Source organism: Electrophorus electricus, chromosome 5 (genome assembly GCF_041902795.1).
Source record: "Electrophorus electricus isolate QZ-2024a chromosome 5, ASM4190279v1, whole genome shotgun sequence".
In the NCBI taxonomy this organism is placed as follows: domain Eukaryota; kingdom Metazoa; phylum Chordata; class Actinopteri; order Gymnotiformes; family Gymnotidae; genus Electrophorus; species Electrophorus electricus.
The window spans coordinates 28,290,130-28,362,218 of NC_137501.1; the positions used below are offsets into that span (position 1 = coordinate 28,290,130).

Sequence of the window (72,089 nt, forward strand, 5' to 3'; positions counted from 1 at the left end):
CACTCACTCCACTGGGTCCCCGTTGATCCTGAGGGGATGGGAGTGCCTCTGCCGTTTCTTGCCGAAGTCCACTATCAACTCCTTTGTCTTGTTGACATTCAGGAGGAGGTGATTCTCCTCACACCAGTTCTCTGCTTATCCTCTTCAAGGTAGGCCTTGTTGTCATTGGAGATCAGGCCCAGCGCAACATTGTCATCAGCAAACCTGACAATGGTGGCAGAGTCAGAAGTGGCCACGCAGTCATATGTGTGCAATGAGTGCAGCAGAGGGCTCTGGACACACCCCTGTGGAGCTCCAGGGCTGAAGGTAAGGGATCAGGATACACCCCTGTGGAGCTCCAGGGCTGAAGGTAAGGGATCAGGTACACCCCTGTGGAGCTCTAGTGCTGAGGGTGAGAGATCAGGATACACCCCTGTGGAGCTCTAGTGCTGAGGGTGAGAGATCAGGATACACCCCTGTGGAGCTCCAGTGCTGAGGGTGAGAGATCAGGATACAAGCCTGTGGAGCTCCAGTGCTGAGGGTGAGAGATCAGGATACAAGCCTGTGGAACTCCAGTGCTGAAGGTGAGAGATCAAAATACAAGCCTGTGGAACTCCAGTGCTGAAGGTGAGAGATCAAAATACAAACCTGTGGAACTCCAGTGCTGAAGGTGAGAGATGAGGACACACCCCTGTGGAGCTCCAGTGCTGAGAGTGAGGGATCAGGACACGCCCCTGTGGAGCTCCAGTGCTGAGACTGAGGGATCAGGACACGCCCCTGTGGAGCTGCAGTGCTGAGGGTGAGAGAGCATGCGAAATGCCTGCCCAATCATACTGCTTGTGATCTGGCTGTCAGGAAATTGGAGAGCCACTGACACAAGGTTGGGTTTAATCCAAAGTCCTGAGCTGTAGACAATAAACAGCATTTTATTAATTTCCCCTCCTTGTGTGTGATGGCGTCAGCTGTAGAGCAGTTGAGATGGTACGAAAACTGTAGTGGATCCAGAGTGTAAGGTAGTGAATAGATGATGAAGTCTCTCACCAGCCTTTCAAAGCCCTTAATCAAAACTCTTGTCAGGGCTACTGGGCCGTAGTCATTGCAGGAGGGCTGCAGTTTCTTCAGGACAAGATCAATGATGGACTGTTTTAAGCACGTGGAAATGACAAAATATGAGAGGGGATGGTTGAAAATGTCCATGAACACCAGTGCTAGATGGTCAGCACAGGCTCTGAGGACCCTATCTGAGATGCCTCGTCTTACATATCTGGATTGTATTTAGATTTAGATTTAGATTTACTTTGGCTGGATTTCGTTTACACTTTTCAATAAAAGGTGTCAATCAGTGTAACCAGATGAGAGCCGATCTTACTTCTCTGCATAAAAACAATACCAACCCACACATCGTACATGTTGTTAAATGTGGTCAGAAACTGTCTACAACATGCACTGAAGCATCTGCTTGGGCACAGGAGAAGGCTTTGTTTGGCAGATGATATAATTTATGCAGTCAGTCAGCAGACACAATTCCAACTGTTTAATTGTAATGCGGATAAGAAAGACCACCCTGAATGTGGTTCAAGTGACCTAATCGCAATGTGTCTTGCTTTTCTTGCAGTCAGGTGAAAGCTGAACGTGATCACCAAAAACGCATGTTAATGGAAGGTAAAAATAGGCTGTGTCTTCCTGATTAACTCAGCAAGAGCACCCATACCACATTTTAAGTTAGAATGGTAATGCTAGGGAAGAACATGCCATGGCCAAATTTAGCCAATGCCTTCTATAAAGCGATTTGGAGTATACAAGTGCTATAAATTTAGCCAAATAAAGGTAGATGTGTCACATTTGATGGTTTTCTAATGGAATCTAATGTGCTCTACAGGTCTCTAAAGGTAAATGTTAAACATATTACCATAAAGTCCTATTACTTGATGGAAACAATCAGTTTTTCCTAGTGGTTAGTAATGTTTTTCAGCAGGGTGAAATGTCACAGGAATAGAATATGTAACTATCTTAGAGGAATACCCGTTTTGGATTATACCAAACGTTTAATATGGCATGAGCAGTGTAGTAGCATGTGCCAATGGCTGTGGAATAAGCCAGATCTGCATACTTGTTTCGAGTGGAATATGCAAGCGCAAGCTAAATAAAATTGAGTGACTGAGGTTAAATATCTGCAGCTAAATTAGTTGACATAAGATACAGTAGTGCACAGCGAATGCGTTAAAAGTTCTTTTTTTTATGGCAGATTCTTGTAGCTCTTTTTCGTTCTGTCATGGATTTCTATATAGATTTTTTAGGTTATGTTAGCATACTGTAGCCACAACACTTATTACATCTTAACTACAACTAGCCAATCGCTGGTTAAAATTAACAAAAAATGTGCTAAACTGCAAAGGTGTTCACACAAAAACTGCTTTCCAAATTCCATAATCTACTTATTCCATCGACATTGTTCAATCTGTGTGAAAAGTGAAAAGCCTGAAAATGTCATGACCATGGTATACCTATCACGGTCTTTTGCTGGAATTAAATGACTGATCTGCATTTTGTTGTAAAACGTCAATGTCAGCGACTCGCTAGTAGCCTAGCAGTTATTGTTTATTCCATTTAAATATGTATTAGCAGGCAGAACGATTTTATTAAACGTTATACGTCTTTTCCTTTCATGTCAGTGGAAGAAAAACGTAACGTTTTCCTGCCCTTGAATATGCCATTGATAGCTATGTGGAAAATGCAGATTATTTTTTGACAGTAGTCTACAGTAAATATAAATAAATCCACTTCCTCTCAATTCAGCTCATTTTTATTACTAAGGTCATAGATCAAGAGACTTTTCATCTCCTGTCAAATATAAAGCAAAGCAAGCTAACGGTTCTCCTCAGCTGAAGTTGGTTCATGTCAGTTGTAATATCTGGTAATTATTGATTGTTTGTTCTCCTTTTATTTGTAGATGTACGTTTGGAATAATACGGCTGTTTAACTTCGTTAATGTCACTGCGTTTGGATTTCATGGCTAGCTAACTGGAGGTGGCATGGACCACAGCATTGGGCTAGCAAGCTAGGGGTCGCTCCTCTCTAAATGTTTTGGGGGTTTTTTACTAGTAGCTGTAATGTTTAAATTTATGGTATTTAGACACTAACTGCAGTTCAGGAGGTTTATTATTAACAAATTAATAGTTATATTTAACCATCAATGTGCTTCTCTGCTACTATTATTTCAAGATAGATTACTTCTGACATAAAGCAGAATGAAAAAGGATACATTTTCAGCAGCTTTTAAATTAGCCATTCACACCTTCTCCATGCAGCACTCCCAATTTTCACTTCATCGCGTGACCACATATAAAGGACAAGGCAGATACTGTAACGTTTCGGGTAAAGCCAGGTTTTAATTAGTAAAGGATAATCCAACAGGGTAGTCAAAATGCAGGCAGGGCTCAAACCAGAACCACGAACTGGGTATAAATAGCTATAGGTCGAAACCCAGAAAGACAATATAATAAAGCAGACAAATCCCAAAGGAGCAGGCAAAACAGAGGTGAGTAATCGGATAAAGAGCAGAAATACCATAAGATAATACTAATTAATCCTCGGTATGCGCTGGCTGTTCAAGCAGCAATACTTCTCAGTGTGTCAGGTAATGGCAGGTGTACGTAGGTAGTGTGAATGAGTAGCAGGTGATATTAATAGTATGGTGATGATGAACCATTTGCTACATATTTTTCAAAAATTTGAAAGTGTATTGTTCTTGTAGTTCTGAACTCTACTCCCACTTTTATGAAAAGGGGTTCTTTCTATTTACATAATATATTAATTATGAGTATGGGTTCTGAGCATTGATTCAGCAGTTACGATGTTAAAAGCCCAAAGGAACGAAAAGAAAAGAAAAAGTCAAGCGGAAGACCCCCTCCTGTTGTTAGCATTCATTAGCCATCAGGGCTAAATTAGCTTAATTCTATGTACCATTTTACATTTTGCAATATTTGAGCAATATTTGTCCATTTGCGGACACTCGTTGCTGTCTTATGGAGCACACTCTCCCGTGGGAAGAATACATCATACATGGCATAGTTGGGATTCCATCCACAGCCCACCAAGGAAGGCAGCGAATGGCTTCTCCTACACTCCGAGAATTTAGCTTAGCTTATGATTATTTTTAATGTTTGTTCCAGTTTCATTGGCGCAGGTTTATCATGGGGCTGCTTGCCTGTGGTCAAGGATCAGTTTTAGAGGTTAGCACCGCAGCTACCGGCCAGTGAGCATGGCCCAGCAGACATAGTAGTCCAAACTCACTATGATACTGCCCCGTGTTACTTTGTGGGTCAAAAAATAAAGACAGCAACAAGTAAAGGCAAGTTTTGAGTGTGTGTCGAGGGGGCTGGTTGGAGCGGGGGAGTGTTCTGACCTTTCGAAACTATAATTATACAGTCAGAGACCGATTTGGACTTTAAGGACTAGCAGAGGTTGTTTTCAAGCTGACTGGCAGTAAAATAACTTATGGAAATTTGTGTCTTCCGTTCTAGGCCTAATCATTAAAATTATGTGATCTTAAAATGACACAATGACAGTGTACTGATATTATCAGGTCCCTTTCAAATGAATTATGACAGGGGTGATTTCCAGGGCCTCCAGTCTATGTGTTTGTAAATTTGCATGCATTTGTTTGTAGCTATGACACTTTAGTAAGTTAAACATGAACTGTACTTGGTGTTCCTGTGGCATTCTGAGCCAAGTAGGGCAGCATTTAATTACAGCTAAAGTTATGGGTCTCACCTTTGTTCTCTTTGGTGGAAAACATGTCAAACTCTTTTAATGCAAATACTGCAGAAGTGGGAATAAAACAGAGTACACTGTCCATACCACTGTACCAGGTGATATTCCATAAACTGCAGTACAACGAACCAGGTGATATTCCTCAGAGTGGGTCAGTGCACAGGGCACAGATTAATCACGTTCCTGCATGCGTATACACAACATCCGTGAACAGGTAAGGAGCTAATGGGGGCGTCACAGTCCTTTGTTATGCTGTCTGCAAAAATGGAAAGAAATTGTAAGCGCTCATTAAAACTTTCAATTTCAATGTACTAAATGTTCAATAAAGAAATAGAGCTCACGCTTTACTTTTATTGGCAAAAGTTCTTATTTTGCACAGTGTCCTTTTTTCCCTGGCCTGGTTACGTAAAAGCCTTTATTGGGATCTCTCGTTAAGCATCCTACTTTAACCCCCTGCATCACCACAAATGCCATTTCTCTCTGTGTTTGGTTGTGTAAGAAACACAGAGCTGGACTGTTGGGGCAGAGCCGGGCCTGCCTGAATGTGCCAATATGACAGATGGACAGATATGATGTGTGTGTGTGTGTGTGTGTGTGTGTGTGTGTGTGCCCCATGTCACACCACCAGCCTCTGTCTCCACCACTCTGCCTTCTCTCCTTCTTCTCCCAACACTTCTATCCTCCTTTTTTGTCCTCCTTTTCTTAGTCACTGAGCCATAAAGAGACGATAATACAGAGACCATATTAATGTCACAAACACTTAATCAGAAATAACGGATAGGAAATGTTTCACTCTTCTCTTCACACACAGGTACACTTCATTTCTCTCTCCCTCCCTCCCTCTCTCTCAGCGCACACTCCCTCTATTTTGTATTTTTTCAGTGAAAAAAAAACAAAACAGAAATGTCAAGTTAGTCCAGGGTGGAGAATCTCCGACATCCCTATCAGAAGAGATTGTTCCAGCGTGACAGTACAGCCAAACGCCCAAAAGCCTCCAAGCCGCAGTCAGGCCGATAAGATAATAATAACAGTGGAGAGGAGAGTTTAGAACATGCTCATTAAATTAGAGTGACACAGCTTATGGAATAGCTGGGGTTTAACCTGGAGTGAGAGAAGGCTTTGATCACTCCCTCTTCGGCACGGCTCATTGTCACAAGCAAAGCACCAAAGCCGCACATGTTCATGGTCAGGTTTAACATGTGTATTAATGTTCCATGAAACACACCCCTAAGATCAGCTTTGAAAATCCTGAGAAAACATTCAGCTCCTCTCGTAATGCTTCAGCAAATGCAGTGTGTAAGAAATGCCACTACAAGGTTATTATGGTAATACCATTGGCAGCTCAGTGGTTAAGCTATTTGACCAAGGTATTTGATCAGAAGGTTATCAGATAAAGTACCACCAAGTTGCCAATTTTGGGCCCCTGAGCAAGGCCCTTAACCATCAAGTTGTACACAGTCATAATTGTATGTTTCTTTGCATAAAGGTGTCCACTAAATGCCATAAAATGTAAATATTTATCCATGTGCTGAGTACCATTTGAGAGTTTGTTTGTTAGTTTTGGGGTGTTTATTGCTTTGGGTGTTCATTGATATCATTTATTTGAATTACATAAATAAGAAAAGAGCCTTTATAATGACAACAAGCTGTGCAGCTGTGACTCGAATTCCAATCCATGTGACAGGGCTATGCTAAGCGATGTTTTTATGACCTTTACTCTAAGAAGAGGGCTATGGCTTCTGCATAGTTATACACCGTCTAAACATCGGCTTCTTCTCACAAACCATCAAAACAACACACTATCAATCTAGTATAATACATGGGTGTTGACATACATACTCCCCAAATCCTACTTTTCAGCTGATCCCATAATGACTGTCTGAGTACTTCTGACAGAGATTACCATGAAGTGCGGACAATCGTAAGGAGAACATGCGTTAGTTTAAGTTCATTTGTTTGTGTCTATGAAGAGCTATCTGTTATTTGTAGAGGTCCCTGATCTGCTGAGGCCAAGGTCCTCAACAAGAAGCTTCTTGATAAACCAGCAAAACAGAATGCTTTAAAGCTCTTGAAAGGTCAGCTGATTACTGATGAGCCATTCAGTATGTGCAGACAAACGGAGGTTCAGCTAAATGACTGGATGTTCTGAACCCCTGTGCTCTTTTAGCATTTCTATGACATCCTGTGTAATAACTGCAACTTGGCCTTTTTTTGTATACATGGCCCATCATATAAAGGCATGACATTATTAGACAGTGCTGAATAGAACTTAAAGTGTCATGACATTTCCTGTCTGGTCTGTTTTTCATGGATCTACTAAAAAAATCAATCCAAAGCCTCAATTTGGTCCATTTCATGAATGGCAATCATTAACTCTCCATTGGTCCTGTGCTCAGTTGGACATGAAATGATGTCTGAATAGTAGAAGTGATACATTTTACCATCAGTAATTATTTATTATTATTATTACGTCAACATCTGTGATATTAATATTAAAACTGGTAGCACAAGGTTCGTGTTGTCTCTTTTCAGTCAGATGATAACAGAAAGCCATTGTGTTAATGGAGCAAAATATTCACAGATTATGTGTGTGCCTATGCACATATATGTGTGTGTGTGTGTGTGTGTGTGTGTGTGTGTGTGTGTGTGTGTGTGTGTGTGTGTGTGTGTGTGTGTGTGTGTGTGTGCGCGCATTTTTGTGTGACTTCAGAAGTATGAGACAAACACAAAGAAATGTAAAGCCAAGTTCACACATACCCACAATGAAGGTGTACATAAAACACGTACTGCTCCCTAAACACCAACCAAATGATGGACAGACTCACAGTCAGACAAACACAACGGGAGCGGCCCAGAGAATAGAATAAACTATGTCACAAACCAATAACACACACAAGAAAAATACACAAGAAAAAAAAGTGACATCATTCCATATGGAACCATATAGCAGTCTACGTTTTATTACGTTTTATAATTCTGTTAATGTGACTGCATCAGATGAAATCTTCAGTGTATAAAGCACAAGAGTATTCTACATGTGCGTGAAATGAATAACAGTACATTTTCACAGGTAATAAATGAGTGCTGCAGGTGATCATTTAAGCAGACTAGTTACCCTGCAGGTGTTAACTGAACACTAACGAGGGTGCAGAAGATAATCACCTGCATTCATTACAACTGGATCAAATTGCCAGTAAAAAAAGATCCAAGGAAGTCTGTGCCTAATTACTTTAAGTACTTAAACATACTTAAACATAATTTCCCACTCATCTTCTCAGTCATGGGATTGCGATCATTCAGATCTGAACCAAACGTTTACATGCATGCGGACGCAGTCAGGAAGACAAACACCACATTGTCTATACACATGTGCATCTAAATCTTAAAAGGAGAAAGTATATTACAGACCTTGCACAGCAAAAGGTTATAAGTGTTATAAGAGGGATGAATGCTATTTATATCCAGTCAAACAGACTCCATTCATATTATGCATACACACACATACAGTATTATGTACACAAATAGTTAGTTATGCTAGATGTGTTATTTATCAACAGATATGAATATGATGTGGTGAGTGTGTGTGTGTGTGTGTGTGTGTGTGTGTGTGTGTGTGTGTGTGTGTGTGTGTGTGTGTGTGTGTGGGCGTGTATGCTTCCCTTAGATGGTGCACATGGTATTTTGTCTAGCTCCCAGTTACCAGTGTTTGTTGTCATCATAACCAAATTCCTCTAACGCAGATGTGTCATGGGTCGTTTTGGCTAGCTGGGAATGAAATATTTTAAGAATACAAAAGGATCAGACCTCCCTGAGACAAACCTATGGCCTTCTGTAGTGAATTCCATTTAAAATAATCTACAATAAATTAACTAAACAAAAATAATATATAAGGAATAACATATTATAAATCATAGTCTTAATGTAGACTGTAGTTGTTGAGGTGTAAATGTGCAATAGATAATAATATTCCAGTGAACTTCCTTACCGGGTTGGTCTCTCAAGAAACGTCTTAAGATGGTTTGATACAAATCTTAAAGGAATAAAACTCTTTGTTAACCCATGTGACATTTCTTAGACTCTGGAGAACAGAATAATCTTTATGGTATACTACAGGACTGTGTACTTGGCCCACTTTTGTATTCATTGTACATGCTGCCATTGGGTCACATTATTAGAGAATGGAGTCAGTTTTCATAGCTATGTGGATGTTCCACAATTATAAATGTTTTAGAGCCAGATCATACAACATCCCTAAATAAACTGGCTACCTGTCTGTTCAGTATCTTAACTGGATGCATAATACCTTAAATGGTTGTATTATTATTGACAATGAAGAAAAAGAGTTCAAAAGTTTTAAGGATAGCTGGATTCATTAATAAAAGATGAAATTATGGATATTGGTGTAATTTTTAATTTGACCTTAAGTCATATTAATATCAATAAAACAGCTTTTTTATTTAAGAAATATAGCATTTAGATTTACAGCATTTGGCACACAGCCATGTCCAGAGATACTTACAGAAGTGCACTGTAGTTTCTATCAAATACACATCCTCATATGTGCATAGGTGATAGTTAAGATTACTACCAAGTTAGCGCCCTGGTTAAAGGGGATATCTAAGGATATCTAGAGTGCATATCTAAGTATTTGGTGACAAAGTGACTCAGCTGTTCCCACAGCCCGTGGATGTTAATTTGAGCGTCAGGACAGAGAAGAGTCCTGAGTCAACTTTGTGTCTTGAGTGTCTTAACAGTGGTTTGGGTCGAGCGGTACTAGACGCCCGAGGGCCGAGTGGTACAGAATAGAGTTTGATTAGTGCCTTTAAGTATGTGGGAGATGGTCCAGGTATGGCTGTTAGTGAGTATCAGTGTTTTAAATCTGATGTGAGTCTGTACTTGGAGCCAATGGAGGGAACACAGCAGAGAACATGGGAGAACATCAGGAGGTTGAAAACAAGCTGCGTTCTGGATAAGAAGGTTACTTAGCCCCTTCTTCACAGGCCAAGCTGCTAAGAAACTGACACGTCATTTTTTTTCACAGCCAGATGATTTTAATGATATGTTTTCTGAATTGCCAGAAACCACCACGGCCTATCCAGAATGCTGCAGTCAAGGTATAAACAAATGTGAAAGAGAACGCATCACACCTGCAGTCTCCCATTTTAACATCATCACGCCGGCTGCCTGCTGCTTTTAGACTTGATTTTGAAATTTTTTGAATGCTTTTTTGAGCTCTTAACAACATAGCACCTTCATACTTTTCAGAATGGCTGACAGTTCCAAATCGGGTTTCAAAATCATTGGATTCTGGATTGTTAAACATACCTGGATAGAAGAAGGGTCCCTTGGTATAACAGCTGGCTGTGCTCATTAAAATAAATATTTAAAGGGCTATTCTTAGAGGAAGGGTCTCTGTTGAAGAGCAGTGTAAGTGGCCATGGTCATTACGGTATTTTGCATTTCTTTTAGTGTTTTTTGAAGCTTACACTATCCTTGACTTAGTTGCTCCAAATATATTTTTACATAGTCTACTATTTATTCTGAGAAATATTAGATTTTTAAAATGACATATGCAATACAATTAATTATTTTGCATATAAAAGCTGATTTCACATTTTGAAACAACTTGTAATTAGCAGCGAGCAGAAACTTTGATTCATTAGTCCACTAAAGTCCGGGCTGGCGGAGAAAAAGGGGATCATTTGTGTTTTTGAATCTGCACAGCTGAACTGCACGCAAGTTCAAGGAGAGCTTGTGAACAAGATCTACCCTTTACTAATGAATCAGCTAAAGCAAATCGCTGGATTGTTGCGACATCTAACCAGACAAAGCAGGCAGACCTTCCCTTCTCCCACCCAGAAAAATGACGGATGTAAATTAGTATGAACTCTTTGTGACACGCACACAAATGTACAGTTATGTGACATAGATTAAATAACCTCCATCCCCCCCATTTAACACAACACACAACACAAGTCGGTTCAGTTCATGTTTAACATACTATCGCATCATAAATATATGGACAAACTCATACACAGACATAAATGATACACATGCAAATAAGGGAAACTGATTTACATTTCCCTCATTTGCATGTCCCTGATGTATGACTGTATGATGCAGTTGTCATGTTTGAACTCCCGAACATTAGAATGAAGGAAAAAGGTAGAAACCTGATCAGCTGGTTGGGACATTTTTTTTTTTCTCCCCAGACATCTCGGCTGCAATACTGACTGAGGTTTGTTTTTCGGTGAGTCAAAATTTGATCCCCTATCAGATAAGTGATGGGTCCCTACACAAGAATAAGTGTTTGCGAGAATGTGTGCGTGTGTTCCATGCATCAGAACTCAGAGTTTTAAACACAGGTAGCTACACTCTGCAGTCACTTCACTGGAATCTCCTGTCATGGACCTACACACATTTAGCGTTTATTAGATACACCTGTCAGAAAGATACATTCAGATAAACAGTCACTGTTGCCATGCAGTTTGACAGCCATCTGCTACCATGTTCATCACTCATCGGTTTCTGACCACAGGATCGCAGCTGACAAGATATTACTTTGGTGGCAAGCCATTTTCTACACAGCTGTGACACATTATAGTGGCATGGTAGTGGATGTTGCCACAGTAGTGTTGCAATGTATTGGCATGATAGCGAGTGCTGCCAACCTAGTGATATGTTGTAGTGGCTACGTAGTGTGTGTTGCTACACTAGTGGTGCATTTTAGTAGCTTGGTTGTGGGTGTCGCAATAGTTTATCGGTCAAAGCAGCGTTACCAGAATATTTGCACAATCGCAGCATCACTAATGGATTGAAAAAATAATAATACTGCTTGACAGGTCAGAGTTGCTGGATGGCTGACACCAGGGCTGTGTTACTTCTGCAATGGCTATACACCACACAGGGGAAAGTGTGAACCCACGTCACTCACCTGAGACAAGACAGAGATGAGACATGGAAACCGGGCCTTAGACAATACTGCTATTCACAGTAAACGTGCTGTTACCGCCTAAACTAATCCATTTCTTGAGGCTCCAACAAATTAAAGTGAGTATTGTCAGAACACTTCTCCATTTCACATGACAAGATCATTTACAGCTCTGACTGTTTCCATCTTTTGAATGCATTTATCACATGACCTTCTGGAGTTGCACGGTGCTGGAATTAGTCCAGAGCAGGTCATGCGCTACCACCTTTACGCTGGTCTCTGCAAAACTCCAATTCGGAACATCCAAAACACAGCTGGCCGGTCTGAATGAGGGAGGACAAGACACACTGCAGATCGGTGGTGAGCCATTTTGATTCAGCCACACAGAACACAGGTTTTTATGCAAGTTCTGCAGTGTAACGTGACTTGCGTCTCAGTGTCTAACCAGACTGAGTGGCTCACAGGTGGCAGAGAGCAGCTCGCTTATAGTCTGTGTGTCTCTTTTGCATCTTCCTTGCACTCTTTGATGGCGTTGGTCACGTTTTCTGTGAGTGACACCTTTTTTTTTCTTCTACTAACTTAAGTCAAGACGACAATTAAAATATTTTCTGGGTCCTTGCCTTCTTGTGGGAAATCTCGGAGACCCACGTCTCTGAGCTCGGTTAACCTTCTCAGCCTCTAAGTTGATTTTATTATGCTGTACATCTGAAGAAGTCATTCAGAGAGGCAATGAAGCAAAACACTCATAACTCACCCACTGTAGCACTGACAGGGTAATTGTGCCTTTAGGATAGTCTGTGCTTGGCTGATTCAAACAGTTCCAGTTGACGCTGCAAAAAAAAAACACAAAAAAAAAAACAGAGAAAAGCAGACAGTTTTGACAGCGCACCACCACCGCTTAGAACCACGTGTGCCGCAAGGATTCAGAACCGGGAATGGCACTTTCTTTGCAATCTTAGATGGAAGCGGATTGTGGATGACCAGCTGTCCAGGTCATGTTCTCATGTCACAGGCTCTCAGATTTCACCTTTTCAACATTCAGAGAATTCACTCTTTCCTCTCTAGGGAAGTCATTCCAGTGCTTGGTCAGTCTCTCGTCATGTCCAGGCTTGACTGCGAGAACTCACTCCTGCGAGCCCTTGCCGCTAACCCAGAACGCTGCAGCACGGCTGATCTTCAAAAGTTCCCAAATTCTTTCATTCCACTCACTGTGTTCTCTTCGACGGCTTACTGTAGCTGCTTTTATCGTAAGGTCACATCGCCAGAGAGATGGCCAATGATTACTAGTTTTATCGTGAACAGGAAGAGGAAGCATCACATACAGTAGCAGCTTCGCAAAGAAAACAAGGCCAATTGCAGAAAATCACCTGGCGAAGACTGTGAGAAATGGATGCCGAGCGGCATTAAATCTAACGACCTCCTTCCAACTCCACAAAACCTTGGACAGTGGGTAGGTGAAGGTCCCAGCTGTAATTGATATGCAGGCTTTGGGATGCCGAAGCATATTTGATCGGCATGTGAGGTTAGTTTGTCACAGGCATGATACATAATGGAGAAATAAACAGGTGCTTAGCTCATTAGCAAGCTTAGTCCATAATAAGAAGCACATAAAGGTGAACTGTTTCTCTAGCAGTGATACGAATAGCGTGATAAGGTTTGTGCAAGGGGCAGTGTATTGGAGAGCGAGTGCAAGCTATAAATATCGGTAGATGGTTGAAACACAAAATTGGAAATTGATAATGGATATAGCTTTAAAAAAACAACACCAAAAAAACGATTAACCATAGGTCCCAGAGTAAACGGATAGTTTAATATATGGAATTAACACTACCATTTGAGTAATTACATAAGGGTGGCTGCCAAATGCCACAAATGTAAATTGTGTTTCGTGATTAGATTTGACTAAGAAACCAGAAGGCATTTGTGCATAGTATATGACTGACTTTAATAGTCTCAGACAGATAGTCAGCCATTTACACAAAGATCCCTCAGGTGAATGAATAAACCTGTTTATGATTGCCTGATGTAATGCAATACAGCAGACTACTATCACAATCCTCTCATCTCGAGTCATGCTATAACATCATTAAGAAATGACGACGGTTGTTGAGCTTCTCGGTCTTGTCTGGGGCTGCAGGATTATGCAGGGAAACATGATAAACCAAACACAGACACATCACTGAGGGTTCTTTTCAGACATTATTGAAAGAACGCAGTGTCCTTCAGAGAACGAAATGTAAGTTTGCTGTGAGGGAGAATGTGGAGCGTACTCAGTTGAGCAGGGTCACCGTTCGCAATGCGGGCTGAAAGTATCTGTTGTTGCAGTACCAGTACTAGCCTGCAGAGGTCTCTTACTTGGCATTTATGGTTTGATGGGTGGAGCTTGATAATAGGTCTTCATTACCAGTCAACATAGACAGCATGGTTATTCAACTTTTCCAACTTCTTAATGATTATATGTCAAGGCTCTAGACAACTTATAAGAACGTAGGCATCCCTGCCAAGCAGTCAATTGTATTGCATTACATCATGCGACCATAAACAGGTTTATACCTTCACCTGCTGGATGTGTGTGTGAATGACTGTCTATCTACCTGGAGCTATAAAGTCAGTCATATACTTGTGTCTTCAAAGGTCACGCCATTAGATCCAGGAATTAGTAAGTAGATTAGATCAGTAAAGAAGGAATCTGCATTAAAAGTATGTTTTTGTCTTTAGCCAGTGGTGTTTCCAGGCCATTTGGAGTCACTGATGTACACACTGTGTGTGTGTGTATGTGTGTGTGTGTGTGTGTGTGTGTGTGTCACAGACCTTTGGCTTTTCTAATGACAGAATGACTGGGGAATGACAGAATCCAGAACTGTGAGCAGGTTTTCCTGTCCTGCACTGCGTGAATAACCTCCCCTCTCCATTCAGTCGGAATAGCTTTACGCAGTCTGGGAAGACAGAGGCTGCACACTATTTCAGCTAATGAGTAATAATAAGGGTTTCAGTGTTCTGAGCTTGGCCATTACCTCATTACACTAATTTAACACCAAGAAAAAGGACAAAGGAAAGTATGTGTGTATGAGTGTGCTTTAGCACACATGAGTGTGTATGTGGGTGTGTGTGAGCATGTGTAAGCGACAGGGTGATCTCGCGTGTCTATATGATTGCATGTGTCCTTTCTCAGTCTAAAAGGATTACAGACAATATCAGGTAGGTGATATACCTCAAGACAGAAGTACTTGTGTATGTGTATTCCAGCATGTTTCTGGAGTGTCTAGGATACAAAAGGAGTACGGGGGTGTGTGTCTGTGTGACTTACTGTGTAAGAGTCAGTACCAGGTCATTGTGTATGTGAGAGAGAGAGAGAGAGAGAGAGAGAGAGAGAGAGAGAGAGAGAGAGAGAGAGAGAGAGAGAGAGAGAGAGAGAGAGAGAGAGAGAGAGAGAGAGAGAGAGAGAGAGAGAGAGAGAGAGAGAAAAAAAACTGACTGTGTACATCAATACTAGGTCATGGGGGTGTGTGTGAGAGCCTGACAGTGTACAAGTCAATACCAGGTCATGGGGTGTGTGTTACTGTTTTTGCATTACTCATTAGCAGGAGAGCGTGTGTGTGTGTGTGTGTGTGTGTGTCCACAGAAAGACAGGTGCATACCATCAGGATGCTGGTGTTATTCCTGCCTTCTTAAAACTAGTCTGGAGATTAGTTGACCTTCGCCCCCCTACGAAGTTGTCAAGGCAACAGGTGGTCGAGTTGTGTCGACTGTCTTGTAAAGGGCATTTTTAATGATGGAATAGCCCCAGCAGCTGGTGAGGACCAATCACATTTCTGAGGTCTGATCTCTGTCCCTCCCTCTTTCACTCAGACACACAGACTCTTTATGATGCTTTATGTCCCGCAAATGTTCTTGTCCCAGGTCCTGGATTAACCCCAGATGGAGAATATACTCAACATATCAGCTAATCACCAAGGGCCTTGGTGAGTTTTACAAAGGGTGACACTGAACACAACAGCAAAATTAAAAAAAAAAACAAAATGCTGATCTACATTATATGAGGAACATGCTCAAGAATCTTCTTTCAACATAGGTAGGCCTGACCAACAGAGTCTGCATCTGAGGCACTGATGCTGACATTACAGCCCACAAAAAATGAGCTGGGGTTGAAGTCTTGAAAGCCATTGAAGGCTGGAGTGATCCTAAATGCTTTTTGTTGTTCACTGGGAGCCCAACTTGGGAGTATTGGAGGTCTGACAGTATCAACAAGATCTCTGCACCCCAACACTGAGCCCTTGACCCTGGACTCAGCTGTCACGGTGACAATCTTGGCATCGTTTTTCTGATGTGAAGGTCTCAAAGGCTATAAACCGTTTAGCTCATTGTGCAAGCTGTTCCAGGCAGCTCATTAATTTCCACTATTGGATGATCTGATCCAGTGCAAGAGCGAAATAAACATTTGCAATATCTTAAGCACGTTGGACGGAAACGAGGTAGTCGTCTGCTGAGCAGCTGTTGTCATTCCTGTTCCCCTTAAAACTTTGTCTGTGCGTCAGAGCTTTCGCTGCGAAACCAGAACACCGGTCAGCTCCTCCGGTCAGCTCCTCCGGTCGTAAGTGCTTGGTTCTCGAGCTGAACACAAGAGCACTGTCATCTTCCTCCGGGCCCGAAAATTATGGAGGTCATGCGATGACTGTTTACGCTGCTGCACACTGCGTGTCCTGCCCTTTAATTAACCCCGCCGTGCCGCAGATGCTTAAACACCGCTCCAATTTAAGGCCTGCTCATAAACCGTCAAGCCTGCTAACAAGGTTTGTAATTTTACGATTCGTGACTCATGTAAGCATGATAAAAGGAAATCTTTGAATGAGGTTGGAGCAAACCGCAGGCGTTTCTGGATTCAGCTGGTCTTGCGCAGAAGCAGGCTGTGGCGTCGGCCGCCTGTACGCGTAAAGACGCGGCCTTTTGCGCAATTGATCCTCATTGTGTAGGAGGCAGATATGTATTTTTATTCGTGTGTATTTATTTTCCAACGCTCGATGCTCGGTCGTCTTTTGCAAATTCTGCATTATTTTCATTTTAGCCTTGTAGTTTCGCTTGAAGAGGCAGTAGGAATGGCGTTTTCCTGCTTATGTGAACACAACGCCATCTAGTGGATAGATTTTACCTCTGCACCCAGTTAACAAAAGTGGCCTTTAAGTGAGCCGTGGTAGGAGCACAAGTGCCTACACCATGTCTATACTGACTTCGGGAAGTGTGAGCCACCCCGTCTCTAAGACTTTAGAGAAGTGGCACATGAACAACGTCCAATAAACAGACGAACACGCAGGATCCCTTTTAATTTTATTCTGGTTTATTTACTGAAAACCCCAGATGAAGTTATTGGTTTATTTAACTATTCCTGTTCATCACAAACAGGCTGGAAGAATGAAACAGTAAACTTAAGAAAAGTTAAATCAATCAATGTACATCATTCTGTCAGCCTCAAAAGAAAACCCATAATGGTACACTGATATGCAGACGAATAGATTGGTGTGTGCGTGTGTATGCATATGTGTAGATGACAGCATTTATACATTTTTTTTTCCTCAAAACACTTAATTGACAAATGTAGTTACACAGATGAAGGGGATTCAAAGATGGAGGAAAAACACAGGAATACAGAAATAATAGCTCAGGAAATCGGAGGCAGGGGATGTAAAGTGTTTGAAAATCAGAAAATTTGCTTCTCACATCATTTTAACTACATTGTTTTCCCGTCATGGTATAAATTGCCAAGGGAGTTTCACACTTGTTCACTCCTCATACTTCATTCTCCGATTTGCTGTCACGCTCTCTCCCTCCTCTGAGGTCATCACCTGTTCCGACGCTCATCGTTTTTTGGGCGGGGCAGCTGTGCGGGGAGGAGTCACAGGGCGACCAGAGTTCATCCCCCCGTACTGGTACTTGGCCTTTTTCTCTGAAGGCTTCAGAATCTAATAAGAATATATTACACAATTTTTACAAACAATAAATTAAAAAAATAATAATAAATGATTACATTATGCACAAAAATTTTGGAAACAATAAAAATCTAAAATAACTATTATGCATAAACAATTTTATAAATGTTTTACTCATGTAGCCACTACTGTAAATCCAACACTACTTCACAAGATGAAACAGAAAATGCCACGAAACTGACTGGCATTTGAATACAAAGGAGAAATAGTGTGAGATTTAAACAAAAAAATAATAATAATAATTTAAACAATGCAGACTGGATTTAGCACTTGTAAAAGTTAAGCACTGTGCCGTCATGCGAGATCTAATCTCTTTTAACGTGCGTGTATTTGTGTGTTGGTGATACCTGGAAGGAACACATGAGTGTTTCGTCCACACTCATCATGCCCCCAGCATTGTCGAACTCTCCGCAGTAGTTTGGAGCAGAGAAGAGCGTGACCAGCTGTCTCTTGGCAAAGAACTCGTAGCCATCCTCTACCACCTGCCGTGGCAGACATAATTGTGCGTGCACCATCAGTGCAATGTGACATTATGCTGAGAAACTCCAATTGCAAGAGATTGTAACCTCGTCACCAAACCCATCTAGTTAACATTAGAACCACCACGTTACTCATAACCGCACTGTGACGTTACGCTGCGATTATTAAATGCACTGCAAGAGATCATAAACCCCAGTGCGAATCTGAAACACACATTTAACTTTTCTAGAGTAACACAGACAGGTAGTACAAGTAGAAAAGGAAAAACAGTGAGTGCGTGCTGTCTGGTTCAACGCACGCACCCACACGCATTCCTGCCGATTTGCTGCCTTCAACATTCTCATAAAACTGAGTTTAAAAGGTCCATTGTAATATGAAGGCTACTTAAGCTGGCCCATGTTGCCTTATATCCACTCAGGCTTCAGTGTCAGTACACTCGCACATGCCCACATCACTCAAACAAACACCACGCTGTTCTCGAGCCTGGAGTCACAGCTCATCTGCCATCAGAAAACAGGAAACAGGCAAAAGACTGAGTCTGCAGGGCGTCTACAGCACAGTGCTGCAGTGGCCTCTTATCTCCTAAAACAGAAAAGCCAACTGCCATGTGGTTTCGCGATGTACCTGATGTTTACAGAAACCATAAAAAAATTGTAAAAAATTTTTTAAAAAGCACCATTCAAGTGAATGAGCTTTGAACTGCAGTGGGAGTATCTGGCAATTCTAAACGACGGCCTGTTTCCAGCGTTGCTCCGTCACATCTCGGAGCACTGTGGGATACAAGAGTCGAAGCAGAGCGTCACGAGAAAGCCTCAAGGTTCTGGAAGGTTCTATGAGCCAGTCTGCCTGGGCGGTTGTTCCAGGACCTGCTCCAACCCAGCGCAGGCAAGGCAGGGGACAGGGCCACAGAACCAGGAGACCCACCTGGTGAGCCCTGCAGATCAGGTCCAGGTCGTGGCGGTTGAGGAACTTGCTGACGACGTCGGCGCCGAACGTGAAGGACACCCCGCGGTCGTTCTCGCCCCAGCCCTGCACGTCTTTATCTGGGTCGGACCACAGAAGGTCACACAGCAGCCCTGTGGGCACACAACACCTTTCAGGCACTGTCGGGAATGAAACTCGACACATTCCAACCTCAGAGTCTGCTAACAGTGTTTAGTTTTTTTTGTTGGTGGTGGGGTTTTTTTTGGTGGTATTGTACACCACAAAATCATTTGTTTTATTCATTCTTGTTTACCTTAGTATTATTTCTTCGTTATATTTTTTGCTATTACAGTCTATTTTTGTTATTTTATTGTCATTATTTTTGCATTTATCTGCTGTTGAAATGCAGGAGGGCTTCTCTACTTAAGAAAATATTTTAATTTTTAAAAAAGTAAAACACACACTGCATTTAGCACTATCACAAAGTAAAAACAAAAAAGGCCCCATCTAAGATTAGACTCAGCAGTGGAAGGAGAGAGATCTCGCCTCCAAGTTTTCTCACCGGTGTCAGGGACGTCCGTAGGCCTCATGATCCGTCTGATCTGCTCCATCGACTGCAGGTCCGGAGACAGGCCTGGAGCAGGTGACGTCAAATAACCATGGCCATTAATTGATCACAGGAGGGCAATTAACCACAGCCATTAATTAATCACAGCAGGTCAATTAACCACAGCCATTAATGAATCACAGCAGGTCAATTAACCACATCCATTAATTAATCATAGCAGGTCAATTAACCACGGCCATTAATTAATCATAGCAGGTCAATTAACCAGAGAGGGTTGCATCAATTATGTAACTTCCTGGGAACTTAGAAACTGCAGCCGTTATTTTTAAATGTGTGTCAGAGCTTGTTGACTATATGTTACACATGTAGTACGTTCCTCGATTCGAGGAAATTATACTGGAAGGAATGAGTTTCCATGGCGACGCACCTCCATGGCAGCAGAATATTTTCTCGTCAACAATGGCAGCAATAGGGAGACAGTTGAAACAGTCGGTAAACGTCTTCCACAATTTGATATTGAATCTGCGCTTACCTGAGGACCACAGATAAATTATATTTGTTAATACTTCCTCTATATATACAGTCAAAATTGTCGTGTAGTACCCAAGTTTTCCAGAGAAACAAGACATTTCAGACAGAGGTCCTTCATCAGCTGCACAAACAAAGTGCTTCTTTAAAGTTCTAGGATGTGAAACCTATTTGTACACGTGTGCGCGCATGTTTTGTATATATATATATATATATATATATATATATATGTGTGTGTGTGTGTGTGTGTGTGTGTGTGTGTGTGTGTGTGTGTGTGTGTGTGTGTGTAAAAATCTCAAACCGAATTTAAGGACAGTGGAATTAACATGGTAACACCAAATATATAACAGAATGCATGTATGTTTGTGTATGTAGTTTCATTTTTTCCCCACTAGGTGGAAGCAGTGTACTTCACATAAACGCTATTCATAGCGCCTCCTAGAGATTGTCTTTATTCTTATTCCGAAATACAAAAAAAAAATTAAAAATCTGGTCTCAGATCAGAATAAAGAGTAAGCACCTAGAAGAAGTGAAAATAACAGGCTCCACACAGATACGATCTTAAGCGTGCCTTTGTAGATAAATGTGTGTGTGGTGGAGGGATGTGTGTGTTAGCTTTCCCACATGCACATACACTCGTCGTAGAAGCCGTAGATTCGGTTGATGGAGGCGCATTCGTGGTTGCCACGAAGGAGGAAGAAGTTCTCGGGGTATTTGATCTTATAGGCCAGTAGGAGGCAAATGGTCTCCAGGGACTGTTTTCCTCTGTCCACGTAATCCCCCAGGAAGAGGTAGTTTGCCTCTGGAGGGAAACCTCCATACTCAAACAGCCTCAGCAGGTCTGTGTACTGACCGTGGATATCACCTACAGACGGAGAGACAGAGACGCAAGGAGGGACGTTGGAGATTTGAACAAAATAGGGCGCACAAAGGTTGAGAGAGAGAGAGAGAGAGAGAGAGAGAGAGAGAGAGAAAGCGAGAGAGAGGGAGGGAGGGACTAGTCGGGGGGTGCAGAGACAGCAAGAGAGTGAAAGAATTAGAAATAGAGAAAGAGAAACCACTAAAAAGAGGAAGGGCAGAAAAGGTGGAAAGACATCTAAAAAAGGTGGAAGAGAGAGAGAGAGAGAGAGAGAGAGAGAGAGCTGTATGCCTTCTCTGATCAAGCGAATAAAGGTATCAGCCGCTCAAAGACATCAGTCAGGGTGCATCTCAGTGCACCACTGTCCTACATAACACATATCCTACAAGCTTGATTTCGCCCACACGTCCTCTCATCTGAAACACATAAAAACCAGCATGGACGATGTGCCCTTTTATCCTTTTGGTTCCAGAAACGTGTGTTGTTTCTCTTTTTGATCAGACTACAAGAGGAAAGAACATCCAGACGCGAAGCTCCCTGAACCTTCAGACTCAGAAACACAGCTTGCTTTAAGTGTGTCTGTATGTCTGGATTTAATATTCACTGCTGTTTATAAAAAGGTTGATAGCTGTGCACGGAAAACAGGCGAGTTAAACGCGCAGTGGGTCTCATGCGAGGACCCAGACCAACACCGAACCTGGCCGTGTTTCCTACATTTCAAAATACAAGTTGTCCAGACCTGTGAGACAAGCTGTCCTCTCCAACACAAGTATGGACTAATGGACCTCTTATTTCATTAGCATGGAGAGTTGAAATATTTATCAGTTACACTGTATGGTCCCACTGCAATTCTTTCGACTGTAATATTTGACTTGTTTGCTGTTTTACCACGGTGATCTACGTCACTACCACAGCCGTTCCCCTGATCGGCGAAGACCCGCTTCACGCTACACACGGCCACTCTGTCCACTGACTGACGAATTATTCTCTAAAATTAATTTAAATGTCAACCGTTTGTGAATTTGGTGTCGTCCTTTGCTGGCCAGGAAAACGTCCTCGTGTCTGCCTGTCTGCAAGCCCCTTGTGTCTGCCTGTCTCCCCTTGACCCGCTCCAGTGTTAGTCGCGTACCACCTTTCTCTGGTGAGACACTTTTTTAAAAATAGAAGTTCCCATCTGAGCACCCCTTCCGCTTCTCTGTAAACACGCAGCCCTGGAGCGGTGGCGTGATAAGTGTGTGTGCGTACTGCCTGGCTTCAGCGGGGTCACCGCTGACGTGGTTACGGCAATGGGCTTTCATTACGAGTCAATAAACTTGTAGACGGTATTTTTACAACACTTCCAGAATGACGCTTCCGGAGAAATGTGTGCGGTAATGCCAGTGGAACGAAAGAAAGGATGTGCGCAGGGTGTGAAGCCTTAACACAATCCGTAAATTGTGCTGCCGCTTTTCACGCCAACATCCTGCCCAGTCGTTCACCCGTGTCATATACTACTGAAACAACTGCAGACAAACACCAAGGGTTTGTGACTGCCTGGGGTGAGCAGACTCAGGGGAAACGGTACGCTCCGCATCAGAGGAGCTTTGGTGTGCGACTCGACTGCAGTGGCTCTGCTGGTTCAGACACACTCGCCGCGCTTTCTCTCTCGAGGCCGCGCGGGTCTGAAATAGACGCAGAGGGTGAGACTGACCGCAGATCTTGAGCGGGGCCTCCAGCTCCAGAAGAATGGGCTGACTCAGGAAGATCTCTCTGGATTTAATACACAGCCCTCGCACCTCCGCTTCTGTCATCTGCACAATCTTTCCTGGGCGACATCCTCGCACTGGGAGAGAGAAAGAGGGAGAGAGAGAGATTATTTTCACAATAGCCAATAAAACAAAAGATAAAAAAGTTTAGCAAAACGCTTTAGCAAGAAGATAAAAAAGGAGGGATTTTTTAAGACTTTGAGCCAAACCTCTTCAAAACTTTGCCATTTAGACAAATATCTTGTGGACGTGAGCTCCAAAACTAAGAGCAAGTGAACCTGCTTCCTCCCTCACAGTTATGATGCAGGTGGGTCTGACCTGTGTGGCCCCTTTATTAGGCTTTCACACACCTGCCCTACAGCTCAACCTCAGGCTACTCTATAGTTTACACTCATGTCCAAGCTTTAATCTGCTATTGCTGTTCTGAGGTCAGTTCACTCACCCCCATTGTCCTGTACCCTCTGTGTGTGTATATATTTGTGTGTGTGTGTGTGTTGGCAACCTTCACTGGACTCTTTCACAAGTGACCTGGTCCTGACCATTGGGCAAATATTAATATACATTTATACCAGTAAGCGCACTTTTCTACGAACATCTATGGATACAGCTTAATTAGATATTTATATATTTTTAGAGATATATACAGTCCTAATAGAGATAAGTGATAACCCGGCACAACGTGCATCCGCCTGTTAACCTCTGAGATCACAGCGCTGGCTGTTTCCTCCTACAGGGCAGGTGGCCGGTGTGACGGCGCCAGAGCTGGAACCGCATGCTCGGTTTTTGCTCGCTCAACATATTCCAAAGCCACTCAGTATTGCTTCGTAAATGCGACCGAGGCAGCGCTGACCATCGGCGACCTGCGCCTGAGGCTGCTGCGTCTGAACAGCTTGTTACAGCGGGCTAACCCAGTTAACGAGCGAAGCAGCGAATCAAGGGAAGCACAAAATCTTGCAGTGCTCCGCGTCTTGACGGATGATGTATGGATCCAAATCCTGCAAACCTCCTGAAAAGAAGGCCAGCGCTCTCAGAGGACGACGGGGTTGGTTGAGATGAAGAAAGCGGTCACAAAGATGACTGCAGACAAGCGTAGCTCTGGGTGAACAGATAAAGAACTTTCCTTTCACAGAAAAACAAACAAACAGATATTTAACTTAAAAGTCAGCGCGTGTTTGGTTTGCAGTGATGGAGATCTGTAGGGATCAGCTACAAATGACAGGATCATTCAGAATTGCCTAGAAGGAAAGAGGACGTATGGCATAAAAACACAAGAATCACAGAGCACAAACCGATAAACACTCTCTCTCTCTCTCTCCCTCCCACAGGGGAGTGAAGCTGGTTTAACTGAATAGCACAAACAGCAGGCCTGGTTTTGTAAACACCGCTGTGAGTAAAACTGCCCAACAGCAAGTTCCGTTTTCATGGCCCAGGGGACAAGCTAGTCAGACATTCAACTGCGCGTCTAACTGGAACATGCAGCTAATAAACTGTACCCAAACCCACCTGCCGCTCAGAACCAACAAGCACAACATTAAAGAGTTTGAATCTTGCTTCGGGCCGCAGTTCTGCCCACATGCAGGTTTAGTTCTACCCATGAATATGAGCTCAGAAAATTCACCAGCCACATTTTAGACTGCGTTCAACAGACTATTGGGTCCTAAAGCAGTTTCAGTTCAACTGCACGGTTTGTAGAAGACTTCAGAGTTCACAAGAGATACGTAAGAGTACAGTCGTTCCCCAACTGAGCTGAGAGTAGTCTTAGTTATTATGTTAGCGTTACTTTCATGCTATATCTGTTTTCTGGTTATGGGCTTGTCCTTGATTACACTCTCTCTCTCTCACACTGTGTGTGTGTATTTGTTTTTTGATCCTTCTTGCTGGGAGTTCTAATGCCAGTTCTTGGATCCACCCCAATGAAAGCACCTCCATACTGAGCATTGCCGGTGCAGGGTCTGTAAACATGCTATGTGTAAACAACTAGGTACAGATTTACTATGGTCTGTGATGTGTGTGTCTGAGATTCTAACACTGTCAGCACTAATCTACATAGTCACTCACACACACACAGACCGAGACAGACACACAAACATGGCAATCTGTTTACTGGATGTCTGAGGATCGGGTAACAGCTAATGTGATCTGATACAGCCAGGAGAGAGTACAGTAGAGCACCTCAGCACCCTGGGTCAGGTTTCACTGAGAGAGTGTGACCCCCAACACCCCTTGGAAAAACCTGGTGGCAAACCCCCACCCATCACTCTTCACACACACACCACTGAGACAAACCAGTTTATTTAAAGTCTGACCCATGGATATATTTTAGAACAAATACGAAGAGTGTTTGCACACACACACACACACACACACACACACACACACACACACACACAGACTGTATTTCCTAGTGACCTTGACTTAGGGCTGTACCACTTTACTACTGAAGCAGGTGTGGCGTTAGGGCTCAGAGAGTCACCCCATTTTCTGCTGCAGTAGAAGGCTCCACTAAGACGAAAGGAAATCTCCATGGCAACAGTATCAAGTGACACAAGGGTGATATGGCGGGATGTTGACAGGTGTAATGATAGATTTGTCACAACCGCTCAGTAAAATGCCACATTCCACAAACTTTTACATATGCTGGTCTCCAAAGGAGAGACATTAACACTCATCAAGCACCATTTGATTATAACGTCATAATAATGCACAACACAACAATGAATTCTACCAACTAAAACTGTATAAAACCTGTATTAAACACTTAACATTAATTATATTATACTATATTTCCACTATATAATTAAATTTCACGTAATTGCTACTAGGCATTAGTTAGTCTATAATCCTAAAGGAATACATACTGCACTCCTTGTGTGTGTGTGTGTGTAAACTGCATTCCACTCTACAGGGCAACAAAGAACATCCATCCAAATTTGGCTTGTAATGTGGGAAAGAGAGAGACAGAGAGCAAAAGAGTGTGTAAAGGAGGGAGGGAGTGTGTCTCCCTGATTCTGTTCTCTGCCAGAATAAAACACTGCAGTGCAGAATCGGTGGCCCCTGACTGCTTGCTCGTTCGTTCTCGCTCTCTCTCCTGAAAGGTGAAGCATTCAAAATGTCCTGGCACACCTTGCCCCTGAAGGCACTGTTCCATGGCACAACTTATAAAATCCACAGCAAAAAAAAAATTAAAAAAAAAATTGTCAGCATATATTTGGTCTTAGTATTCATATGTGGGTGTGTGCTAACCATCATACCAGCACTGTGTGAATAATTGCGTTTCTCTTTTGTTTTTTCTTTGGTTACTTGGTTACTCAGAAACATTAACCTGGTCCTCCACAAGTTATTTCATGAGGATTAAAGCAACACAGACTTTCAAATCCAAGTACAACATACACATCTGCAACCCTCTCTATACCTTGAGCAGTCAGGAGCCACTGCCTGACTGAACATTTAGGCTAATGAAGTTAATGTTATCTCTAACTTGTCTAGATTTCACTCCTAATTCATAACTGAGAAAATTACTTTGTACGTAACTCAAACAGAGAGATGGTATTAGACTACCAGACCAAGCTGAGAAGATAAAATTGGAGACATTTGTAGGGGCAATAAGAACATCATTTTAAGAAGTGAAAAAAAAATGTAATGCACTGCATGGACAAAAATAATTACTGTGAGTGCCCACTGGATCAGCGTGGGTGGGTGGAGACCACACCGTGCCACGCTGCTGGAGCTGTCGAGCTCTGCCCAGATGGAGAGGGTGCGTGTGATGCTGTAGGTACGTCCATGGATCAGAGTTTCACAGAAGGCAAAAAAAAAAGAGACAAAGAGACTGAACAAAGAACAGTGCAACTGACACCCGAGCAAGTACAGCAGAGCTTGCGGAACGCACACAAGGAGAGGCTTTTCTAGCAGAGCGAAAACCACACCTTAGCTGAGCCGAAAGTGAAGTCAGACCTGAACATGCGGTTTGCCTGCGACTCTCGATGGCAGGCAGTATGTGTCTACAGGCATTCCTAGGGAGGCAAGTTTAAAGGTCATTCAGGAGCTGTGTGTGTGTGTGTGTGTGTGTGTGTGTGTGTGTGTGTGTGTGTGTGTATTGGAAAAAGGGGAGCGAGTGAGAGAGCAAGAATGGAAGAGAGAGACATATATATACAAATCACTCTCTCCAAAATCAACTGCCATATATGGAGAGTTCTCTGGCCAAAGAAAGGGGGAGAAAGCCATCACACCCCCACACACAGATGGAACTAATCTATTTACATATGGTTAGGTCTATTGTGTGGTAATACACCCAGGATAGGGGCAAGTGTAGTATATAGGCTAAATGCTGTTTGTGTGCTCGTGCATGTGTGTGTGAGTGAGTAGGGGGGACAAAGCAGAGAGAGGTAGAAAAAACAAAGTGATAGAAAGAAGGGGGATTGGAGCATCAACCACATCAACCACCGAGCCCGGGGCTAGAGCCCAGACAGAACACATCAACCACCGAACCCGGGGCTAGAGCCCAGACAGAACACATCAACCACCGAGCCCGGGGCTAGAGCCCGGACAGAACACATCAACCACCGAGCCCGGGGCTAGAGCCCGGACAGAACACATCAACCACCGAACCCGGGGCTAGAGCCCGGACAGAACACATCAACCACCGAACCCGGGGCTAGAGCCCAGACAGAACACATCAACTACCAGGTTAGGCATCCGCACTGGACTTCCTGTACATACCAGTCAAAACCAATTTGCATTCTCACCTGCACATGCAACCTGTGACATTCATGATCTGGTGCTATTCTCCTAACAGATACCTCATAGACAGAAGAGTATGTGGGTGGCTTTGTCTAAACTTCTTGTATACACACAGGCTGGAAAACTCGTCCGGCTTAGTCAGGATCTTGTTCAAAAAGAGAAGTGAATGGTACTGGCTTCTGTGCCGTTTACTGTATATGGAGGGGATCCTGAATACCCTTTGTTTTGTGTGTGTGTGTGTGTGTGTGTGTGCGCGCCCCAAAGTATCTCTGTCTAATGGCAATATGTTTTCATTAATCCAGCAAGTGAAAACAGCTAAGCAACACACAACCATGAATATGCACTCAGACACACACACACCACATATACACGCATGCACACACAACAAACACCGACACACATGCACACACTCAAGTACCAACCAACAGACGTACAAAACATTGTAAGAAATAGTGTAACATACATTAAGAAAACAACTAAACAAAAACCTGAAATATTTCTGTCCAAATGCGGTACAATTTGGTTCATTTTGGGACTGGGAGTTCCTTAATGGCAGCTTGAGTGGAAGATGACACCGATATCCAGCAGGCTGCTGGGCTAAAGCATAGTCCCACACATTAGTAAAGACTGCAGAAACAAACATACCATACTGCCAATATATAAACTACACATTTGCTAAAGCTGGCAGCTACGTTTAATACATTATTTTAACCAATATTGGTAGCCGGAGCCCGTCAAAGCCCTGATTCATGTAAACACCCACGGAATACTTCTTTGGAACATCTGAGACCGGCGTGTAGACAGTAAATACAATTCCTATAATTTTCTAATAATTCCCTGTAAAATGTCTGTAACATCAGTATTGTCGAGGCCAATGAATCACAGTCCGCTAGCACAGAGACAGAGTGCGCTAGCAGCGCAGGCTTATCTATGCTTCGGTAACCGTATTTAACGGGACGAAGAGGGCCGGGAAAGCGAGCCGACAATATCCGTGAGGAAGGAGATTCTCTGTAAACTCGGCATCGCTTGCAAAGATGGAGTGACTGCTCATTTAGCGCGTTAAACGTTAAAACGTGTGTGTCGGGACCTGCTCAGTTAAACATTTTAATGCGAGAGAGAGAGATTAAAAAAAAAAAAAAAAAAAGAGCACGAAAACATGGAGCTTGTTAGTTTGCATAGTTTTAGCGTTAAAACTGCACGTTAGGCTAGTTGGTATGTTGGCTGGAATTTGTGTGTGTGTGTGTGTGTGTGTGTGACGTGAGACAGAGACGTGAGGGAGAAGAAGGGGTTAATCTGAGGAGGGGAGCCATTAGGCGCAGCAACTCTCGTTTTATAATCTGGAAAGGGTGAAATACAGCGTTAGGACTTAGTGGCTGACACACACACAGAAACCCAGGCACGCAGCTCCAATAAACCTAATGACAGTGAGGAGGAGGGTGAGAAGAGGTGCACTCCAAACAGCTTTATTTTCTTAAAATAAAGAAGCAAAAAGACAGGAGGCTGCGCCGTGTCTCCACCATGCGCTGGTGTTTAGATCAGACCCGAGCGGGGTGCCACGGCTTCACAGGGGAGCAGAAGCAGTCGGTACAACTTCATACCACTAATTAGCCATTTCCAAACAGCCCAAGCCCTGCTGACTGACTGAAACACAACTTCGATGTCTGAGAGCCTTGGCGGTATGGAGACTGTGCTTCGAACACATGGGAACCACTAAAAAAAAAGCTGCATATTGCAGGCCACAGTGATGAGGCTTCTGGAAATTTGCCTGGTGGTGCATTAAAATGTGATGCGGTAAACTAAGTTCAGTGTCAGGACCCGTTCTCCGGGTCAACCTCGCTGTTACTACAATTCAACTTTATTTTTCCATTACGCTTATACCTACTGAATAGACAGTATAATAAAATGCAAGATGTTAGTACAGCCAATCCCATCCCATGACATATGACTATAGAAAGCAGTCACAGTAGTGGTGAGTCGATAGATGAAAGTTACCTAGGAGATCACCGTGTGACATTTCGACAGCATGCTGACTGTTCCTCTTTATAAGTACTATCTAGCTACTAGCTAAATACCTGACCTGACACAAACGTGAATTCTCCGACATGGATATAATTTGGCATTCCATAGAGTAGGTCATCATTAAACCCAGCACAAACGGAAGGAAGGTATTCCCAGGGAACAAGCCCAAACGATGAAGAACGCAAGAAGTATGTTTTAGTTTGGTATTGATCAACAGGCCATGTAGAGAACTTTGTCATTTCCATGAATGAGGTCCATCTGTTTGTGCTCGTTTATCACGCCCTAGCCGATTCGTATTTGCAAGTACGCAAAAAAAAAAAGGGACCCAGTTAAATAGTTGCTCCCAGATCTACTTCTAAGCGCCAGAGGACAACTGTAATGCTAAGCCTGAGAGAACATATGGTGCACACGTTGCAAAACACGACACAAAAACAAACTGGCGGCCTACAATAACAACGTCCTGGTGTGAGATGAAGCGCGGCCCCCTGAGAACACGAGGGATGTTTACTATACAAAGGGCTCATCCCAGAAAGAAGCCCACTGGCAGGGCTTGAGCTCTCAGGAGTCGCCCCCCACATGTGGAGTGACACTGAAGGAGGATGGGGGGATTACTAACAGACAGCTGTGCCTGCTGACATTTAGAGAGAGAGAGAGAGAGAGAGAGAGAGAGAGAGAGAGAGAGAGAGCCCTCATGGAAGTCACCCAGTCATCTGAAGACAGTATATGACAGTATATAAGGTGACAGTTAGCTCCTTTGAGATTTGCTAACAGCTTGGAACCGAGTGCAGCAGCAAAACTGAAGTTGCTAAAGATACACACACATCTGGGCAGTGCCACACTAAAAATGAAGACATAACTGGGCAGTGCTACACTGTAAAGACGAGCGCACAGTTGGGCAGTGCTACACTGTAAAGACGAGCGCACAGTTGGGCAGTGCTACACTGTAAAGACGAGCATGCATTTGGGAAGTGTTCTTGAAGTACTGACGATACCCACGATGCGTCTGAAAAGTGCATCATGATGCAATTAATCGCAATAACAGCATATAATCTTCCAACTCTGTTTGGAGGCATTTAGTGCACATCAGAGAACCTTAGCCTAGCTCAAGGCTATGAACCTAACTAATTATCAACTCAATTAAGCTAAACTAGTGTACCGTCACCCTCAAAACAGTTGAACAGCTACATGTCATGTCCAACCACGTCCTACTGTTATCTGACCTTTTGATTCAATGTTACGTTGCATATTTGGGCACAGCTACGAACGCAATGGCATTGTGAAACACCAGACTGTCAGACCTATTCAATGCTCTGTGAATTGCCCTGTTTATTTATTTAGCAGTGAAAAACATGGAGCATGAACGCAGGAGCTGAGAGAGAGAGAGCAGTGACACACACTCCGTGCAGCCAGGAACTGGCTAGCCCTCCGTGAACCCCCAGAGCAACCATGAGATACAGTTCTGTGTGTGGAACAATGAACAGAGGCCAGCATGGGTGGGACCTGGTGTGGGCAAGAACTGCCACTACTGACATTTACTGTTGTGACACTGAGTGGAAACTCAAGAGGGAGGGTGACACACACACACACACAGAGAGAGACAGAGAGAGAGAGAGAGAAAGCAAGAGAAATAATTTTTTCCCAAACATTTGCAATAAATGCCCCAAATTTAGCAACCTCTTCGAGACATTACAATATCTATCCCTACTTGGTGAATACAAGCTGTGATGTAATACAGCAGCATGAAATGAACTTACCTGCTACCATCTGGAGACATCGAGTAGCTGTGTCATATGCAAGGTTATATGTATACACAAATGCACACGCACGCGCTGATGCACACTCACATAGCAAGCATTGCAGTATTCAACGCTGGTCTCAAGACTAGATATTAATGTCTCATTTTGCTGTTCACTCAGTTTTACTCATTCTTGAGACAGTCTTCAACTTTGAGAACACTGAGGTCATTGAACACTGAGGAATTCCTTTTCATGAGACTATAAAATATATGAACCAGTACTAAAGTAAAAAATAAAACTTGTATTATGCTGCCAAATTAGATTAATTTTTGTTCGATACATTATATCATAACTATGATGGTTAGTCTCAAAACTATGAAGGTTAGATAATAGTCTAAAAATTGCAATCTTATGCCTTAGTTGTGTTGTAATCTGAATCGATATTCCAGGTGTTCAACTTTTCGGCTTGGTCACCTAACCTCTCTTATGCTCGTCTCGTTTCAGTCTCGCCCCCCTGTTGGAGTTTGCCTTGAGTTGGACTTTTTTTAGTGTACAATCTTAGTTTTACAGATGATGTTGAATTTCTGTTATACTGTAACCCAAGCTGCGGCAATAGAAACACAGCAGTAAATGACATGCCAGTGAACTACCCTGAACAGAATTTAAATTTATTACACAGAGTTAAAAAATAGATCAACTTAGAGGGTGCAAAAAAAGTGTTCCACTTCACTGTGCATCTGGAATCTGCAACAGTCAGGCAGTCCAGCAGTCGTCTCTGAGCACTACAGCGATGCAAGCCAAACCTGTGATGCAGCCAGTGAGCGTGGAGCAAATATCCACAGCTGGCTTCCTTCTGCTTCCTTTTTCCTGCTGCCCCTCCCAGTGGATTCCATAAACTCAACCCCAGCCCAAACCAAAGCCAAGGATCTCCACAGTGTTGTTGTTTTGTTTTGTTTTTAAATGTAAATCTTGTGTGGCTGCTGTGCATGCGTGTGTGTGTTTATGCATGCTCAGAACTGTATCTCCAGCATGACCTCCTATAACTATCATGGTCATAATAGGCTGGTTTCCCCCCCATTCTAAGGAAAACCAGACCTGGCTATTTTGAGATCCCTTATTTTGGTGTGGATCACTGCTGCCTGGGACATGACCAAATAAGGCTGTGGTTCAGATAAAGGTTTCTCGGGCACTGTTGCTATCTCAAGGGTTCCTCCAATACACTGAAGGTCACCTACAGACACAGCACTGCTCGATACAATCAATCGTCATGAGGCTAGTATTTGCAAACAGGAGAGCAGCATTCACAAAGCAAATTCACAAAGTCCTAAATTAGGTTTTAGGATACAAACTTAAATATTATAGTGAACTGAACACGATTAGAGTGTCTGTACTAAATACTGGTGTCTGTTAAACACCTGTGTAGAGCTTGAAGGAAGAACCCAAAGAAATCTCTGTCCACCAACGTTTTAGTAAAAACAGCAAACTTTCATACTTCAAAGATTAAAACAGAATACCCATGTCGTCTCATTTTTCACTATACTTCAGATATTTAAAACTGCAGGATCATGTTTCTAAAAAACATGCATTAGAGCTTGATTTAAGCACATTATAGATGAGTATAGATAGGTTTAGACAACAATTCTGACTGTCAACAGTCTTCTTCTACTCTGTAGAATGTCATTTATAGCAGTTGAGCAGTTTTGCCTCCACTTTGTTTTGGAAGGGCATAGCCTGAAACAGTTTGGGAACAGCTGCTGTAACGGCATTCTCCTTTGGCGGACCATCAGGGAAAAGAACTGGGTAAGGCAAAAGCACTGCACTTCATGGACACACTTCCAGAACACTGCGGCAAATCATGCAGGGAGAAAGAAGGAAGGACTGACAGATAGCACAAGGTAAACTGGACTTGTCCAAGAACCAAACCAACCAACTCCGTTTCTAAAACTTTGTGACTTCTAAAACTAGGCCACTAGGGTCTTTAGCATGTCAGTGAATCAAAGCCAAACAATAAACTGAGTTTAAACACAAGGTTGACATATTTAATAAAAGAACACAGTAACATCCTTCACAATGTAAAATTCATGATCTACCAAAAAAAAAAAATGTTTTTAAACCCTGTAGCAAATGCACTACACGAAGACCAAATGACATACGTTCTTTGTCCAGAGAAACGGCAGAGGTTTACGTTCTTCTGGAAGGAGATGAGGCCTAACTTCTTGGTCTTCAGATACTCCCTGGATCTCCATCTTACTACTGGATGGATATTTGGCTGACTGAAGCAAAGCCTGCTCCTCTCAGACCACTGTTTGAGCTGACGCTCCAGGCAGGAAGTGTGCAGAGGTTAGCAGAGCCCTAGCAGAGCAGCCAGTATATCATCATGCACGACATTAATAAGCATTGATGTTCTTGGTTAAGCAGACATTCTGAAATATTACCTCATTTTGCCATATAGATTAGCAGCTTAGAAGGGAAAGGCTACAAATGGGTGCTACAATGACACAAGATGTTATTACCTTGGTAAAAGCATACTCAGCAAATTATTAAAAATCAGTTAAAGTTTAGTCCACATACAGCTCAGTCACAGCCCCTAAAAGGCATTTGAAAGTGTGGTAAAACAAGAAATTTGTACATTGTAATACAGGCCTGATACAGTCTAGGACCAACCAATAAATAACTAAAATGGTGGTTTAAAATGTGAAACAGTAGGTTGCACACGGTTATTACTTACAGTATATGATTAGGTAATGAAACTACCCCATAAGCAAAAGGAAAGAATTCTTAATTTTTGTGGTGCTGAAGAAGAAACAAAATCCTGGATTACGTCATTGTCCCTGATTCTAATTTCTCCTAAGAAAGCTACATATTATAAAAATTATAACAGGGCCCGAAGCACTAGAATAGATGGTGGTGTTGAGATATCGAATAGCATAGCATAGCGGATAAGATGTCTGTTTACTTAAATACGTATGTATATACTCAAAGTAATGGGCAATGACGTGACCAATTAATTAGCTCTTCTTATGTGCGTTAATGTAATATACATGTACTTGTTTAATAGAATTTGCTATACAACAGTTAACATGTAATTTTACCCTGGATTAGCAGGATACGCAGATTCTAGAAGAAAAAAAAAAGCCAGCCCAGTAATAGTAGTTTGTAAACTGTTATTATCGCTGTGTTTGTGCTCATAATATGCTTACAAAAGATATTATTATGGTATTAGCGCATAACACCTTGCAGAAAGATTCTGGCTGTTGTAAAAGGTGCTTCAAAATGTCCAATGTGAGCTTAATAAAAGAATGTTGAACATGCGACACACAAAGATAAAAGAAAATTCCTTACAGCAACAGTGTCTGGTCCAAACACAACAGTGTCTGTGTAGTGGCATTACCACAAACGATGTATCGTCGTTACACAGAGAGACGCGGTGAGAAAGTCACGGTTCTTGGCCTGTGTGGTGATCCCATGTAACTCTTATTTTTTTAATGAGGCAGTTGGATTTTAATAAGCGCGACATGGATGAAACCGGGACTGCTTTAGGGTCACGGCGTCACTAACATGTTAAAGGTCAAATCCCAAATATTGTCGCTAAATTTTCTATTCAGCTCGTATCGACTACAGTACCAACGTTACATAGAATAAACCGTGAATACGACAAAAAGTAAATAAAAGTAGATCTATACTTCTGTTTCCAGTCCTTGCTACAAGCACAAAGGCCAGTACACACAACATTAATGTGGGCCTACCACCTAACAGAGGATAAACTGCATTTGACTTACATTCGTATTGCTAACTAGGCTCAAATTACCTGGATAAGCTTATTCGTTGATATGTTCCAACATATAGCCGAGTAGCCTTCGTTTCGTTCGTGTTAGGTTATTGTAACGATTGTAACGAACATTCCTGTTCAGTGCAAGACGTGCGAGGCTAGACTTAATATTCAAAACCACTGACGACCAGACCGCAAAAATGCCAGGCAGTTTACAACCAGCACAGAGCCGACAAGATCTTTAACTTCAAACTGAGAAACTACATCGCATGGCTAACTTGAACTATACTTCTTTGTCCAGGCACTTCGTCTGAAATACGTTCAGGAAAAACATATAAAAACACATGAACCAAAAAAAAGGCTTTGTTACACGGAGGGAAACTACACCAAGGCGAACCAAAGGTGTGCCCTTTCAGAAAACGAGTGTCGGGTCGGCAGCCCGACATGTTAGGCAACCAGGAGCTCCCTTTCGCGCAAAAGCAGGCCTCTATCAGGAATCCGCACCCGAACGGCACAACGCACGGATCCGCGGTTCGAACATCCCGCATGCGGCGCGCCCGTGCGTCGCGTCGAACCGGCGAGACGCACGAGCGTCGTGACCGTAGACTCACCCTCTAGAAGCCTGGAGATGAGCGAGTCCACGTCCAGTTCTCCCTCCGCCATAGCTGAAGTGTCTGTCAGCGAGGCTGCTTTCGCTCGCCAGGGTATCGCAGCCCTGCCGGGAACCGCCTGCGCGGACGCGTCTGCGGCGGCGGCGCGCGCGCCCCCGGGTCCCGCTGCCCGGGCGCCGAGTCGCAAATGCGTCCGACATTCAACAGGTGACCAACAGTTTGCTCAAGAGAGGGGTTTTTTGTGTATGTGTGTGGTTATTAACGCCATGTGGACGTGGTTCAACATTTGGAGTATAAGAGGATGTTGCCAAAATAACACATAAACAGGATTTGAAACACAAGCATTTAAATGATACGGTGAAATGGCTTAAAATGCGGCATTCCAGCACGAAAAGTAGCAAAGATTTACGAAAGTAATTTATTAGTTGAAACTTTTTCTATAAAGTGCGGCTCGCTGGAGATCAATAATTAAACTGCCTTGTAGTCTTCAAATGAACCCTTTTACAAACCACAGAGCAGGTTTCCCCATGGAAGCAGTCAAAGATTTATAATAATCAGACTCTCTGAAACATCCAGGCCTCTAGATGTCAGTACAGTGGATGTTTCATAACGAAGTACGATCAATGGGAAATTGACTTATTGCTTCTTTAAGGATTGGTGACAATGTAGGAAGCGTAAAATGGCATGAGGTTTGTGGATACGGCAGTTTACTAAGTAATATAGAATAATATTATATAGAGAATAATATGCAAGAAACATTAAAACATTCAGCAGGGCGAGGGCAATACGCATCCACGATGGTAGAGAAAATCAGATGATGATCTTTATTGACACCAAGTCTGGGGTATTTGTATGCTTTTTCTTAGCTCCTGGAGAAGTGCCACCATTCAGTCAGGGCCCTCTCTCTAACCTTGTCTTTTATTGCTTATTCCCATTAACGATTATTACGTTCAAATGCAAACATCCATGCAGTCACACACGTGTAATTTCCATTGCTATGATTTTGATATCCCAGTGAGGGGAACAGGCTGCGTACCTTCTAGTGAGACCACTTAAAAGCCCTGGTCTCTGCTAACTGTTATATCGCTTCTATATCCGCGACCAGTGGTGGTTTGTTTATTAATAATTTCTTTAAAAAAAAAAAAAGGAAAAAAAGATGTTGTTTCCGGTTTGAACGTGAAGTTTTAAAAAAATAAATAAATAAAAAATAATAAAACGGTCGGGGAAAGGGCGCACGCGCACACACACACACACACACCCACACACACACACACACACACACACATATATATATATATATATATATATATATATATATATATATAACTGTAAATATACAAAGTTATTACACATAAAACAATTGTTCTGCTCTTTAATATATATATATATATATATATATATATATATATATATATAAAATGTTTACTTTTTTTATTTTTTACAGTATATTTTCAGTGATAAGAAAATGCACGAACTATAATGTAAATTTCAGACTGAGTAAGGCAGCCTTACAAAGTACAGACAGGGAGATTGAGCGTGTGTGTGTGTGTGTTAACAGCTATGTGTGAGACCCTGACTGTACGGCAATGGAAGGAAAACAGTCTTGTATACAAAGTTGTATACAAAGTTTATAATTATTTTTTTAATCTGTCAAATCTATGAATTACATCTGTAAAATAGCATTTTTAATACATGTCACAAAAAACAACCCCGCCCCCCAACCAGCTAAACAGCGCCACGGTGGTTTTTAATGAAAAATGTCGGATAGGTATCGATATCGGGTGACATTCAAATGCAAGATATTGGTGTCAGATCGGTACCAGAAAAATCTGGTATCGTGCCATCTCTAGCTTGAATTTGTGTTCAGACATTGTTTCATGTGAGTTGCAGAAACAGCACCTCACATAGCGTAATCAAGCTATTATGAAAAACCATACTACACCTTATAAGGATGAAAACGAGCCCGCAGTAACATCTCTTTTATGAAAAAGAGTAAGATGTCATCATTCTCTACAGTTGAACGATATTGAGTGCGTTAACAACTGCATTCTAACGCTTTATTTTCCGAGTGCAGATTGGCCACTAGGTGGCGAAAACACAACATAAAGTGAACAAGCAAAAAGAATCAAGGACATAGAATTAAAAATAGTCCACCAGCGTCCCTAGAGAACGAGCCAGCATCTGTTAAGCAGGGTACAGTATATATCACACAGACATAATTTAATACTAACTTCTTGGTCCAGGAGTTGATTGCTGGTGTTACACTGAAATCTGTGACCACCCAATTGTAGGCTGTACATTAACTTGCTCTTAAACTGTTTACCTACACTAAATATAAATAATATTGTATTTAGTTAACAGTTTTCAGATTTCACTGCAAATATACATAAACAATAATTGACTGAGTACCCATGTGTAGACATCAGTAGACCCACTGTTCCTTTATAATAAATGCATTAAAACACCAATCAAAATTATTTCAGGTGTTGTGTCATCCACTCATATTCCTTTGCACAAAGTTGTTTAATATGTCTTGGACCAGAAGACAGCCAGCAGCACACAGTCATCAGAAATCACAACACGTCAAATATTTTTGATACAGATACAGATGGGGATCATATTCTGACGACAGCCATCAAAAAGGGTGATGTGTATGCTCCTGGCTCTACAGACAAAGAATTCGGTGTGCTAACGGGATGACAATATCTTTAATAGCTTGAATGTTGGGGGGACAAAATCCAGTAGATGGACAGGTGTGTGAGCAGTAAATTAGTATAAATTGGATGCTTTTTTATATTAATATGCAATCTGTTCTAGAGCAATGAATTTGCTCTGGTCCAAAGGGAAAGTACATTTCACCAGTCTCAACAGGCTACAGGCACAGATGCCACATCCATACAGTCTATTGTCAGAGACAGAGCTGGTTGTTTACTACCCCAGGCAAAAAAGCAATGTTAGATTTTACAGTAATGAAAATTTGAATGAACTTTATTGCCAAATAAAATATAGCATTGTTTTCAGGTGTTGGATTGAGGTGGTCAGTGACCTCAGTATATAACAAACCCAGAGGCATAATCAGTGTATTTCAAATAACAAAGAAATGCAGACTAATGAGATTAATATAAAATACAAATTAAAGCACACGCGTGGCTGGGAGCAGACGAACACAGTAACCAATCGGGGCTCTTCAAAAATGCAAAGATGTGCAGAGAGACTTGTTGTGGGCACGCCTGCCTTTCCCCCTTAATTGGGCCCCTTTCATTGTAAAACAATAACATTTTTGACAGTTATGACTTGAAATGACAAGATAAGTACCTTTACACAACCAGAACGCAAATTAAAAATGACATTTCTTATTTCCCCCATCATGTTGTAGACCTAACTTCATTTGAACATGATCAGATTACAGTTCAGGCTATCATGGCTGTTATATATAAAAACAATGACCAACCACCAATAAATAAATAAATAAACACCACTTAGAACAAGTTTGAAGATTTTGTTTTCTGAACTATCTTTGATGTAGCCCAAGTTCTCTTGTATCCAGATCTATTGGCTTTTTATCACACCTGGCTCTAATAATCAGACACTACTGTACCTTTTAATGGAATGGATCAGACGTGTTAAGAGGTTTTGTGTTATGGTGAGTTGTGTAGTGTGAGCAATACAAGTAGGCCTATCTTACAAAATAAAAGTCATGCAGTGCGTGTGTGGCCTTATGGGTTAGATCTAAACTCTGTAGTGTGACAGATCTCCAGGGCCAGAATTGCTGTCCTAGACTATTTGCTACTTTTAAATAATGATTTAATATTATTTATAATCATGCAGTGCTTATCCTAAAAGGCTCTATGCAATTCTGCAAATATATAGCCTATATGCAGGACACTATTTCTATTGGATTGTACTGCTAGAAGTTGGAGCATTAGTACACCGTCACCTGTTTGTGCCTGTTTTTCTTTTGGCATTGAGATGGTGGAGGTTTTGAATCTTTGTTGGGGTTTTTTTTGGGGGGGGGGTTGTTGTTTGTTTTTACATTTGATGTTATCCAAATATATAAATATTCAATCACATATAGAATCAACCTGTATTGTGCTATTTAACATTTTTTACATTGCATACTGGTTCTAGGCACCACCTCTTTTACTATGTAAAGCATTGTGTGTGTGTGTGTGTGTGTGTGTGTGTGTGTGTGTGTGTGTGTGTGTGTGTGTGTGTGTGTGTGTGTGTGTGTGTAAAGTTGCAGAGACTTCTGTGAAACACTGCATTCACCTTTCTTTAGGTTTGTTAAGGAAATCCATTCAAATGCTCACTCCTTTGCCATGGGTTTGTTATTGTGTCCCTTTTCTGAAGTTTCTCTCCCCATATTTTATCTCATTATTAAATAGCTACAGATGTATCATTTTTGTCTGCAACAAGACAACTTACAAAAATTTTTAAATAAATAAATTAACAATGATAACCACAGATCTGTCATGTTTGTGTTTTCTATGCCAGATGCTTGATGAATGTTTTAATGACATTTTCATGACAACACCCAAAATTTCATAAAAAGACTACGTAGTTTCTATGTGTGTGTGTGTGTGTGTGTGTGTGTGTGTCATAATGCAAATGTTCAATCTGCCATGAAAAAAATCATCAAATTGACTGAAACCATGTGAGGCCCTAGTGCAAGCGTGCGTATAATGCAGAGGTTGCTACTACGAACATTATGATATAAACGATATAAATTCTTATATTCATTATCTCTGTTTAGATTTCCGCCCACCTGAGTGAGAACGAAAAGTGATCGTTTTCATGCTCTTTGGTTCTATTTAAATAGAGACTCGTGTCTTAGGGAAAGTCACCATGGAAATCAGTCTCCACCGTCCCTGTTGGTGTACATTGTTGTCATGCATGCATGTGTGTCGTTTGAGAAGAGGACTGTTTTGCATAAACGTTTTGGTTGGATAAAGGCTCAGTAGCCAGTTAAATTTGTCAGAAGGTGAGATACTGGGAGAAAGTGAGATGCTGGCACCATAACCTGAGACGCACAGAGCCTGGACAAACCAGATTCCAGATTCCAGTAGGTCAGTTCTGCGGGTACACACCTGATCTTATTATACATACCATTTTGTTATAGTCTGAATGACATGTTTTCCTCTCTGTGCCCCTACCCCTTCTCATTTCTTGTCACATTTCCTAAAATAGATCTGTTGAAAATAAAATTACAGCTGTTTGTAAATTAAGGCTGTCAACAAATATTGTTAATGGTTCTACAGATTTGGGCTTTTTTTTTTATTGTGGAAGTTTTTGTCTCCCTGTGAGGTCATTATTATGTTTGACAAGGGAATGTAAGATAGTGTTAAGCATGGTGATGTTAAGCTTTGTAACTGGACACTTCTAATCAGTAATTTGGTTAATTATTAATTTGTATATTTAGTGTGAGCACTAGAGACACCTGCTGTACCTTCCAGCATGAGGCAGACTCACCGCCTTCTGTTTTGCGTCATTGGTGAGTGTGATTACATAAAGCGCATTTCTGTTGATATGGTTATTCAGATAAGAAAATGAAATAAACTGGACTCGACATACAAAAAGTGGAATTTATTTGTTTATTTTGTTAAATTGATCGTTTCTCTTGCTTATGGATTTAGTTATTTTCAGCACGTGTTCTGCAAAAAAACTCAGGCACCGTTAGTTAAGTTGTACTGTACTGTTTAGTGGAGCAGGTCTGATTGGTTACACACATTATGGGAGAAAAACAAAAGCAGTAAACAACTCTGTAATTTAATAATCTGCTAGAAGAAAATGCGGAGGTTCCAAGTTTCCCAGGTGCCACTTCAGTATGTCTATCTGCCCAAGTAGTGATTGTAGTCTACAGTCGTCATAAGTGCAGGATGTGAGTACAAAACAATAATGAGTGAAATGTATATTCTGACTGGCAAAACCTGACTGTAAAACCTAAATTAAGAACACAAAAGCAACTTTAGTGTAAAAAGATCCTAACGTTCAATCAAACACACAAAAAAAGGGTATTTCTCTGGCATAATTATGTACTACTTCTAATCTATGACCCAGAAGTTCTGATTCTAGGTTTAATGGGTCTCCCACTAGAGCATTTTTGTTTTCCGACCAGTGATTACCTGGCCCGGGTGTGCTGAGGGTTAAAATGGAACAAAAATCAGGACTGTTTGGTGTCCTGGTCTGGAAGGTTAGACTGAATACCTCTTTTTTGTTTTGATCATTATATCATTAAAAGAGACAAAACCTGATCACAGATCAGCCAGGAAGGGAAATTTTTTTTTTACCTAAAGTCCTAATACTGCGAATCTACTGTGTGTGTTTTAAAATACAGTATTTAAACGCAGCACTGCCAACAGGTGTTCTCCCAGTCGCCATTTCTGTGGTCCAGTCTGTTCCCCACACGTATTATCTGATCACAACCCCAAAGACATGGACTGACGCAAAGACGTACTGCGAGGAAACATACACTGATCTGGCTGTGGTCCTCAGTTACCGTGACTGGATAAAGTTTCACTTGACAGTACAAAGCAAAGATTTATCAACCGATGCCTGGGTTGGACTGTTCAATGACATCAAAGGTTGGCGCTGGTCCTTTAAAAACATAACATTGGCAGAGACTTTCTGGTATCCCGGACAACCTGACAACCAAGGTGGACATCAGTCGTGTGGCTCAATAGATACGTCTGGATACTGGTGGGATAATGTCTGCACAACTCTGATGCCCTTCCTTTGCTTTAATGGTGAGTCAGTATTTCTTTGTGCATCGTATAAGACCCCTAGATTAGACTTGCATGGTTTCTATAAGACACTGGCCATTTGGTAAAAGGTCATTGCCTCAGGAGACTGTACACTGAACAATGGTTTTCATATTGCCAACCTTGCAATTATCATCGCCTGAACCATCTATAGATTGCGAGAGAATGAGGATTGGTTTGTCTTAAAAGTTGATGGGTGGAAATTGCACAGTACAGTGCCTGATGTTTGACTGCAGTAGCAAGACTTGTGTGTGTGTTCAGATGGTTCCTCAAGCTTACCTTATGGAAAATAAAGAGAACTGGTTTGCATTTTATCTCTGTTTAACTAGAAGCATTAATCACCAATTTTGTTAATTGTTTTGTTGACCACTGTCACTTCACAGCAAAGTACAACGACTCCAACAAGTATATCTGGATCTCCACTCCGATGACATGGCATGGTGCTCGGGCCTACTGTCGAGCAAATTACACAGACCTGGCCGGCGTGAACAGCACAGCAGATAAAAGTCTGCTAAAATCAAAGGTGTGGTTGACGTCTTGGTTTGGCCTGTTTAGAGACAGTTGGAAGTGGGTGGATGGGACCAACGCCTCCACCCTCCCCTGGATAAATGGACAGCCCAACAATTATTGGAGCAACGAGAACTGCGCATTTTACACTCCAAGCAATCAGACTGGAGACTACACCTGCAACGCTCAGCTTCCTTTCTTTTGTCACAGTAGTAAGTTTAATGTGTCGTTTGATTATGAAAAAGTTCACTTTAAAACTCCAACAACGAATGGAGCCTGAGTTTGTCTCCATATTTTGTCAAGATATGTTTGTCTTAACTGAAATTCCAAATTCTTCATAGTTTTTAAATGTCCCATAAAGGTGCCAGTTTTAAAGGCGCCATAGCATTTACAAATTCCATTTTGCCCTGACTTATTGATGGCCACATGACTTTTAGTATTGTTTACTCAAAACAAGGTTGCAGCCAAAAAGATTCAAGACAAGGTTGCAGCCAAAAAGATTCAAAACAAGGTTGCAGCCAAAAGACAACAGAGGAAAATGAGATTTGTACACATAAGTTGAATGAAGGGGTATTTCATTCAAAACTCAACATTTATTATAACAGTCTATATTGGCTCCTTTTAAACTTTGGCAGGAATGTTCTTTTTACGTGGTGACCAGTTCACCAGTTTCTTTCAGTTTTATTGTATGTGTGCATCTTCCAAAGGTTCACCAGCAAGCGAACGACAAATCATTAAAGTGAAGGTAAAGACTGATCAGGACGTATATGATCCTAACGTGCAGTCAGCCATTTTAGAAATGGTGAGTCATGCAATCTCTTTGAAATATTAGGTGTTACAAGGCAGAAATACAAAACCAACTTTTACAGTACCATACAATGCCAACTTTTCTTTTGAATTTTGTAGGCTAACAAAAAGAGCTTTATGTTTATTACATTTTATTACGATTTTGGTAAGTGGTTTTAATGTTTTGCTGATGGAGTGCTTCATCTTTAACAGATGAAGTATCACCTTTCATCCCTCTGTCGTGCTAAGATTCTTGCAATGTTACAAACAGGAACACCTTTAGATGGTGAGTGAGTAATAAATCATTGCTCCTGTTCCTCAGATGCATCAGAAACTGGCGGCTGTTGGCATGGCAGAGAACACCACGCTGTCATGGAGGGTACAGCAAGACGGAAAGATCTTTCACAAGAAACAGGAGGAAGTAGTAGAGAATGTGAACGACACAACCCACATAGTGTGCTGAGTCCTGTCCAGCCTATGATCTTAGATGCAATTATTATAAACAAGAACTTAAACAAGGCGTACATTAAACCACACAGCCTTTATTTAATGTAACAGTGGTGAATTATACAGGTCAGTTTCATGTAATGTAGTTTATTACATGGGTGAAAATTCTATACACTGAAACTACAGCAAAAGCGTTTAACAAATAGTATATATCAGAACTAGTCAAGCCATTAAAACACACACAGGATGGTTTGCCCTCTTCTACATTATTATTTGTGCTATTATGTGACTCTGGCAATGTCCATAAGAAGCAATATGAGAATTAATTCAGAGGTAATCCAAGTTTTCAGTGTGTTCTCAGGTTTTAAAGCCAATGACGCAAAGTCCAAAATCCTCTAACACAAGAGAAAATTAATCAATCAGCACACACACGCGTACACACACACACGCGTACACACACACACACACACACACACACACACACACACACACTATTTGAATGCAGCACCATTAAGCCTGCCTATGCTTTTCTCTTCCAAAATGGGAAAGTTAATCAATAATTTTCCTTGGAAAAAAAAAAATCTCATCTTACTTTCCTTCCCCTTGAGAGGTGAGCGTCTAACCTTGCTGCTGCTTTATGGGAGGAAGTTACGTCAAATTTCATTGCATACTAATATGATCACAGTAAGGACTTCTTATACAAAAATTAATTAATTTTAAAAAAGCACATTTGTGTCAAATGTATAATAATCATTAATCACTGTAATAATCACAGAAAAAGGCTACGTATATGATAGGAGATCTGCATAAAGATAATATATTTTTGATCTTTGAGGACATTAAAAGTAAAAATGATATTCCACTAAAGCATTTTTCAACATCTTCAATTTCAAAGCTACATATGTATATCACTGAACCACTTGATTCAATGTCTATGTTATTCCATCTTGTGTTATTGTTCTCATAGCACAGGGGTAGTAGCAACAGTAAGCATGACAGAAACTAAACATAACGAATTCTTATGGTGCAAAAAATATGAGTGATGACTCAAAATAAGAACATTTTAAAATGTATTGACCAATGGGTATGTTGCATGGCACAAACCAAAATGATTAATACAGGATTCAGATTACTGCAGTAAAAGTGGATTATGCAAATTTATGTAACTCCTCCTTTGCTCCACCTCTTTAATGTCAATATTCCACATCAATGTGTTAACAGTAACAAAGACAAATTACACTGTTTAGATGTACTTGGGAATGTCCTATTGTACAGACATTTTGAAAAGGCACATTGGATATATTGTTTAGTGTAGTTTCAACTAAACTGCCTAAAAGTCCAGATTAATTAATTTTTCTTTTATTATTTATAAGATATCATTTATTTATTTATGGTGAATGTGAATAACGAATTTTTTTTTATTGAAAATGTCAATAAAAATATTTGACAATAAACATTGCATAATTCCATATGCCTCTTAATGTTGTGTAATGAGTGCCATAAGTCACTAAAACGCAGTTTATACTTTAAGCTCCAGGGTATTCTTGACACTTTTTTGTTGTAATTGTAGCAATGATACCATCTCTGTTTATCGTGTAGTCAGCCTACAATTATTTCAGTTCACCTTTCATATATACCTAACAATACAATATACATTCAACCCCTACATCAAAAATGTCAAACGAAAACTGATCAAGAAACAGAGGGGGGGAAATATATTTTTTGACCACATGGTGGCAGCAGAATTATTTTAATGCTGAGCAAATCAACCGCAATACTCACAATATATTGGAAAACCATACCAAAGCTTCTTTAATAAACTGGTTGCCTGGAAACCCCAATAATTTGGGGAACAATAGGCAAATTTCTAACAGTCAGACCAATGATTTCTCCTGCTCCTGTCGCCTACACCTACAATTATTTCCTACCTAAGTGTTCATGGTTACCGTGAGGCACTGGATCCTCAAACGTGTAAGTGCTACACAGTACCGTGTACTGTAAGGCTCGATACTGTTGACATTATTTTTTTAATCTACGTATGTTACCTCTAGCTCATGGGTTCTCAAAGTGGGGTCTACAGACCATCAAGAGCCAACGGCATATAGCCAAGAAGACTGTGACTTTTAAAATAACACGTATTTTTAAATAATACTAATACTACTTATAATATTCCACACTATACATCTATTAAATTAGCATAATATCACTCCTATGTTAATCTCAATGTTACAGATGAACGGCATCAGAGAGTGAGAACAGGGCAGTGTTCGGTAATAAAACGCTGGTTCTGTTCTTCATGCATCAGAAACCGGAGGACCTCGAGGTAGCAGAGGACACCCATGGGGTACAGCAAGACAGATGCTTCCATCACAAGAAACAGAAGGAAGCAGTAGAGAGTGTGGGCAACACGACCCAGATTGTGTGAGTCCTGAATTCAGATTAAATTCAGATTAAGACAATAAAGATATGCCCGTGAGGGTGGATGCATTTGAAGTGAGGTTTGTGAGGGATTCTGAAAACCCGACTGATCTTTCTATCGCCTGTTTGCCCAATTCAGTCTAGAAATATTAAAGTCCTGTTTAATGCGACTGACAACAACAAACAATAAATAATCGCAAAACATCATACTGGATTGTCCACTGTCATACTGAGTGTACAGAGCACTCATTTTACTATGTAAAGCAGCGTTTGTGCATGCTTGGTTTTTTGTAAAGGCTCAGGGGAAACTCCTGCTACTTTCTGTTTGTTAAGGAAATCAGGTGGAATGATCTCTCCTGTGTCGTGGGTTTGGGTATTGCGCACCATTGCTGAAATGGCTCTCTCATATTTTTAAAACATCTCACTATTGCATGCCCGGAGGCGTTTATCATCACCAACGTTTACAGTTCATCGTTCATACCAAGTGCATGTATTAACTTGACCCTAACTTACAAACCTTAAATATACAAAGCCTGTTGTATGTCAATTTATCTATTAGCAATATTTATAAAATCTAAAAGTGCACACATTAACCAGCACAGCTGTATGTTGCAATAAGCTTTCAGTGACAAGATCCACTTAAACTGAATGCAGCCAACACACCTGACAAAAATACCTGGGCCATTGTCTGTAGTATTCATTTACAGTCTAAGCATTACTAAGCATTACTTTTACATTATGTGAAGATTAAGTTATAACTATGAAGCAATAACAAGTCTCTACAAACCTTTCCACAAGCAAAGTCAGTGCTTCGCTCTCTTTAAATAAACTAGCTAAGCTAGTTAGAAGACCATGAAGAACATCAAATACCAAGACAGCTGTAGGTTTGCGCCTATAGGTTGATGCTCCTAGCTGTGAAGCAGAGTGGGGAGTTTTTTATTTTCCAAATAAAACAAGTTTCAAACTGGAAATGTGGTGGGTTCAGAACAGTCCTGTACTCTGTGCCCCTACCCATAGTGGATAGGATACAACACACAATTGTTTTACAACCACCTTCAATGCTTAGGCTTTTTGAGGCAGAAAATGTTTTAGCACTAGTAGTAACGTTTATGGCAAAATCTCCTGAGTTACGACCAACACAAGGTCCAGAGCACCAAGCTTAGTGTGGCCAGGCTGGATACTAGCTTATTTGCTCTGTGAATTGTTTTTAATATTGTCTTTAATTTTGAGAAATCAAGAGAAATATAATGGGTAGAAGAGAAAGAAAGGATGAGACAGAGAAAAAAGATGTTTTGTGTTTATTATATTATTTAGCCTGAAGCTGTTCTTTGCTTTCATCAGTTTTTAAAAATATAATGTGATGACTGACACACTATACCAGCACCAGGTGATTTCTTCCTCTATCCTTCCTGTCGTGAAATCGCTGCTTACTTGTACCTGACAATGTAATGTAATATCACCTACTCTTTAATGTGAAAGGTATTCTTTAAGGTTCTTATGGACTAGCTATCCTCTAATAGCTTAAAACACTAAATACCTACAAAGGATAACCCATTTCCTCCCTCGATTAAAGTATAAAATACCAAAGTGAGAACAGCATCATAACATCATGCAATAAAACTTTAATTTGGTGATAATACTTTTCTTGTTATTCATGGTAACACCTCCTAACTAATAATTGTGCAGTACCAAATTAACCTTGAATTGCTCCTGTGTGCTGCCTCGTGGATAACTTGTTGTTTGCCATCTACTCTAGTTTTTAAACTTAAAGCTATGTAGTTTAAACACCTAAGGGCCGTGGAACATAAGCTCCCAGGTTTTATATATAGCTTTAATTGATCTTAACCAATAAAATACAAGAGAAAATATCAGGACACATTATCTAACCTTTTTTTATTTTAGTAGCAATTTATACTGAAAAATTTTAGCTACGCTGAACTCAGTTATACACAGTGATCCACATTCCACCACAAAATCTGAGAGCAGACTCTTCCTCACTGTATACTCTCAAAAGTGAATCTTTTCTTCAATGCACTCTAGCAAATCTTATAACATGCAGTGTATAGTGTTCTCGAGTATCCGCATCCTGTTATGGTTAAAACGTCATGTTTTCTGTACCTGTTGGTGAATAAGGGATAGTGTTTGCAACATTTCATGCAACATTTCAAAGACATTTCATTTATTTCATGCTAGTGAGCTTAAAGTTCTGACAAATGGGAAATAACAGAAACACACAATTATGCCATGGTCCAATTTTCACACAACGCAAATCATATTTTAAACTTGAATAAAAATTATTTAACAATATGTCACACTTTCCAATATATACCAGTAAGATCACACTTTCAGTCACACGTTCTAAAATATACCAGTATGATAAAAGGTACTTATGTTCATTGCTTAAAATCTTTCACTTAATAGTCAAACATACTCTGATTGATTCAAAACCAATTATTTCAAAACTGTCTATTCAAAACAGTCTTCATATATTGTAGGTATATATGGTCTTTTATAGCCTTTTTCCTGTGAAGAGTCAACAATTCATTCAAAGGACTTTACACTTTCAATGTCAGACAGCAATTACTGTACAACAAAGTATACTTCTAAGATATGTAAATGTGCTGCATACATACAAGGTTGACAAACATTTCACTAATCTAATTTATGCTACAGAAAAAGAGTATAAATAAAAACTGCCCCATTACACTTTTTTCTGAAGGCATTTATTTTGTAAATGTTGGTACAATGTAGAGAAGAGTACCACAAAATGCAACAATATATAAAAAGAACAACATTAAAAGACATGTTTGCGACATTAGAATACAGTTCTCTGCAATTAATTCATCACTTACAGAAATGGATAAACAACAAAAAGTCAACTCAACATTCATGGCTTTTTCTCCACCTTAGTGCATTTTCCAAATGATACTTTTAGAAAGAGACACGCTTAAACTGTCAAATTCTTACCTTGGTAATGACAGTAGTAATGTAGCCTATATTTTACCCCCTATTTGGCAGAGCAGGTAGGATACGGTACTATGAAAAAATGTCATGGATTTGATTCCCAGGGAGTAGATGTACTGTCATACTGAGATATATATATATATATATAAATTCCTGTCTCTAATGCAGAATTTTTCATTCCAGTTATGGTCCACAATATGATTCTAGCTTCATTTGGCAGGTCAGATTTGAACCATTATCGGGCAAGTTTTATAAAATAAACAAAAACACATTTTATTGAGTAAAACCTGGAGTAATAATATGCTTGTATTAGTCAATACACTGAAATGTAGTATGCTCCTAATGACAGAATCAGAAAAGGTTTGTAATTATATTTGCTCACACAATGCCAAGATTTTAAACATGACACACCTGATATTTTTTTAATTGTTTTTAAATCGAAATAAACAGAAAACAATTCTACTACAAATATATTTTAAACCATAGTGCTGATACTGCCTTGCATTGTTCAACATTGATGGGTTCGACAAAAGCAGCCATAAAATTTTTAGTGAGCTTCTTCCTTCCAGTCCCAGTGCTTATATATATATTCAATGTTCACATGTGCCCAAGGACTTGATTTCTTAACACAACTTTGAGGGTTGTGCAGCTGAATCTAATACAACACACTGATTCACATTCTTGTCCCCAGCTTAAATTCATTAGATGAAGGGTTTAAAAAAAACATCAAAGCACAAATCATGCCTTTACCTCTGCATTCTCCAAGACATCTGTTGACAAGGGGGTCATTTTTCTAAAGCTACCCAGTCCGGTCTCTGATACCACGGGAGAAGCATTTGGCGTCCTCAGAGTCAGAAGTGAGAGAGAGGGAGATACGCTGGAGGTCATGGCAGAAGACGTTTGTCTTACGTTCCTTCCCAAAAGAGAGTATGTGTACTTGGAGTATGAGGGCCTTCTACCTTGGGACGCTGTTCTCTGGGGCAGGAGACTGTGGAACTCTGATTGCACGGCTTCTTCACTGCCTTTGCCATGGATCATGTCAAGGTCTGAGAAGACAGATGGCTGGGGGTGGAAATGAGATTCCCATTTCAGGTGGTCCCAGCCATAGGTGCCATACAATTTCCCTTCTGAGGAAATAAGACTGGTGAGAGATCCCTCACTAAAATCCTGGTGGTTAGGAAATGACACACGATCTCTCATGACCCCGTCCAACTCCCTCATGCTGACCGCTTGAGTTAGCATCCCTTCACCACCTCCTTCTTCCTTGAAATTATGAAGACTCTCAACACTCGACATTATTGCCATTTTGCCTGTGCCCAAACTAGCTGGACAGCAGGATAACTGGTCTTCCATCGGAATCCCTGAGTCTAGATGTGGAACCACAAGCTGCTTAAGACACTGGTATTCAGAGATCATCTTAATATCTTGATCTTCAGCAGTTTCACCCTCTGCAGAGCCTCGTCCGCTTGCGCCAGAGTTCCTCAAAGGGATGAGGAACTTCCTTTTTGTTTGCATGTTCAATGTGGTATGTTTCAGGCCAGCAACACTATTTTGAGGATCTCTTCGCAATATTCCAGAAGTTTCAGTCCCATGGCGAGGATCTGCAGCTAAGGAAGCTGACTTCTTATGGGCATTTTCGTTTGTCTTATACCTCACTACTAGACTAATGAAGCTTATCAAAAGCAGAAGGAACACTGTTAACGAGACACCGAGTTTGACAGTCCGAACACTGAGAGCAACACCGGTCAAAGCTTCTGTGGACTGAGATATGTTCACAAGAACAAGACAGGTCGTCGATCTGGAATCGGGCTTTGGACTGCTTGCCAGAACCATCACTTTTGCCACATCATCTTTTGAGGAAGCGCCTGCTTTTCGATACACTGGATTTGAGATATAGACGCTTCCTGACGTTTTGTTTACGTTAAAAAAGGGGGATGGCCTAACCAAAGAGTACTCCACAATGCCATCCAGACCCCCATCGTGGTCCATAGCCATAACGTCACCCACACTTTGCCCCAGTCTCGCATTGTCCGATAGAACGAAACGGTAGGTATTCTGGGTGAACACAGGACTAAACTCATCTGTGCCATCGATGGCTATCTGAACCCTCGCTGTAGCTGTTCGATCCCCCTTATCTCGAGCCTCAACCACAAAACAGTATTCACTCTGCTTCTCGTAATCAAATGTCTGTCTAGTATGGATGTCTCCAGTTAGAGCGTCAACGGCAAAAGCCTCTTTCCCGTCTGGGTTGTCAGTTCCATATTCCATGAAACAGGAGGTCAAGATCGAGTATGTCAGGAGTCCAAAGCCCCCTGCGTCATGATCAACAGCGTGGATCACACATACTGGGGTAAAAACGGGCAGGTTTTCTGCCACTGAGCAGTTGATGGCAGAAAACAAGAAGAAGGGGGAATTATCATTCTCATCCAGCACTGCGATGTAAATCACAGCAAAAGATACCTGCCTGTTACCTGGACCACCGCCATCCGAGGCTTGGACAGTTAAGGTGTGTCTGGAATCTTCTTCAAAATCCAGAGTGCCATTGACTTCTAGAGCGCCAGTATGAGAGTTCAATCTAAACAGACCCTTACTGTTGCCAGAGATGACATCATATCTTACTGTGCCATTTGGTCCAAGGTCGGGGTCATGAGCAAACACCTGGACCACAGCAGTTGCTGGTGGGCTGTTCTCAGTGACATGCGCATAGTACTCTGAGCTGCTGAAAACAGGTTCGTGGTCGTTGATGTCCAGCACAGTGACGGACACTATTGTTGAACTGTTGAGTGGAGGCGTTCCTCTGTCCATCACAGTAACGGTCAGTGAGTATGTTTCCGTTGTTTCTCTGTCCAGCATGTTACAGAGCACTACATTACCCACAGTACTTTGCTGGGCACCTTTTGGCACATTTACCATCTCAATGCAGAAGTGCCTCTCCTCATTACCCCCAGTGATCACATAGTCTAAGTGAGTGTTTTCATCTGAGTAGTCCAGGTCTTCAGAAAGCAGGCTGAGGAGTACATTCCCCGCAGGTGCGTCCTCGCAAACACTCACCTTGTAGCTGTGGTTTTGGAAGAAAGGTGCATGGTCGTTGGAATCTAACACCTGTATGTCCAAGGACGCGACACTAAAGAGGGTAGGGTCACCACCGTCCCGAGCTTCTGTAAGAATCCGGACCACGTTACTGCTAGACACATACCTCAGAGGCTTGTTGGTGTATATAGAACCTGAATACAAAGAAGAAAAGCGCCATTGCTACATATTATATTTTGCAGTAACAAATATACATATATTTTCAAACCGGATTTTGCTGTCTTTTAAGGTTTTAGCAGGTGATTTGAATGTTATATGAAAATTACATTTTTCCCATAATTTAAATACTATATTATGATTCCTATCAAGGAAACATAAATAACGTTAATTGAGTAAAATATGTAAGCACTGAACAACAAGTAAATGCCTGAAAAAAGTATATGCCAAAATAATTAGTACTAAACTATTAGTACTGGTTAACTTGGTAAAAATGAAAACCAATGTTAAAAATGGGACTCTGAAAAGACATAGTAAGTTCTCACTGATTAACTGTGTTGACATTTTTTCTAACCTTACAGTCTGGGTTTGCTTTCAGTATTTAGTGCGAGAGTGAAACTTTTTAACAAATATTACCATTTTCTGCATTGATGTAAAACCCATTCAATGGGGAAGAGAGAAGTCTGTAAGAAATCTTGCCATTCAAACCAGAGTCTTTGTCTGTTGCCGTTACTGCCACAACAAATGAATCTGCTGACATCAACTCAGGCAAGAAGACCTGCAGTAGTGAAAGAAAAAGATCACAAGAAAAGAACAGAATTCAAGTCAGACGTACCACACAGGACCTTCCATTGTAGGTTTATATAAATGTTTGTGATACAGTAGTTTTGTATGATGAACAAACACAAACACTGAGCTGTTATAATATGAATAAAAAATACTGAACATTTAAAACTGACCACAATGTGGGCATTGCAAACAGATTTCTAAAGGGATAATTTATTGTTTTGGAACCGCCAGGTTTTATTTTTACACCCAAAAAAATATTCTCATTGAGATCTAAAATCACACAGGACATATAAGTAGTAGTACATACTCATATCTGTACTGGACAAGGTCTTTATCGATCGTCATGGACAACAGCTTTACACCACCATGTTATTTACAGTAAACTTTACAGCTTACCATTTTACTGTCAAATTACCCATTTTACACCACTACTAAGTAAACATGCACTGTGCCAAACCTGGTAGAACTCCTGAGAGAACTTTGGTGCGTTATCATTCACGTCTAGCACTTGAATAGTAATCTGTGCCTCAGTCTGGTGGATAGAGTCCGAAGCTACTACTTTCAGTGTATGCAGAACTTGCTCTTCATAGTCTAAACTCCTGGCTAAGGTGATGATCCCAGAGTAACGGTCAATGGCAAAGCTTCCATTTGCTTCTCCTTTTGCTGATAAGCTGTAGGTGATCGTCGAACTGAGGTCCACATCATTGGCAATGACCTGGCCAATAATGTGGCCAGCAGGAAGATCTGAATGTTCAATAAGATAGAGATGGTTTTTGTTTGAGCATTTTGGTATGATTTTAGGCTTTTTCTTTAGTGATCAGTGTAGCCTCTCAACTATATCTGAAATTAGTGATTAAGTGTCTTACTCTCTGTGACCACCAGAGGTTCCATTGGTGGTATTGTTGGACTGTTGTCGTTGACGTCAATAACCTGCACCCGAACAGTGCAGGTGCCCGTGAGAGGGGGGCTCCCCTTGTCTCTAGCTTCAAGAATTAACCTGTCAGTCAATCAAAACTTGATTAAAAGACTAGGAGGGCACTGCATGTTTATGAATATTTGCATATTTAATAGTTTAGATATAAATAACTAGGTTGACATATTTAATTACATAAGCATATTTGTTAATTCCCTTGCATGGGTGCATTATTAAATTTCAGCAGTCATTTATTTATACCAAGTTTATGGTGTACAGTGGCCTGCATAGAAATATCTGTGAGATTTTGAGTAAGGCTTTAACGGTAAAGGAATTGTGAATACTTGTAAGAGTCAGTGATCTCTCGATCAAGGACTGCATTGGTGGCCAGTATCCCACGAACTGAGTCAATGATGAAGGCGTCGCCACGGTTCCCATTCACAATTAGGTAGTCTATCTGCCCATTCAACCCACTGTCAGAATCCATTGCCAACACCTACAAAAACAAGTGAGCAATAAATGGGACCTCTGATACCCACATGAAGGGGTTAAACAACTTATACGTAAGGAATTATAGCAAGTTGAATAGGAACAGAAAGACACGAATAAGATATATAATGCATAGATAGAAGGTATTATAGCAACATCATGTTCCATTCAATCTATTTAATGATAAACATTTATTTAGAGTACAAAAGTTCTAGTGTAAAGGAATCTTTTCCATCACCTAACTTATCAACAACAGCCAAGCACATTTACCTGCATGACGTAAGTGTTGTGAATCTGCTCCTCCCACACTGCAGTCCTGTAGTAACTCTGCTTAAACACTGGAGCGTTGTCGTTCACATCCTGCAGAGTGACGATCACTCTGGCGTAGGCTGAATGGCGGTCATTTTCTGCCACCACCACCAAATTAACCTTGTGCTCCATTTCGAAGTCAAGCAGACTCTGCTCTTGAACTGTTATATCACCTGTTGAAACACTGGCGTGGTTATGATGGCTAGAATCTGAGCAGTTAAACATAGCCTGAGGTTAGATGCAAAAAAGGATTTTCTGGAGGTAATTCAGTGTTTACACACAGTAAATCTAACTTATTAATGAATTATTAGGCTCTTCTTGACTTGGTGCCATGCACTCCAAAATGCAGAGCCTTGGTTATCTAGGCAGAAGACAGACACACATACCATGGTGACACCTGGTCCAATTCTCACCTGAGTCGGGATCAATGCTGAAAGCTCTGCTCTTGCTCTCAGGGTCGCTGAACATGCTGTACTTCATCATGTTCCCAGGTGCAGTCTGCTCATGGGCCACCACATTTGCCACCCAGGAGCCTTATTGTGTGAAATAAAGAGATGCAACTCATCACTGGTTAAAAGCCGCAGTAAACCCAACCTTAATAACTGTAAACACTGAATTAGTATCTAATAAAAGTCAAACACAACATGGTTTGCTCTTAGTCATAATCAGTGCAGAATTCAAACTGGTTGTTGAACCGATGACAAAATCAACAAAACACCACCAAAACGTCCACAACGTACGATCACTAAATATGTAAAACCTAACCAAGATTTGCAACCACAACCACTGTGTTCTCCCTTTTCGAACAAGCCAGTTTCGACTCATCTGTTCATTACCAGCTCGCCTCTTGAGCAGGACGTGTTAGAGCAGGAGAAGCACAGAACCTGCTGACCACGGCTGCTATGCGCTGAGGACAGGATGTGAGAGAGCCATGTGTACTGCACCTGTCTCGATGTTTTCAGGTATGGTGACTTCATAGATCTGCTCAGTGAACCTTAGTGGAGGCTCTTCCCCGTTGAGCTGAACAAGCAGCAGGCAGGTAGAGGTGAGAGCAGGCGTGCCCTGGTCCGCAACCCACACTGACAGCAGCCAGGTCCTAGATACACCCTCACCCAGCGGGGCCTTGACGACCACCTCCCCGGAGGACCGGTTGACCTGGAACAGCGCGTCTTCCTCCACCAAGCCGAACTGCATGGTCCCATTTTCTCCCTGGTCTGGGTCATCGGCTGTTACCGTGGTGATGGGCCGCCCGGGGCGAGCATCACCTGCCGCGACAGACACCCAGACGGGCTCCGTGGCGCATGTGGGCGGGTTGTCGTTTACGTCATCCACATGAACGGCGACCGCGACAACTGAGCTGCGAGGACCCTGGCTGCAGCTGTCGGTTGCTACGGCGCGGAAGGTGTGCTGAGAGCATGTCTCCCGGTCCAGCGGTTTCGTCAGGCGCACTATGCCTGTCGAGAAGTCCACAGCAAAGGTTCCGGAAGTCTCTTCAGCCAGCGAGAAGGTGACCTCGCCGTTGGGGCCCTCATCTGGGTCCTGCGCGCCGAGCTGGAGGATCTCGGAGCCGACGGGGAGCCCCTCACTGGCGGAGACGTGGTAGCTCCTACTGCCAAACGTGGGGCTGTTGTCGTTCTCATCAGACAGAGACACAAAGAAGAGAAGGCTGGCGGAGAGAGGATAGGGGCCCTGGTCGCTGGCTGTGATGAGCAGCGCGTAGTTGGAACGCTCCTCCCTGTCCAGAACTCTAGTACTGCTGATGGCTCCGGTCGCTGCGTCAATGGAGAAATCGTCGTCTGCATCTAATCAGTTGCAGAAACAGAAAAAGCAGAATGAGGAGAGGTTACGCGAAACGCTGACATGATGGAAAAATATCCAAAACTGTAAAATAATTCATGCGGTATGTGATTTAGGAGTGACTCAACACACCCAGTTTATGTTTAGCCTTGGACTAATAAAGAAGACTACCAGTATAGTTTTCTGGTCCAAAACTCTAGCCCAAATCTGCAGTGTAAGACCAGAAACTGTATTAGAGGTAACCAATGTCCTCGGAACCCATTCTCTCCACAAATTCATGTCTGGGCTGGAAACTACTTAGCACATAACACAAGTAAGTGAACTGTGTATGGAGAAAACATCCTCTCACTCTGTATAGAGTACTTCACGGTCCCGTTGATCCCACAGTCTGGGTCAGAGGCGTGGGTGGTGTGAATGACCCCTGGAGGGAGGTTCTCTGGGATGGTGATGTGGAGGGTTGGTTGGGAGAACTCGGGGGGGTTGTCGTTGTCATCGAGCACAGAGCAAAGGACGGTCACGGTGCTGGAGAGAGGATGTGTTCCACCGTCTTCTGCCTGAACTGCAAACCAACCAGTCAGAGTACATGAGAGCTGGCCGCACTGTGATTGAGCAGTGTCAGAGTCTGAATTTTTAGAAATGTGTGGGCCAAGTACCTACTGCAGTGCTGAACAAAATGGACCGCTTGTCTATGAAAATGCCAGCAATGTATGATGTCATTTTAGAAATTTTCAAGGACGTTTCAGTTAGCCTGACTTCTGAATTAGCATTCATTTCAGTACAAGAGTCGATAGCAATGACATAATAGAAGTACCATAAATTTTGAGGCAGTTGCAGGATGTTTTGGTTTGATGTAAGTATGGTTAACACAATGTAATGGTACACATTAAAGCAGCATGAATCCCAGAGGTCTGTGGAGGGTAAGCAGGGAATGCAAAGCTGCTATGGCCAGGTAGGTCTTACCTCTGAGGGTGAAACTGTGCTGGAGCTCCCTGTCCAGCTGGCTGGATGTGCTGATCAGTCCAGTGTGTGAGTCTATGGTGAAGAACTCATAACCAGGTCCTGGCAGGATACTGTAGCTCAACACAGCATTCTCCTCTATTAAAGTAAAACAGACACACACACACACACCACATTTTCATATAAACTGCTAAATTGTAGACATAATACTCTTACAAACAGAAAGAAATAAAATCAAATCGGTAGATGTCAATAGATCAAAGCAATACATTTTATTCTTATCTACTATAATAGCTCTCATAAAACCTCCAAATTCCAATGTTAAATGATGAGTAATGTAGAAATGTTGAAATTAAAGTTGTTGTTTTTTTAAACGAAGTCTTGGACTGTAATGGTACCAAGCTCCAACTGGTATAAGTACTGAATATTGAAATTAAAATGATTATGCCAGCACATGGAGGAATTTAGGAATGACACAGTCTGGTCTTCCGTCGAGTCTGTCTGCACTGCCAGCTCCGATGTGCTCTACTGTCAGTGCGAACCATTCAAGTACAGGATACGGTACTTTGATCCCTCCCCTTGGCTAAAGGCACTCCATACGCACAGCTGTTATGGGGGTTGGGGAAGCATGGGTGTCTACCTGAGTCCAGGTCAAGTGCGTGCACGGTAACCACAGGCTGCCCTGCAGGTTGATTTTCCACCACACTGGCAACGTAAAAGTGCGGTTCAAAGACCGGAGCCTCGTCGTTTACATCCACCACCACCACAGTCAGAGTACAGGTGCTGGACAGAGGTGGCAGGCCGCTGTCCGAGGCTCGCACTGTGAGGGAAAAGGCATGCTGGGATTCGTAGTCCAGAGAAGAGTTCAGATACAAGTGACCTAGAAATAAACAGGAAAACAGACCAAAGATAGTTATTAAAAGACAGAAAAGGGGGCTAATAACATATCACAAATGTTGAGTTTTTGGAAAAAGGGGGACCTCTCAATTAGACATGAATATCATCACCGCCAAACAGAATAACTGGAGGATTATGGCAGAATTTCAGGAAACGCTTGATAAATAGGTGTAAGTTTATATAATATTTAAATCGCATGAATGAGTATTTCTGCTGTAGGTGTGTACTGACGGCGTCTGAATAAATACTGCACCTGTTCTCTCCAAGTGGAAGTGTCCATCTTCGTTTCCACCAATCAGACTGTAGGTCACATGACTGTTTGTTCCCTCATCCTCATCGGTGGCCAGCAAGTGATGAAGGAGGCTTCCCACCTCCGTGTCCTCTGCCACATGAACTGTGTCCATGGAAACAAAAGCAGGGCTGTTGTCGTTGACGTCCAATAGGAATGCCTGAGCCGTTACAGAGGTGTGTCTGTTTTCATTTGGCCCCTCGGGTTGGTTGCTAGCGGTGATGGTGAATGCAATGCTGTGGGAGTGCTCTCGATCCAACTGTGCAGTTGTCGTGACAACCCCAGTGTGAGGGTCAATAGAGAATGGCAGGTCCTCCATATCAGACTCAAGGTCATAGGTCATTGTGTAACGTACTGCACTGTGACGAAGAGTACCATCACCATCAAGAGCTTTAAAAGCATACACTGCTGTTCCCACATCTGTGTCCTCCTGAACACCAAACACGACGACACTGTCGTCACCAGGGAACCAGGGGGTGTGGTCATTGACATCTTCAATATCAACAGCCACTAGAACGGTGGCCTTGATTGTAGGAGGAGCCTCGGTCTGTATAGCCAGAAAGTATCCCTGTGTAGCCTCATAGTCGAGAGGCTGTGTCACATAGAGGTCACCACTGACTTTGTCAACACCAAAGTGCAAGCTCCCATTCCCCTCAACAGCAGAGTAGTGCAACTGCTTACTGGATCCCCCAGAAAATCTGAGACACCCAATGATGGTTCCCAGCCTGGTGTTCTCTTTCACAGTGAAACGACTGAGGCCAGGAAGGTCACGGTGGCCATTTTCTTTTGGTGAACCATAGACCTGAAATAGTGTGTTAAAAAATTTAGAAAAATATTGACTTCATACAATAACATGCATAGCAGGAGAAATAAGTATTGAACATGTCACCAATCTTCTAAGTAATTATATTTCTAAAGGTGCTTTTGACATGAAATTTTCACCAGATGTCGGTAACAACCCATCCAATCCACACATGCAAAGAAATCAAACCGTAGATGTCTACTAGAAGTTCTGTGTAATAATGAGAAATGACATGGAAAAAGTATTGGACACGCTTACTGAAATGTATTTAATACTTCATACAAAAGCCTTTTTGGTGATGACAGCTTCAAGACACTTCCTGTATGGAGAAACTAGTCGCATGCTTTGCTCAGGTGTGACTTTGGCCCGTTCTTCCACACAAACACACTTCAAATCCTGAAAGTTCTGTGGGCTCCTTCTATGAACTCTGAGCTTTAGTTCCTTCCATAGATGTTCGGTTGGGTTCAGGTCAGGTGGTTGGCTGGGCCATTCTAGCAGCTTTATTTCCCTTCTCTGAAACCAATTGAGAGTTTCCTTGGCTGTGTGTTTGGGATCATTGTCTTGCTGAAATGTCCACCCTCGTTTCATCTTCATCATCTTGGTAGATGGCAGCAGACCTTTATCAAGAATGTCTCTGTACGTTTGTCCATTCATCCTTCCTTCAGTTATATGAAGCGTGCCAGTGCCGTATGGTAAAAAACAGCCCCACACCATGATGTTCCCACCTCCAAACTTCACTGTTGGTATGGTGTTTTGGGGGTGATGTGCAGTGCCTTTTGACCTCCAAACATGGTGTGTATTATGGCATCCAAAGAGTTCAATTTTGGTCTCATCTGACCAAACTATATTTCACAGGCTTGTCTAAATGTTGCTGAGCAAACTTTAAAGGCACTTCAGCATGCTTTTTCTTCAGCAATGGAGTCTTTCGTGGTGAACGTGCATGCAGGCCATGGAGGTTGAGTGCATTAATTATTGTTTTCTTTGAAACAATTGTACCTGCTGATTCCAGGTCTTTCTATAGCTCTCCACAGGTGGTCCTTGGCTCTTCTGATAATCTTCTGATAATTCCTTTCACTCCTCTGTCTGAAATTTTGTGCTGAACATCCGGTCGTGGCTGGTTTATGGTGAAATGATGTTCTTTCCACTTCCAGATTATGGCCCCAACAGTGCTCACTGGAACCTTCGGTAATTTAGAAATTCTTCTGAAACCAATGCCATCAGTAAGTTTTGCAACAATAAGGTTGTAAAGGTCTTGAGAGAGCTCACTGGTTTTACCCATCATGAGATGTTTCTTGTGTGGCACCTTGGTAATGAGACACCTTTTTATAGGCCATCAGTTGAACCATCTGATATTAATTTGCACTAAGTGGCAGGATTGCTTTCTAATTACTGATAGATTTCATCTGGTTTCATGACTTTCCCTGTGTCATTTCTCATTATTACACAGAACTTAATGTATGGACATTTACGGTTTGATTTCTTTGCATGTGTGGATTGGATGGGTTGTTACTGACATCTGGTGAGAATTTCATGTCAATAACACCTTTAGAAATATATGTACTTAGAAAACTGGTGACATGTTCAATACTTATTTCACCCGCTGTAAATAAAATGAACAAAAACAAACAAAGAAATGAAATTAATGTTTTCCCCTGAGACGGGAATGCAGTGTATCAATCTGTGGTGGAAATAATGAACCATCACCTGCATGTGTACAAGTGCTGTCTGCTGCAGGGGTTTGGGTCCGTTGTCCATGGCAACCACAGTGAGGGTATAGCTGGTTTGGGGATTTGGGCGAAATCGTGCTGTTACCTTGATATCCCCACTGTGCCTATCTATCTCAAAATGACCCTTTCTATTACCTGTAGAGAAAAAGCACTAGGCTTTAGAAATGCATTGAGTATAATCATAATAATAATAATAATAATAATAATAATAATAATAAATAGTTTATTTAGGGAAGTAGATCATTTGAATCAAAACAAGAAATGACCTCCAATGAATAATACACAAACAGTTCAAATTTTCCGTAAGTTCTTAGTAACAAACATCAAATGATGTGCTAGTAACAGACAGACATTTCTGCCTACCTGATGTGAGATAGAATGTGAATGTTCCATTCTCCCCTGCATCTGGGTCCTTTGCAAACATGCTGGTCACCACAGAACCCACGGGAAGTCCTGCCCACACCTGCCAAGCAAGTTGTTGGAGACAGGAAGGGGTTGCTATTCATTACATTATGTTATAACCTACTTACCTGTACACATTTACGTTTGTGCTACCTATCTCAGGCAAACAGCTGCAGGTGCAATATAACTGCCCAACTGAAAACCAACCAAGAGATTAATAAAATAAAAAAACACACATACGAAAGGCCTGCTAAAAAAGAACATCATCTATGGCGCTCAACATTTTGAAAGTGTCTGGATGGTTTTGTGGACACAGATTCAGGCTATGCTGGGAAATGGTCAGTCCCAGTGAGAATTCTCTAGTAAAACGTTTCTTATAATGAACAACAGCTATTAGCCTCCAAGTAGCATTATTAGTGCAGGGCCAACTGTGCACGCCACGCCTTCCTTGGGTTATTAGTGAGATTCTGTGTTCAAATGGACACCTGGAGTCTCAGCTCCTTGCTGGCTGGAAGGTTGGTGAACTGAGGTGCGTTGTCATTGACGTCGGTCACCAGTATGTGGACTGTAGTGCTGGCATTGAGGCGGGGTTGGCCGTGGTCAGTCACCATAACTCTCAGTGTGTGATGGCACTGCTTCTCCCGGTCCAGGGCCATCCAGTTTATGAGCTCTCCTGGAGGAAGCACACAGGGAGGGCGGGAGAGAGAAAGAGAGAGAAAGAAAGAAAGAGTGAGAGAGTGAGAGAGCGAGAAAAAGAAGACAGATCGAGGCCAAAAATAGGAGATAAAAAAAAAAAAACATGCGGGAAATAAGAAGAGAAAGAAACAGGAGTAAACTTCAACGTCACACTGGGTTCTAGAGGATAAATATGATTTGAATACTGACCACATTACATGACTTCATCAGAAATGTCATGGATCACAAAGTGTGATTTGGATATTCTTCACACACATGCTGTTCTCTACGGATGAAGTTTAAGGAATTATATCATGCTCAAGCATAGGTTGCTAAGCTAAAAAGGTCTTCCACCTGTTTGGGAGTTGATGCGGAAGTGTTTCCCGTCAGACAGCAGGATGTAGGACAGCTGTCCATTTTTCCATGAGTCTCTGTCTCTAGCTTTCACGGTTCCGATCAGACCGTGGGGGTTGGGCCCCTCTGGCACACTGAAAAAGTACCTCCCTCTCCCGAACACAGGCGCGTTGTCGTTCTCATCCCGCACGATGATGACCACAGATGCCGTGGCGGTCAGTTCCACGTACCCATCCCTAACCGTGGCCCGAACGCCGAACCTGTATGAGGGCTCTGACTCGTAGTCGAGACTCCGAGCCACGAAGAGCCAGCCGCTGTCTGGCTGGAGAAAGAAAGGTGGTGGACCGGAGAGAGGTTCTAGGGTGTAGGTGAGTACCGGGGCTGACGTGGCCAAACCAGACCCAGGCAAGCTCCTGGTCACATGGGCACGCACTTGGATCACACGGGTGTCACTCTGGGAACTCTCCCCGATCTCCACTTGGTAGAACAGAGTCTCAAAGGCAAGAGCGGCATCTGCTGGAGCTGGGTCCTCGAGCTCCACCACAAGGCCCAGGGAGGAGCTCAGCGAAGGAGTGCCCTCATCCTCAGCCACCACGGTGAGCTCGTATCTCTCCACGGCGTCTCTCCAGACTTCACTGTTTAGCGTGAGCGTCCCGAGGATGGGGTGCATCACGAACCGATGGCTCTCGGGACGGAGAGCGTAACGGATCCGCCCGTTGCTGCCGCTGTCTCGGTCGTGAGCGTGTGCGATGAAGAACGTTGTCCCGGGTGGAGTATTACGGTATATGGTGATGCTGTCGGACGTCTTCGTGAAGACGGGCGGGTTGTCGTTGGTGTCGGTGATGGTGATATTGACGTAGGTGCTGCTATAGATAGGTGCAGGGCCCATGTGTGCTTGGATGGTGAGCAGGACCCAGGGCAGGGACTCGTGGTCCAGAGTCAGGATGTTAGAGATGACACCTGACTGGGCATCTACAGAGAACAAATCCTGCGGGTCACCTGAGGAGATTCGATACGAAAGTGCTTCCACTGTATCTGCAGGTGAGACAATATATTAACATCCATTAGAAATACACATTTACTAATCAATGCCTATAAATAAGAATTAAAAATGGACCGTGGCATTTCAAATTCTTTTAAAAAACAAAAGTTAATCCGTAAAGTGGCTTTTCTACATATGACACGTTTTAAAGATATTAAGAAAAGGATATAATCGGTTAGTATGGTTAGCAGTACTTAAAACTCCTGTATGCATGTCATGTTTTGCTGCCTTATAAATAACACTATGTTCCGATCTCTGTACAATTACTTCAACTAAATACACATTATACGACAAAATATTAAAAAACAAACAAACCTGATTTTAAAAATCGATTTAGAACATGTTATTTCTAAGATACAGTGTTAATCAAATCCTGGGTTAGGCTGTCATGTGTAAGGCTAACTACATGATGCCACTGCTTTATGACATACATTTATAAGAAGGAAAAAGAAATCTTATTAAAAGATTTGCTCCATTTTCCCAGACCTATATTTCAACCAAATTCCAATAAGGAGGATTATTCAGATAAGATGCGGCTAATCTAAATTATATCCTCAACTGTCTTCCATTCAACAAAAGTAAATTGCATAAATGTGTGTGAGAGTTTGAATTAACTATTGTCACGTACTGCCCCCCCCCCCCCCCCCCCGCACCAGAGTCACGTGGTACGGCCCGCTGCGTGCAGGGGGATCCACAAATGTACCGTGTATTTAAAAAATGTATTTAAACCCGTCCATGGGTGCTCCCTTTGTTGGTCATTGTCGCTACCAATGTCTCTACGTGAGTCGCTAATGTGAACTATAGCTGTAGCCCGTAACGTCTGTGTTTGTTTTCACCAGTTCGTGTTTATGTGTATATCGTCAGTGTTAAATGTTAATAATGTTCACCTTTGTAATTGTATGCGAGTGCCACTTGTGTTGTTCGTGTTATATGTCAATAAATGTCATGAACGAACGAGGAAGTCTGTGCGTCCTGCCCCCGCGCCTGTGGCACTCGGGCCAGCAGCGTTACGACTGTGAGCTGAGAACGCCGCATCACTCAGTATAAGGAGAGAGATGGCCTTTTGTTCCACACTTTGCTAAACTTACCACCTCCAGTGAGTAGGGTAGTAAAGAGTGAAATGTCGGCAGGAAATGTCTCCTATTCGTAGGACAAAAGAAAATACAGCACTGACCAGCAAGGCTGACTGACGCCATCCTTCCTTTAGCTCACCCTTTACTTCTTTCACTCTGCCCTGACTCCTCCCACTTCACTACTGACCCCGCCCACTCCTACCAGGCCAATTCGGACATCTTTCCGTTCAGCTGCACCCTTCAAACTGCATAAACCGAACACAACGTCCCATTAATGCTACTTAATGCATTAATGCAACATTGCCTAAAGTTAATATGACATCATGTGTCTCGGCAAGATGAGACGGCCCAAGGTGTTATGCATTTATGTGACCTCGGGGGTGACAAACAAGGCATACTGACATAATGAGGATATACACCGAGGCCTTTATATGAAAAGACTCACTGGGCGGTCTAACAGCCTGCACAGTTCCCACAGAGGTGCCGGGGGGCGTGTCCTCTGGAGCGCTGAAGCTGTAATGGGACTTCAGGAAGATTACAGGGGCATGGTCAGTGTGCAGGACGGCGACGGTGACGTCAGCAGGCGTCAGGGCAGCCAATCCCTCTCCATCGTGGGCAGAGACTGAGAGCTTCATTGTGCTTCTTCCCGTCTGGGAGAGCGGAGAGGACAGAGAGATTTTGCCTACAGAAACACACACACAGGAACATCTGCATTTAGCTGGCGTTTAGCAGTTAAGCAGTCTGCCTTTAATTGGAAACTTATCAACACAGCACTGCAGCACTGCAAATATGACTCTATACATATAATGTATACAATTCCTATGCATTTAAAAAAGGGATAGGGATAAACCCTAAACAATTTTAAATGTGGAATATGCTCTGATTTAAGTGTTCAGCCTTAATTGGACTGAATTAATAGCATGTTAGCTTTGTAGAAGCACACATGGTGTAATCATAAATAAGTAAATGTGTGTAGAGCTTTCCATTCGGACTGGTGCGTGGAGCTCAAGTTTGGTTATGCGGTTCGCAGCTGGTGTGGTCACGTCCTTCACTATGTATACACTTCGGGATACTGTGCAGATCAAATACCACTATCTGAAAACGCTGTCAAAACAATGTTAAGGGTCTAAAAGTGATACCTTAAACAGGGTCACATGTGTGTCTGCAGACTGCTCTCAGTTGGAACAAAGACCTGACTCAGACCCCCTTACCTGTTGATTGGTCCACAGAGAAAAGAGAGGCATCGTCTCCAGGCAAAAGCTCGTACGTGATTCGTCCACAGTTGCTCGAGTCCCGGTCAGTAGCAATCACACTGAGGATCTCATCTCCAGGCTGAGTATGGCTGCTTATGCTTGTGACATACTTGTCAGAGTTAAACACCGGAGCGTTGTCATTCACGTCCTCCACATCAATGTGCACATATGCCTCGGACTTGAGGGCTCCCTGAGGAGAAAGATGGAAATGGAGAATAATAGAAATGGATTTGTTTTTAACTTTGGAGGCTATGCAAATATGCAAACAAACATACAAACAAACAAATAAATAAGCAAGAAAACAAACAAGCATAAGATTCAGATTTGGTTTATATATTCTGGCTATAATTATTCGAAATGCATTAAGTAAATATTTTCTTTTTATTTCTACGTGACCTAGCACAGAATATGAGAGAGAGTACCTGTACATTTATAGTGAAATCTAAGAATGCACAGACTACCTAGTTCTTTGGGGACATTTGGGGAAAAAAAAATACCCCTATTCACTCACATAATCTTCAGCTTTTACCAGAAGGTCAAAGGTCACAAGGCCTGTTTCGCGGTCAACGTCCCGAGATACGCAGAGTTCCCCAGTAACAGGATCAATGTGGAAGAGAGGATGTGTGTCTTCACCATCAAGCCCGTCAGAAAAGGAGTAGCGCACTGTTCCAAACTCACCACTGTCACCATCCTCTGCAAGGACCTGGACGTGATCAGTAGTTTCACAAATTACACAAATTACAACTTGTTTTAAGTCTTACAAAACTTTTAAGAGGGCATTAATCTCTAACCGACTGAAAAATATGCTTTACAAACAAATAACCTGTCATCAAAAACCTGTTCTATGGAAAAATACAATAGGCTGCGTTGGTTATCCACTTCTGATAACATTTCTATTTCCGGTAATAATTCAAACATTCTGGGTGTACAGATATCTTAAACGTGCCGATATTTCAGGTCCCCAACATGGATCTGGTTCACTGCTGCCCTGTCCATTACTGCCCATTAATGCCTTCAGGAGTACTTGATTATCTGGATGAGGTCCTCGGCTGCCTGGACATGTTTGAGTGGTGGATGATCCAGCAGGGACACTGTCATGGGTGAAAACGCCACTGCTGAGCCTGATAAACATGTGCTAGGGACATCACCCACAACCGGACCACTGGTATATTTATTTAGCTTCTAGTGCTCTGCATTAGTTGTTACTATTACATGAAGGCCTTCACATTTGGCACGTTGTTAAGTCCAAATGCTCGATCCCTAAGATATTTTTTTTTATTGTGTGTTTGTGAAGATAATTACCATTATTTATTTATTTAGGCAGGTAGGGACATGACAAGGTAAGTATAATAAGAGATGTTTAACACACCTCCGACATAAAGTTTTTTTTTTGTGTTTTTATACCTGAGATGTGACTTGATGTGACTCAATTTTAGTCAGGCTTATTTTAGCTATATACAAAGAAGATGCACCATGTATGTCACATTTAGGACTAATATAGTACAAACATATCCATTTGTTCTCCACGAGCCCTCAAAATAGAACCCTGAATGGAGAATAAAACTGTTCAAATCTCCTCATCCTCCTGTAAACAGATTCCATCATAGTAACTGTTTTCATATTTCAATACATTTGCAATATGTAACCAATACACCGGTAACTGTAATGTGCAATTGCAATCAGTAACCTACAGAGGGCATTGAAATGACAGCAACATACAGCAGATGACAGCACACCTTAAATATAAAAGAGAACAAGTCCTTAAAAGTCAACTAAAACTACAGTAAAGGTTAAAGCTATAAAATAAAAAATAACTATAAACTAAAAGTGTAAAAAAAATCATCCCTGAAAACTTACACTTTAAACTAAACCTTCCTTACTTCATCCTGAGTAGTGAGCTTTTATTGCAGAGCTACTAGTGTGTAGAGTAGCTCTGCAAATACGTGCAACGTGCAGCCCTGCATTCGGCAGCGTGTGATCAACACTCTCCCTGCAATAAAGGTGATGTCATGCGGCGATTTATGAGTCATGTGGGCCACGGGGACCTTGAAACCTTTGGCCAAGGTCGAAAAGCAACAAGATAGGAGATCCTCTTCTCTCATACCTTCGCCTCGGTAACGAATGAACAAGTCCAGACTTGACAGACTTTAAACAAGCCTAATTTAGCTATCTTACTTCAATTTTAATACAACGAAAATCCTTATGCATGAATAGCCATAATGGATCATGCTGTTCAGGGGCAGCCTTTTAAACATGTACTAGAAAGTCAAATGTACTAGACCTGAGTGATCTATTGCGCTGAAGGTTTTAGGGTTTATGCCCACAAGAGTGACTGTGGTGCAGGTGAACAAAAGCCCTTTACACCTGTCCAGAGGCCACAGATGCCTCCCCATAACACATTACTGCAGAATGATTAGACAAGTGGGTGATCTTCATGCCATGTCATTTTCAACCAAGCTGCTAATTCTGCTCATTGAACAGATTTAGAGAGGGATCTAGAGCACACCTCACAGTGTGTTCCTAGAGTTGGATCTGGAGCACACACGTCACAGTGTGTTTTTAGAGACGGATCTGGAGCACACATGTCACGGTGTGTTTTTGAAGAGCTACAGTGCTGCTCAGTGTTTTCCATGGCTAAATGCTTCTGATGCCTAACTGTGCTGAACCTGAACAGGGTGTGTTAAAGCAGGATAACCACTAGACCAAACTAACCATGAGAATACACATCAGGGTAAAAAAATGGGCCAAGCCCAAAATTAACTTTAAAAGGTCCTAACAAATCATATAACAAATCATATAACATTCAAACTAACACATTTGGGTCTATAATGCTTTCTAGTTATTTGCTGTTGAGACCATTAAAAGCTCGATATGTATGCAAGTTCGGGGTTGTCCCATGGTTTCTCAGGAGTGAAAAATAGAATGGAATCTTAGATACTGGTGTGTTAATAATAACAGACATTAAAGTTTTCATAGCTGTCCAAACTATTACTGATCCATAATGAAAGTAAAATATATGAAGAATAATGCAGTAGTGGTTGAATCCTCTGCCACTGTTTGACTTGTTGTACCAGGGCACAGAAAGGCAGTACCAGGCTTCAAGTTTGCCACACACACACACACACACACACACACACACACACACACACACACACACACACACACACACACACACGGTGACTAAGGGAGAGACAGGACATCTTTCCTTTTCACTGAAACACTGCTGTCTTTGTATTTAGGGAAGAAAGCACTTTTGCTTATGCACTGTCAGTTAGCGCTGTCTCCTACTCCATAAGACAGCAGTGTGTGTGTGTGTGTTGTAGTTAACTGACGGTTTTTCCTATCTTGTCAGCATGTGATGTCATGCAGAATACAAACAAATTAATCAAGCTTATATTTCAGTGCAAGCCTGGAATAAGCATTCATTTTGATTTATAACTGTTAGTACCTATGGACCCGACATGGAGAAATTGTATTACACCCACATGGATGATTAATTACTGTAATGGATACCTACCTGTCTGTAGTGCACAACTATAACTTTTAAGAAACTTTTAATGATTTACATGTATGGCATTTAGCTTACACTTTTATCCAAAGCAACTTCCAAAGCATGAACACAACTGGAACAATTGAGGCTTAAAGGCCTTGCACAGCAGCCCAAAAGCAACTTGGCAGTGGTCGAACCCTCAACCGTCTGATCACTAGTTCAATACCTTAACTATTGAGCCAACAGAACCTAATCAATACAACATCCCAGATATACCTGTAGAAAGCATGTTCCAATGGCCAGATGCTCCTGGATGGTCACATTGTACAACTGCTGTTTGAACACAGGCTTGATGTCATTGACATCCACCACATGGATGCTTACAGTGGCTGTGGAGGTCAGAGGAGGGAAGCCCCCATCAACGGCCACCACCAGGAAGGCCAGACGTGGCTCTCTCTCCCGGTCCAGGCCTGCCACCGTGGTGATGAGGCCTGTGTGGGGGTCAATATTCACTAGGGGCTCTTGCGCCGACTGCAGGATCGAGTAGAAGATTCCGGAATCGTCATCGTCGTCATGGGCCCTCACCTGCAGGACGGAGCTCCCTTCAGGGGCGTCTTCTGGAACACTGGCCTCGTAGGTGTTCTGCTCGAAGACCGGATGGTTGTCATTCATGTCGGTGACCCGTAGGAGAAACGTCCGCATGCTTCTCAGGGACGGAAAGCCAGAGTCAGAGGCGATCACTGTGAGCTCGTAAAGATCCTTCTGCTCCCTGTCCAGTGGTCCTTCCACACAGAGAGCAAACACAAATTCATCTGTGTGCTTCAGGGCAAACTTCCCCTCTCCACCTTCAAGGGACACCCAGATCTCACCAATCTCCCACAGATCCGGGTTCGAGACAGAGATCCTGGCAACACACTCCCCACAGCCAGCGTCCTCCGATACCTCTGGATCCCCTGTTTCACTCAGAAACAGAATATTAATATGTGGGCTGTTATCGTTGACATCCAGAAGTCTGATTCTCACAGTCGTGCTGCTGGACTTTGGAGGAGCCCCATGGTCCCATGCAGTTACGACAAGCTCGAAAAACGACTGGCTTTCATAGTCCAGAGGCTTGTTCACGCAAATGACACCTGCACTTCTGTCAACGATGAAGAACTCATTCGGGTCACTCTGCCACCGATTAATCTCGTAAGCGACCAGGCCGTTACTGCCGAGGTCTGGGTCTACAGCGTACACCTGGCACACGGGTGTAAAAAGATTCACGTTCTCCAGTAATGCCGCTCCGTATTCAGTTTGATTGAACATAGGCTGGTTGTCATTTTCATCCAAAATATTAATCTGTACCTGCAACTGGCCAGTTTTTGGTGGAGTACCTCCATCAAAAGCTTCAATGGTTAGGCTGTAGAAACCTCGCATTTCTCTGTCCAATTCTCTCATGAGAATCAGGTCTATGTGGAGCTCATTGTCTTGCCCGCTCCTAGCCTCCACTTTGAACGTTTCCTCCATTGCATCTTCCATAATTCTGTAACCTCGAATCCCATACTGACCCTCATCCTCGTCTCGGGCGCCGTCGATTTCAAAGCGCGATCCGGGAAGACATGACTCTGAGACGTTCAGTTCCGCAGTCGCAGCCGGGAATGCAGGAGAATTGTCGTTCACATCCGTGACCACAATTTTAACTCTGATTACCTCTCCAGCCAACGTGGCAGCGGAAAACTCGTACTTGTCTCTGCTCTCCCGGTCCAGCACAGCCGTGGTGGAGATGATACCGGAGTCTCCGTCTATTTTTAGGTCTTTGAAAACATCAGAGTCTCTGCTCTCGGATATAAAAAATCCGCTAGTCGGCACAGCGGCCGGTAATACAGCTTTCATGTCTCCGACTACCGTCCTCGCAGGTAAGCCTTCCTCAACGGAAAGACTGAGGTTATACACCTGCGCCGACAACTTTATGCACTGTAATAAAATGGCGAAAAGTTTTAACAGAGCTCTTGCAGAGAATTCCATTTTCACCTATCACGTCCAAAATGCTCTTTAACAATTTTGCTTAAAATGGTCATTTTTACCCATCATACTCACGCCCAGACTACACCAGCCGGAGAGGACTGGTACAGCCCACGTTCACTTTACGCAGCCAGTCGCAAGTTGGCGCTTGACCGGAACGTTGCTCAGTTTACACAGCAGCAGCGTCTTTTTACTCCCGACCTCTTTTATAGCCGTTTGCTGACTACTTCGGCTATTGTACGTCTACAAGGCACCCCGAGAACCGCCACGAGCAGGTGCAACC

The 72,089-nt window shown here is 42.2% G+C and overlaps 2 protein-coding genes and 1 long non-coding RNA gene across 3 annotated transcripts in view; 1 reads left to right on the forward strand and 2 right to left on the reverse strand.

Moving 5' to 3' along the window:
• The first annotated feature begins 12,198 nt into the window (after positions 1 to 12,198).
• Positions 12,199 to 17,071, forward strand: LOC145657904 (uncharacterized). Its single transcript, XR_014123853.1, has 4 exons — positions 12,199 to 13,133; positions 14,493 to 15,476; positions 15,584 to 15,645; positions 15,756 to 17,071. It is a non-coding gene; the product is annotated as an uncharacterized LOC145657904 (long non-coding RNA).
• On the reverse strand, positions 16,994 to 35,801 carry LOC113582234 (serine/threonine-protein phosphatase PP1-beta catalytic subunit). Its single transcript, XM_027017893.3, has 8 exons — positions 35,641 to 35,801; positions 22,714 to 22,845; positions 20,799 to 21,029; positions 20,064 to 20,168; positions 19,631 to 19,702; positions 19,069 to 19,220; positions 18,012 to 18,146; positions 16,994 to 17,637 (listed from the first exon to the last, which is right to left on the reverse strand). The coding sequence occupies exons 1-8, from the start codon at positions 35,690 to 35,692 to the stop codon at positions 17,533 to 17,535; spliced, it is 984 nt and encodes a 327-aa protein (XP_026873694.1). The 5' UTR covers positions 35,693 to 35,801; the 3' UTR covers positions 16,994 to 17,532.
• A 13,456-nt stretch (positions 35,802 to 49,257) lies between these two features.
• Positions 49,258 to 72,089, reverse strand: part of dchs2 (dachsous cadherin-related 2) — a 22,878-nt gene continuing 46 nt past the window's right edge. Inside the window, exons 1-20 of the mRNA XM_027017897.3 lie at positions 70,082 to 72,089; positions 66,827 to 67,018; positions 66,274 to 66,505; positions 65,508 to 65,744; positions 62,948 to 63,982; positions 62,404 to 62,591; positions 61,880 to 61,979; positions 61,494 to 61,651; positions 58,952 to 59,789; positions 58,442 to 58,681; positions 57,805 to 57,939; positions 57,194 to 57,403; positions 55,992 to 56,849; positions 55,461 to 55,580; positions 55,009 to 55,220; positions 54,594 to 54,745; positions 54,203 to 54,333; positions 53,794 to 54,080; positions 53,184 to 53,325; positions 49,258 to 52,744 (exon numbers count right to left, since the gene is read on the reverse strand). The exon at positions 70,082 to 72,089 is cut by the window's right edge and continues 46 nt beyond it. Of these exons, the coding sequence (XP_026873698.3) occupies positions 50,259 to 52,744; positions 53,184 to 53,325; positions 53,794 to 54,080; positions 54,203 to 54,333; positions 54,594 to 54,745; positions 55,009 to 55,220; positions 55,461 to 55,580; positions 55,992 to 56,849; positions 57,194 to 57,403; positions 57,805 to 57,939; positions 58,442 to 58,681; positions 58,952 to 59,789; positions 61,494 to 61,651; positions 61,880 to 61,979; positions 62,404 to 62,591; positions 62,948 to 63,982; positions 65,508 to 65,744; positions 66,274 to 66,505; positions 66,827 to 67,018; positions 70,082 to 71,809 (9,681 nt within the window). The 5' untranslated portion in view covers positions 71,810 to 72,089 and the 3' untranslated portion in view covers positions 49,258 to 50,258. The remainder of the gene's footprint in view (positions 52,745 to 53,183; positions 53,326 to 53,793; positions 54,081 to 54,202; positions 54,334 to 54,593; positions 54,746 to 55,008; positions 55,221 to 55,460; positions 55,581 to 55,991; positions 56,850 to 57,193; positions 57,404 to 57,804; positions 57,940 to 58,441; positions 58,682 to 58,951; positions 59,790 to 61,493; positions 61,652 to 61,879; positions 61,980 to 62,403; positions 62,592 to 62,947; positions 63,983 to 65,507; positions 65,745 to 66,273; positions 66,506 to 66,826; positions 67,019 to 70,081) is intronic.

Bases quoted from the DNA above. Each gene is read 5' to 3' on its own strand.
- LOC113582234 (XM_027017893.3), bottom strand. From the start codon at position 35,692: ATGGCGGAGGGAGAACTGGACGTGGACTCGCTCATCTCCAGGCTTCTA. The intron at 19,221-19,630 runs GTGAGAAAACTT...GTGTGCCCACAG, and splicing joins TACGGACGTCCCTGACACCG to GGCTGCTGTGTGACCTTCTG. The intron at 18,147-19,068 runs GTGGGTCTCCTG...CTGCCACGGCAG, and splicing joins TGATCTGCAGGGCTCACCAG to GTGGTAGAGGATGGCTACGA.